Here is a 72,089-nt window from a genome sequence, read left to right on the forward strand (position 1 = left end):
ATGGAGCATTAATGTTACTCTACAGCATTTTAAAGGGTGATCTGAGTTTCATTTCATTACATCTCTTATTAAGCACTGTAGTTCCTGCCATGTCCTCTGTCCCACAAGAAATGTCAGTGAGACAAATACATCATCTATATATTATTATTATATATATATAAACACCCATAGTCTCACAAAGGCTGTTTTTTAATTTGCAACTGAACCATGAGGTCTAAAACGCAAGCCCAATGATAATTTTAAAACCCCTTAAAAATCTTAATAAATCCCATTCACATCAATTGAGAAAATTTATTTTATAGATAAGACAACAAATTCAGAAAATTAAAATAAAATTATTCCTTTTGTTTTCTATTAATTGCCCTTATGACAATTCCCGCACTTCTTGTATGCGTGGAATACATTTACAAGTCTTGCATGCTCTTGAGTATGCCTCTAACAAAGTCTATGGAAAACATGTTCAAGCAGGATCTAGGAGAGCTTACTTACCATAACCAGTGATAAAAAGTCTGCACAATTATTTAGCTGTACCATAGCTCTAAAGTTACTGAGAGTTTCACTACGGAATTATCATAGTGATCTCATCCTTTCCAGTTTTTGGGTTTTTTAAAATACACTAAGCCCTCTGGGAAAGTCACTAAAAGCAAATTATTAATCAGCTACCCCATACTATCCTAGTCTTCCTTAGAGGGGCAAATTTGGTGCCTTGTAAGCTTGGAGAAGAAAGAAGCCTGGCTTGCTGGTTAGCAGGGGAAATAGCTAATGTTAGATACCTACTGCAGTTTTGCAGACTCTTTTGTTCTTTGCATACAGCACAAGGTACTGACAGTTCAGCTCATATGTTTTTTTTTTCTTTTAAACAGTACACTCAGTTTCGTCCAGTCCCTTCATTCATTATTCATGGCTAATGAAGTGTTTGCTCAAGCTATGTTCTCCTCATTCTCCAGTCTCAGCACAAATCCTCACTGTGGGACTCTTGGGCTTATCTCTACATGCACTGAGCTCTCTTATAGACAGCTCTTCCATAGGATGATTTCTGTCACTGCTTACCAAACCACTCTTATGTCCCTTGTCCATTTTGTTAGAGAGTGACTCACACAAAAGAAAATACGTAATTTCAAATACAGGCATAGCAACAGATTAATGTGATAATTTATCTTAACAAGGGCCAGATGGGTGCACTTTAACTCATAACTATTTGCCAGTGACAGCAAAGATGGTATTATGGAAAATGAAATATTGTAGCTTGATAATTTGGCAGGCATGGAACTGAAATTTGACCCCGGACCTAACCATCCCTGAGAAACTTCATGATAAGTCTTGGACCTCTATGGGACTCTGCACTGTGGCTCCTTGTACCTGTACAACAGTTTATTGGTGTCGATAGCCTCTCTTAATGGAAGCAACTGTTCTGACAATGTGTTGCAGACTTGAAGGCATAACCAGCTTTTGCTTTGGTTCGAGTTCAATCAGTCATAAAGTTTATTAAAGCCTGTATTTGTTGACATAAGGAAAAGCTAAATTCTGGAAAAAAAAAAAAAAAAAGTAGCATCTTCAGGAGTTCACAGGTCAAATTTTGCTATGACATGACTTTATACTATCATCACAAGTAGATGTTTGATATTCATTACAAGGCTGAAATTGAGAGTTCAGAGGGCTTACAAAAAGGACCCAGTCCATAAGCTATCCTCTTCTCCTGCAATTTCAGTAAATAGAAAGAGGCTGTATGATGTGTAAGTCAGGATAAGAATTAGGCTATGACTTCCAGTAACACTATTTTTGATAATGAATAAGATTTACCTGTGGAGAACTTCAGGATAAACTAAAGGTAAATAACAGGAAAAGACACAATAAATTCTGAATTCTTTCAAAGGATGATGTGTGAAACGTAGCTTTGAATTCATTCGAACAGTGCAGACCAATTTCTGGTTACTGTGAAATTGTTTTTGTGTGTCTTGTGAAGAACATTCAAAGGGCAATATAACAAATCTAGCTTGTCTTAAAGTTTTTATCATACTACCCTTAATAAAGCCGCTACATCCTTTCTTTTTGGCTGGACCTCTTTAGGCTGTAAGTTCATTAAAGGTGCTGAAAACCTTCTGAGAAGTCTATGCTTCCTTCAGCTTTATTTGTTTCAAAGGAAACTGTGACTGTTCAGCACCAATTTTCTCCCTTCTGTGTGAACTGAACTCTGCTCAGATTTGCCAGGTAGCAAACATAGGCAGCAGTAACCATCACTCACGTGTTTATAGAAGCAGTGAAAATTTTGCAGCAACTATAGATCTTCTTAAGTGGGAAAACACACTAACTTATGGAAATTCCTGTAGAAAACAGTGCATAGAATTGTGAGAAAGAATCCAATACTAAATTATCTTAAGTTTGTGAAATATAACATACAATTAACTGTTGTCACTGTAGTGTTGATGCTGCACTTGATGAGCAAAGCTTCTGAACTTCAACAATTTAATTTTACACTTAATTTCTTGAGCTAAAGAGATACAAATGAACTGTTTGCATTACATCTGAAGATGCATTATTGCACTGTGTTCATGCTGTTTGTGCATTTTGTTGAGCAATTTTAAGTACTTATACATAAAGCTTTTTCCTGTGTAAATTAGATTAATCTACTGCTTGCGAAAATTCAGTCCAGTGCTGACTACAATTACTTTTTTTCAAATATTTTTAAAGAATCCATACCACTCTGGGAAACTTTAAATTCTGGTTTTGAATTGAGACATAGGTTCAATAAATAAAGTCTTTGAAAATGCTTATTTTCACATGAAAAACACATCAAGAGCTCTTATATCACAATAATTCAGTAGCTGCTGTAGTAAAGAATTATGCCTCACAGTGAAAACTTGAGTCTCTGCACTGAGCTGGGCTACCTAATCCATCCCTTACCCTTGCAGGTGCATTTTTCAATCCATTGATTTCAAGTGGAGCTTCTTCAAGGTCACAGCAAAAGCAGCTTAGGAACATCTCATCTTGGCAGAATAAAAAGTGGTTAAAAAAATGAACATCAACAATTTGTTCTTGTCCTTTGCCAGGGAAAGATTCTCAGACAAGCCCTCTGACTATGTATTATTTAAAATACATTTGCTTTTGGGGAGTCTGTACATAAGAACAGAATCAGAAGAAAGTTACTTTCTCACTCTGAGGTCACAATCCCAGACACAATGTAAAGTACTCCAGAGCTTCAGCTGTGATGTTTGGTGGGTTTATTTTTTTCAAAATAGTGTTTAAAAAATTCTTTAATATTATTAAAAGTGTGGAACAAAATATATGTACATACGTTTAAAGCTATTTCTTTTTCCAGCTTTTCCATGTTTTTATATTAGAAGGTAGAAATACTTTCCCTTTTCTAATTATTTCATAAATAGGAAGCATTGTGCCCAGGAGGGATTCTATCAGTAGGAAAAAATTACACAAGCAATCAGGATTCCAGCACTCTCCAAGGAGAAACCAGCCTTTGTAACCTGACCACAGAGCTCTGGCTCTTCAGCAGGTGTATGTCTAGAAAAAATTGTCATTGTACTCTGAAAATGGCCATCTCAGACCACCACAAGTAACAGTTTCTCATATCTCTCCTGAAATAACACCTCTACCATTACATTAACAATACAGTTAAAACTTCCACGACACAAATTGAGCCAGTGATAGAAGGAACCGAGAGCAGTGATGAACTATCAGCTTTTTGTCCAGATAACAACCGTAGCCCGTCTCCCCTGCCTCCTGGCTCAGGAGCTCAGGACCAGCTTTCCTCTGTAGAGACACTTGCCTCTGTTTCTTCAGCTGATCCTTATGTATATTTGGAAAAGTCTGCAAATTTTTTTTTTACTTTTTTGATATCCATTGATAAATCACTCCAGAAGCACACTATGTGCATGCTGTTATAAATTTTTCATTACTTATTACTTCATAATTCAGTCAGTTTAGAATTAACCAATCGAGGAATAAAGCCAATGTGATTCCAGTAGACAAAACCAAATATGAGTAAACCAAGTCAGGACCAAAGGGAAAAGTAAAGGCTAGGAACAGAAGAAAGAAATAATCAAATACCTAAGACTAATCTATCTATATAGACACCTATATACAGTATAGATGTGTGATTAGAACATATATACTGAGAAAAGAATTCAGTTGTGAACACCTTGTTAATTAGAAATCCATGTTCAATCTGAAATGACTAATCATTCATTGATCTCTACTTCAGACAAGACTGAGCCCAACACTGAGCTCGGTCTCCATTGTTTTCCAGTTCAGCGAGGAATCATTGTCATCACCATGGGAATTGATGTTACGACATGTCTAGTTAAAACACGTAATATAACATACGTCACTTGCCTCCCACTGAGGCCAATATCCCCACTGGATCAAGGTAGAGCAAATATTCCCTTCTGGGGGAGAGTATTCAGTCCCACTCAAACTATCTCCCAGCGAATGGAAGTTTCACTCAAGCTTATCAACTACACAGGCAGTAACACAGATGTTTGCACATTGAGCAGGCTATTACTTGAGGGAGCGAGGGTGCTGGCACTCCAGTCTTTAAATTCTCCACATAGAAGGAAACACCACCTGGAGCAGGAAATGATCCAGGGACAAGCAACCAAAGAGAAAAGGGTGGGTGGAAAGGAAGCGGGAAGAGATCTATTGAAGGAAGAAATGTCTGTCATTTTCTTGCCAGCTGCTTTTTCTTTCTATTGAAATGCAGGTTCGTCTCTGTTCCTGCTCACACTTGAGGGAGGGTGGGTACATGTGTGTGCAGGATCTTCAATCTGCTGCGTTTGCCCCACAGAAGGTGGGAGTCAGCCCATGAAGCTCAGTAGCTCCCAAAACCATATGGGAGGCTCAGGAGAGGACACAAAAAAAGTATGTGGGGGCTCCACCTGAACAGGAGGTTGAGCAGTGGTATATCTATTGTAACACAGCAGCACGCGTATCACGAGTCTTTATCCAATGTGCCAGAAGGCTTTTTCAGTCAGGATTACACCATCAAAGCATCTCAGTATCACTCAGTAGTGCTGATTTTGAAAAAAAATTGTGAAAATAAAACATCTGCCAAAGCAGCACATATATTATTATGAAAAGAAAAAAAAAAAAAAAACAACAACAACTTGCATTGCATGAAAATCTGGCCATGAAGTCAAAGTCTAATCCAAATCCCTCAGGAGACCATCTTTGGAATAAGGCCATCTCAGAGTTACTAGACAAAATGGATGCCGTTAGTTTCTGCTGTAGCAATTATAAGGTTTGTGGCTGCAACAGCTATGTTGGCTTTCAGGATTTTTTTCCTTCACCAAAGCCTTTCTTTAATTATAAAGCCTAATTATCCATTGTGTCCAGTCACCAAAAGCCTTCTATTGTTTCCTGCCTCTTATACAGCTTAATGAGAGTTTCTGGGGTGGATATAGCCATATGTTTAGAGTTATATGGCAATAAAAGGGTCTGATTTCCATCATAATGCCAAATGCAAATGAAGGCTGTGAAGGACTGCACAAAGAGTGCAGAGAAATAACCTCAAGTCCAGGTCCCCGTTACAGGAGGGTAAGCCTCTGAGCTTGCAGAGAAGCCCCCGCCAGCTGTGGGATGCCCTCGCAGGGGACTCCAAGCCAGAACCATGCACTGAAGTAGAGCTGGTCTGAGAGCACAACCCAGCCCACAGCTCGAGCAAAAGAACAACAAGCTAACTATAATGCCACACATTTCCCACACTGTTTTCACATACCTTATGTGGCGTGTAACGAGCACCATGGCGTGGTGTAGTGCTAATGCTGGTTTTGCTACACGTACAAAGAACAGGCTGCATTTGAAAAGATAAATGCAAGCCCCCACTGTAGAGCACTCAGAAGGTGAGTGATGATCACTCTGCAGATGTGCTTATTCTTAATTGATATCCCTGTATGTTTTCTGCTATTTTAACCTTGTCAGTCAATAAATCTCTCTCTCATGCCCCTGCCATACTTTTTGTCTGTCCCAATCATTTCATTCTCAGATGTTAATCCATTCATCATCTACTCTATTCCCTTTGATGATACTTGTTGTCTTACCAGTGAGCAGGAAATCTAACCAGGATGAAGTCAAATGATTTCTTAGGGCTAACAAATTAATGAGAAATGCTCTTATCAAGACACAGTGTGTAAAGTAACTATAAATACTATTTCTACTGCTCTGAGCCTGGTCACCACATGACCATGTTTCCCCAGACATGACTTCTTTTTCTTCCAAAAGTGCTGTTCAGTTATTCTTAGATTTTGGACGTTTAGAGTTTCATGAACCTGGCAGCTCAAGGGAAGCAACAACTGTGACAAGACACCCCTGTCACTCATCTCCTCTACACAGGTAGAGCCCTTCTATAGGATGTGAGGAGTTAGCCAGACAGACACATCTAGGAAGGACTGGTCTCACCCAATTTCTTTTCAAAAGTCAGAGGAACTTGTTTTGGAATTTACCGAAGTTCTGCACACGTGAACATGATCTAAAGCACATCAAAGTAGGTCTAAATTCCCTGGCTGAGTGCATTTCAGATTAAGCTGACAAATACACAGCAGGGTATCACTGGATTTGATACCACATGCACAAATTGAAAGGCTGAACTTTGCCTACATACACACTTGAAAGAGCATTGCCATGAGGAACTTGTTCTCAGTGAAGAAACATCCAGTTGACTCACAAGTAGTAATCTAGGGACTTACTTTGTGTGATGAACAAACACCAGGTACATAGTCAGGTGTTTCTGAGAACTGTGCTGCCTTTTAGGGGTGTTTTAGCACCAGGACAGCTTGAGTGCCCTGCACTCTGCTGTGCTGCCCAAGCTGTCACTGGTGTGGTCTGGTGATAGCCTGTGCTAAGAAATAAAATATGCAGGAATACTGTCTGCTTCAAGACCTGCCAGAAGTTTGCTGCTATACCATCTGGGCTGTTTTTATTTATCCAGCTGTGATTTCTTTGGGTTTTGCATTTTTAATTAATACAGTTTTGAAAGAGGGGCAACTTTTGTTTAACCTCTTCACCGCTGCGTCATGTAGGTGAAGCAAAATACAATTCAACCACAAAGGCTCTCAAATTCAAGGCACCATCTCTTGAACTGTTTGTATTTCCAGCAAGTTATTATGAGTTGTTATCTCATAGGCTGTGACAAATTCCAAAAACGGGTAAGGGCTTTTTTCCAGGAAGAATAGGTGGTGAGAGAAAGACTGCAGAAATCAAGACTCAGCCATCCTATTGTTATTACCTCCAGGGTTTTCTAACTATTCTACCCTTTTAGCCTCCCCTCTCTTCTCATCTTTAGGACTGCATTATAAAGAGTTTGACCTCACAGGTAAGCACACAATTCTGCATGTGCCCACCACATTTGCTTAAACGTTCACTGCTACCTTAAAAACACTATGAACAGAGATTTGGCAATCACATCCATTTAGGAAGGCAATGGTGGGCTAGAACGTGCAAGTGATCCTGCTGTCATCAGTTACAGCAGGAAAAGACAGTGACCTTGGCAATCCCTATGCATGGGCCTAACTTGATAAGAAGATGATTCCAAATGGGCTTAAAATTTAAGCATAAGAGGGCCTGTATGAATAAAACCTAGTGCCTTGATCATTTGCATTGCAGGATTTTACAAAAATGCTGGCTGAATTTTTCCTTTTCATAATTTAAAGACAGAAAATAAAACTTTTTGTTACTATTTTTCACGTTTTTCTGTAGTGCAATTTTTGTGGTGGTCTCTTTCAACAGATCAAAATGAACAGTGCAAGAATTGCAGATCATAGTCATATGTATGGAATTTGGAATGCTGGCATCCAAATGATGCTCGATGCTGTGTCATTTGGCCTTCAGCTTTCTAAACGGACACTTCACCATTATGGAACTGATGAAAGCATGACTGGCTTTGCTTTGCACAGTCCCGTGCTTTTTGCTGTAAGTCATGCCAGGAGAAAAGTAGATGTTCATGCCGATGATCAATTCATTGAGAAGGAATTCACTGCCATCCTGCCCAATAATGTTATTCACAGCACCCTGCTGTCATCAGGAATAATGTTCATGAGCCAGCCCAAGGGAATACTTTAGCTCAGCAGAAGAAGAAAGTCATATCTATTGCAGTTAACACATCTGCAAACACATGTTTGGAGAAAGGCCTGGGGAATATGGATGCAATCTGCTCATTTGAGGTACCTTAACTAAGTTTAAATTCTAGGCTCTTGCTGAAATAGCTCTAAAATAAGAGCTTGAGTTCCCTATGGAGAGAGATAAGAGCGTTCAAAAGTTTCAGAAAAGAAATATTACCAACATCAGTTTTAGAGGGGATCTACTTCTAAATATTCCTCCAAAACTCAGATTAAGACCAGAATTCCTATGGCAAGGGTTTAGGAAGCTGAAAATGGAGTGTTAGTACAGTAGAGAGCTAAGAACATCAAAACTTCCAGGTGACTACTAGAACTACCTAAAATAATATTAAGAACCAGCTTTAAGTTGTAGAGAAGTGTGGCCTCAGACATTCAACCCAGCCAATGAGAATCATGACAGCAGAACACACTGAGGTCTTGAAGAAACATGACTTTAATTCTGTCTTTTCACATCTTTATAAGACATGGAGTTAAACGTTTGGATTTTCCAGAAAGGAAATCTGGTAGAGATCTTGTAATGATTTCTTCACTCTCTCTGTTCGTAGTGATGACTTGATGCACCAGAAACTAGTTTTTCAATATTTCTAAAGTTAGACAGCCTTGAAAACGCACAGTAGGCACCAGTACTTGAAAGAACATCCTTTGGAAAGACAGGGAAGAATTTTAGTTACCAGCACTTCTTTCTTTTGGTTCATTTTAACATTGTCTTGGGTGTAGGTTTAAATAATTTTGTTGTTAACTGTGAATAACATGGTTAGTCTGAGAAGCCGCAACAAGTTTATTTGAATGGGTAACTGTACAATCCAAAATTCAGGAACTCATTTTCTCAGTGTTTTAAATCCTCTGAAACGTTTTGCAGCAAATTTATTCTCCCACATCTAATAAGGCTTTTTTTTTTTTCTGCACTATCATTACATTTCTTCAAAGCATTTCCAATAAGAACACTCCAAATTATGTCCCCTCAGCTAGTTCATCTGTTCAGTCAATAAGAAACATTTTATTGCTTTTATGAATTAAGCCCACTTTACATCCAATCGTTTTGCAAACATCTGTAGCCGAATCAGTCTAGGGAGTTTTTGAAAAATCAATCAGTAGGGAACAGCTTTCACATTTTAAAAAAAAAAATTAATAAAGTATTTACACATGTTTGCTCCACATGAAATAGGAAGAACACTAAGCTTGGATGTCATATTTGAACATTGCTGTGAAGCCCACCTTGCATGTGTGAGTTTTCTTATTTAAAAAAGAAAGATATGATTGATGACATTAGCGTGATAAACTACTGATAATTTGTGTCCCAGCTATGAGCAACTAAACCAGAGATCAATAGATCATAATATACTTTCTAAGGTATATAGCAAGGCCACAGTATTTCAATTATCTTTCTTCTACTACCTTTTACTGATTAGGAAGCTAGAAAGAAAGAAAGGAAAAGGTTTTGGAATGATCTAAAGGATTCGACGTCAGAGAATATTGGGACTTCTTTATCTATCAGTTTTTTCATTTGAAATATAAAGTTCAAATTTTTCCAAAAGATGTGCAAGCTAGTTTTGACAAGAATAAAATTGCTGTCTAAAGAGAGAAAGCATCCTATCCCAGATTAACCTAAAGATTAGGATATTAACCTTGGATTCTTCAAGTAAAAAGCACTTTCATTTAACCTAAGGACCTGACCCCATCTCTTACTTCCTAGATACCAGCTAAAACACTGGAATATTTCCAGGTGAAATGGAGGCTTTTTTACTTTGAAGGGATTTAGCTTCATTGGATTATAGAATGGGAAAATTGTCTATGTTTTAGAAACTCTTTTGATATGTGAAAATACTTTTTCTTGCTCAGCTATCCTTGGAATCAAGAGAGTTAGCTCTAACTTCTAGTTTGATGATTCTTGAGCCAAGTTGGTTTCAGAATAATACAGATAATTTCCTTCACTATATCTTTGCTTGTTTTCTCCAACTGAGCTGGAAATAGTTTGAGTTGGTTTGCTATATTTTTTACAATGCAGTACAAATTAATAACAGTAAGTTGCGCCCATCTGGTGTTTCCTCTGGTTGACATGGGAGGGACACATTTCTGTCTGAATAACCTTGGAAGAAAAGCATATCAATTATGAAGAACCAGAGCAAACTGTGAAAAACTGAAGCAAAGCCCTGGAGTGGTGACTTTTAAAAGTTTACTAGTTTTAGCAAAGTTAATTATATTCACCTAAGGTAATTATCCCAATGGCCAGGATACTTCCTGACATCAGTTATTGCTGAGTTAGTGAATTCAATAATAAGGGTTGTAAAGAGGTTGAAGATATTTGGAACCAGGTTCTTAGTTATCTAAAAAAAATGAAAAATTCTTGGGTTTATACTATCCATACACATTTTTGTGTATTTGCATCTCCCTGAAAGCACTTCCAGTCCTTTGAGAAAAAATGGCTTGTAGGAGTAACAAAGATCCTCTCCTGAAATTCAGGCTTTGCTTGACACCAGTCAGCCTTTCCAGAGATCGTCTGAAGTCACACTGTCCGAGAGAAAATGCCAGGAATTGTGTTCTGGAGCCATCAGGAAGGAGCAATCATGTAGGCTGCTTCCGCTGGTGGAGGAAATGCCCTCATTATCTGGGATGGAGCCGCAGCCCCTCCACCTCTCATCTCTCCTCACCACCTCTGGACACTGCCAAGTGGGACCATCACCTGTGGGACTTGACCAGAGCTCCTTGCTCCTAGCTCATATGCATTGGCTCCTTAGTTTCACATCACAAGAAGGTCTAGTAAAATGAAAGAGTTTGACTCCACTCAGCCTTCTTTTCGTTTTACTAGTGTCTTTCTTACTGTGCTTGGCTGCATTTGCTACGTGCTTTTCCTTTTATTCTCTTAACTTATTCTTCTGCTCTGTGATCCGTGGGAATAACCTTGCTGTGCAATTAACATGGCTACCCAATCTGTTTGAATGCATTTGGCATGCTAACTATTTAAAAAAAAAAAAGATCTTACAGGTGCTTAATATACATTGCTGGCATTTTATTTGGGAAGGTCATTTGAATATTTTCTCACAACTGCTGAATTGTTTATTGATGTCATAGTTAATTGTTTTACCTCTGATGTTTACTTTTCTGGGCACTGTTTCATGTTATTTAAAAAACAAACAAACACCACAAAAACAAGCAACAAACCCCCAAATTAAAATATGATAAAACAAATGAGTTGATTTGTTTCATGCTTGATTTTTCTTCCTTAGCTATTTTTTCTCCAATTCATTCCAAAAAAGGAAGGAAATTGAATAAAAGAAGTAACTAATATATTTTTCCCTCAAAAGGAAATTTTAGATTATTGCTTGTTGTTTATCTAGAGCTGGAGATTATGTTTGCAACTAGTATATTGACAGCTTCTATAAGCTTCACCTTGGAGCTCCAGGACAAAGAAGATGAGCTTTTTAAAACAAAATGCTTAGGGTCAAATTCAGTAAACCTACTGTATTTGCATGAAATGGGTACTGGAGGGTCTACAAACTCCAGTGCCCAGGCTCAGACAACTCAGAGTACCTACTTGAGAAAGCACAGTGTCTCGCAGACAGAGCAAGTACCAGTGATGAATGACTAGGGGAGAATGGTTACAAAAATGATAGTATTTCTGCCAGTACTTTCAAAGGTTTATATCCCTAAATAAGGTAAACACAAAAGGTTGATTTAATATTCACCACAGCTGAAGAAACAGAAAACCTCAGCGCAGAGGCTGTCGGTAGCAAAGAAAGAAAGCTCTCGAAGCAGATCAGCTGTTGATATAATAGATATTTTATGTTGGCAGAAGATCTGTCTGGGAGGCTCCTATTCAGCTTTCTCCCGTCCTTTCCCTGAATCCTCATCCTTCTTCCTTTTTCCTTTTCCAACTCTTCTTCCCCAACCCCTGGCTGTGTTAAATCATGTGGAGATCTGTTTCTAACAGAAGCAGGAAAGACTTCAGCAGAGACATAATAAAATACCCAAAGTGAGAAATATCCTCAAGTGTCCTCCTGAAGCAATTCTGCAGTGTGAGATTCCTGCAGACACAAGGCAACAACTCATTGGGCAAATGTCTTTGTAGCTTTCTGACCAGGAGCTCTGTCACAATAAATAACTCTGTCATGTTATTTTTGTTCTTTGCCCAGTAAATCTGTAACTCTAGTGCCAAATGCGTTTACATCCCTGAGAGCTGGAGTCCACTCTAGGAGGTGCATGTGAAAGCCAACACCACGAGCATTTAAGGGTGGTGCCTCCTGATACAGCCTGATGCTCCTTTAAAGGATGTCTCATAAACTAAGAGGCAATATAGCCACCTTGAATCAAGGTCACCTGAGTGACCACACACACTAGAATGCTGTCACTGCCTTCCAGGAGAGCTTTCCTACAGCTGTGGTATTCAGAGCTTTGCCGCAGGGACTCTTTGCTGTCTAGGTAAGTCTGATCTCTGCGTCTAGTTTAAGTGAGCTGAACTATATCTGGGATGATTCCTGCACTTAGTTCAGTGTTAACAGTTGGTACGTTGCTACTGTCACTTAATAGTGGCTAGATCTGGCAATTTACAGGAACAACACCACCCAAGATAAGAGCCACCACAAGCTTCTAGATTTGTTTTATGTTGCCTTGCACATCAGCCTGCAGAAGCACAGACAGGTTCGTGCTCCTGGTTTCCCTGAGCAGCCTTTGCTTGGTAGGTGTCGGTCTCTGCTGATACAGGTTTAGGTAATACCTCGTGAGCAAGGTTCAGTCTTTTTTCAGCTGCATCTTCGTTTCTCATAGCCATACATTTTGCCCTACCAGTTGTGTTTTAATAGCCTCTAAAACTTATACATCTAGCAGAGTCAGCAAAAACAACGTTGGGATTCAGAATCTCACAGACAAACTGTCAAAAATGAAACCAACTGTTCACTAACATTTTAACAGCAAAGAAAAGATCTGGGGATCTATACAGTTGGTTTTCCCATTAATCCGATAGCATAAGAAGCATAACTATCACCTATGCCTTTCTATTCTTCACTTTGGCCAGTAAGGTAAGAAAATGCATTTTTTTTATAACTAACAATCATTTTGAGGTGTTAATTGCCAAATTTGAAAACACTTCCAACCTACGTAATTTCATTGTTTACAATATTAACTCCTAAAGCAAAGAGAATTGTTTGTGACACTCTCTGGACAAAGACCAGAACGTAGATTTGCATTAATGCTCCAGTAAACAAATGATCATCAAGAAAAGATTAAAGCACAGAGATGGTTTCCATTCTTCCTCTGTATTCCCCCACGCTTCCAGTTTTGCTTCTCCTGTCATTACAAGTATCTCAGCTGCATTTTCAAATGTTTGATTATCATGTAAGCGTAATCTATAAAATGGTACATAACAGCGTCATAACCCATATGTTCCCTACCATGACAGAACAAAAGCATTTCTTGTGTTTAGTTGTAGAAACTAAATAGGAACCGTTCATTCAAATCTTCAACTTCCCCAAAACGAAACACAGAAAGTAGGTGTGAGCTACAACGTTCTATGCAATCCAATGCAAATGTATGCAAATTTCTTCATATTAGAATCATTGTCTAGTTGTCATCCTCACATGGGGCACATCAAAGCCATATGACCTGATTTTGCACCTGCTGTTTAATTAAATTTACAAGGCAGACACTCTCTCTACTCCCGGTGATATACAAATCCATTTTTACTACCGCAGCTTCTAATTTACAAGGTAGTCGACTGCTGTGTTTCACCGTCAATAGCTGCCCAACTGCTCTTTGTTAAAGTGAAGATTAAAAACTGAAAACTGGCCACCATTTGGGTGTATGAATTAAAAGAAATATTAAATGTGATTTCCCTCTTCACCTTTTTAAAAAATGGGGCAAACGGGAAACTACAGTAGGAACACTTCATCTAATTATAACAGTCTTGATTTTTTCGTTCCCCTGCTGTGAAGAGGCCGAGACACAGCACTTTTGTCAAGTTATCAATAGTTTTTTTCTGTTTTGCAGGAGCCATATGTTGAAATGTAGCAATGCACCAGTGCTAGTAGCAATGATATTAACAAAGCTGTCTCTTTTCCTGGATGATCACGCAGTTTTCAGTATTTATGCTATTGAATTCATGTCTTGCTTGGAAATGATTTTGCTGATCTTAATTTGATTTTTTTCCCCCAAAACCCAAAACCTGTTACTTTTCACTCCTTTCACTGTGCAGCCTTACAGCACAATAAGTCAGTAAGTTAGAATGCTCAGTACTATGAAACCGTTCTCCCTTCTTTAAACCGGTTCATTGGCTGGTGCTGTACTATAGCTAACTTCATTATTACCAAAGCATTATTATCACAGAATCATAGAATCATAGAATGGTTAGGGTTGGAAGGGACCTTAAAGATCATCTAGTTCCAATCCCCCTGCCATGGGCAGGGAAATCCTCCACTACACCAGGTTGCCCAAAGCCTGATCCAACCTGGCCTTGAACACTTCCAGGGATGGGGCATCCACAACTTCTCTGGGCAACCTGTTCCAGTGCCTCACCACCCTAGGTTCACAGAGTGCAGAAATTATAAGTTACCAAAACTCACTAACTAATATTTATTTCATTTACTGCAATATTGCTTGGGAACCAGAAAGTGGTTTGGGTTGGAAGGGACCTTCAATGATCATCTAGACAACCTTCCCTGGGTTGTGGACAGGGACATCTTCCCCTAGACCAGGTTGCTCAAAGCCTCATCCAACCTGGTCTTGAACACTTCCAATGATGGGGCATTCATGGCTTCTCTGGGCAACGTGTTGTAGTGCCTCACCACCCTCATGGTGAAGAATGTCTTCTTTATATCTAATCTAAATCTACCCTCTTTTATTTTAAAACTTGCTCCATGTTCTGTCACTACAGGCCTTATAAGCCCCCTTTAAGTATTGAAAGGCTACAATAACATCTCCCCAGAGTCTGCTCTTCTTCTGGCTAAGCAAGTGTACTTGATTTTAATTATTAACAATTATTGAAATGATATTTAACTGAGAGTGATTGATGGCAACATATCAGAGAGCAGGGGAAAAAAAAAATCACCCTGTGCTCATTTCCTTTTATAGACAGAATGAGGAAAAGCAGTACTAAGAATACTGTATTCACAAGCAGTGAGACATTTTCAGTGAGCTACCTTTAACTAAAATAGCGAAATTAGCTCATTCTCACCTTGTTTACACTTAATCTAATGCCATATTCTGTAGTTAGCTCTGAGGATAGACTGGAGTTGTAAAAGAACAGGGGAATCGACTTTCACATGAGAAGCGAGGGTGTTAGGTAAACTGCAACAGCAATGAGCTATTTTGGGGGCTGCCTATGGGTGGCAGCACACGTTCATTCAACGACAGCTACATTTGCTAGAAAAGTTAGAACCAGTACACACAAGTAAATGAAAGGCTTGGTTTTTCTTTTCCTCCGTGATTTTTTTTTTCTTGAGCTACATGGGACAAATCACTGAGGTTCAGCAGTGCTTTTTGATGATTCAAAAGCTAAGCAGAGCTGAGAGAACAAAAACTATCAAAACGGTGCCTAACACCCTGCCCATCTCAAAGCCTTCTGCCACAGTTACAATGTGGAGCAACTCAGCCCAAATTCCCGGACTGCTTTGTGTAGGCTCCCTTGCTGTGGCTGCTGAGCCTCACTGTGAACAATGACAGCAGAGTTAGTCCCAGAGTCCCAGCGTCATCAGAAGCAATTCCGGTGATCCCAGGTCAGCACTGAGCTGGTGCCCTGCCCCACACTTGCTGGCAGGCATGGGGCCATAAGGAAAAGCAGCATGGTAGCGCGGGTGGCTGACCCTTGAGTTGTTGTGAAGCAGATGGGACTGGACTGTGTGACCTCCGGAGGCTCCCCAGGAAGGAGGGATTCTCGGAAGATAACTGTCTCAGCCCTCAGTTCTGTATTTCTGAGGAATGCTTCATGCTTTTACATCAGCTCTGGACCCTATATAATTTTCTTCCTGGATTATTCCATATATACCATTTCTGAAGTTACTTGCCAGAGTTTTCCTTAGCCTCCACTGGTCCTACACCAATGCCTTGAGTTCCTTTGGAAAAGTTAATTCAGATCAAATGTCATTAACACTTGTGGGTTTTTCCAGGATATGGGGATACAAGGTGTGTATTTCCAACACAGCTTTTTACTCCTTAGCTTTGACTCGTTTCTCCCTGAGGGTATCTCTGATTAGAGAGATGATCTTCATGGGAAGGGAGTCACTTCAAGTGTGGCACAGAAAGATCTGCCACAAATTCAACAGTGGCTGAAGCATTCAGCAAAGCAAGATTTTCAAATAACCCCAAAAGCATAGGAAAGAGAAACCTAAACAAAACCAGAACAGAAATTAAAAGGCCACATTTGACTCTCATTTAGGCAAGTTTGGACACAACTAAAAGACCCAGAGGTATCTGACAGCAGAATTTTTCCCAGTGTTCTCACACCATGTAAATGGACGTATGCAATGGTCCTTTGTCTACCTTGGATATTTTACAATATCCTCTTTACACAAAGAACAACAATTAAGACTTAACTCTTAAATAAAAACCCACCCGGTTTCAGCATAGCCGGCTTTAGGTTGCCGTAATACCTTAATTTTCCTGTTGATTCATATTTTAATGAGGAAACTATTATTGCAGTATCTTCATTGTTTAATTAAAATTATAATTAGATATTAAAATGCTAAAGCACAAAAGTAAGTTCTTGCTGAAGGGTATCCTCAGGAAAAAAAAGGCTTATAAGGGTTGTTATGGCTTTGAGAAATTAGATGTGGTCACTAAATTGCATCTGATTTTTTTTTCAATAATAATTACCTCACTAAGAACATTCTGGTCTCCATGAAGAATTACTGGATTAAATTTGGTAGCCTGTATAATGAAAAAGGTCATTCTTAATGATCAGTGTTGAACTTTAGGCCTTAAAATCTATAAATAAGCAAACCAATGGTAAAAAGCAATTACACTTAACATTTGCATAGTGTTAAAAAATACAGACCATAGAACTAATAAACCTTCAGGGTCCTCCTTGTAATTCGTTTGTTGCTCCACTACAACATTAACAGCATTCAATATCTCATCCATCTAATATTTTAGAGGCAAATAGAGACTAAGGTATGAAGATATAATAGCCTTTTCCAGGAATAATATACAGCAAATGAGAAACTAGAGATACAAAAACATATATATATATATATTTGGAATTATTGACACAGATGAGAAAAAGTTTCCAGTTATATTTGGGAACCAGCAAGCAGGACAACAGAAACAGCAACTTGCTGAAGATCTGGTCCAGAGAAGGGAGGATTAGATCTTAGCAAGGGAGCTGTGAAGACAGAGGGTAAGAGAGGTGAGCTGGGGAGGAGGGATGCAAATTTGAGAGTGAATTGAGTAGTGGCTTAGAGGTAGCCAATTTCCATAGCAAGAGTTACGCTTGTAATGGAGTATACACTGCTGGGGGTAAGAGCATGAAGCATGACTCTTATCATGCTCCCAGAGCTTTTGCTGTGTCCTGTGAACAGCCAAACCAGGAGCTTGGTGGTGAGAGCTTGGCAGGGGAGAGGGAGCTCCACACACGGGCCCTGCAGTGGAGATGTAGCCATGGCATGCACATACATAGTGCCATGATTTGATGGGATATCTGTTCCGTGTCAGCAGCCACATCATGAACTGCTGGGTAGGAAGACCCACCAGGCAGAGGGCAGAGAGAGCCTCTGAAGTGAGCAGAGCTGAGAGTGGAGGTGAGAATCGGTTTGCTGCGCTGGAGAGGAGATACATAGTTCTGAGAAGTCTCAGGACAGGATGCAGTTGCCCAAAGGGAAGCATTTACTTCACTTTAGGTTCTGTGGGATATCCGGTTCAACCTGAAGATTGTGGTCCAAAGGTTACCCACAAATCCTGTGTCATCTGTGCAGATGTCTTTGAAACCCTGATAGGCTTCAAGTGACACTAGGTGCCTATATTTATCTGACAGATGTACTCCTCTGGAGGTGTTGACTAAATGCTCAACTCAGCTGTCTAATCCTCATTCTCTCTGAGGTGTGTGGAGGGTATCTGTGGGGTTAGGGGACCCAGGGCCTCCAGGAGACCTGTATTCTTCTGGAGCAGCAGCTGGAGGATGGGCAGGATACTCTGACGTATCCTGGGCAAAACATGAGACACCAGCTTGTATGCACCTGAACTGAGTCCTAGACATCCATAAGCAATAACGGGAGATACCGATACGTAAGCATCTACCTTTGGGTACACTAGTCTTGAACTCAATCTCGAGGTAAGGACCTACCGAAATGGATGGGCTCCACTTGCCTAAATATACACATACAGTGGCGTCTAAGAGATCTTAGTATATCTCGATCTCCAGCTGCTTCAGAGGACAATGATGTCCTATCAGTCCAGTGCCATATTGCCACGTCTCAGTGCACGTAGAATGGCACTAGACTTTCAGGCCTGAGTGGCTCAGTCTCACACAAACAAGCATGTATTGTTTCAAGTAACCCAAGAAACAGACTGGGAAGAAATCAAACTTCTGATAATTTCAACTATCCTGATATCTGCTGGAAGGTCTACTCAGCCAGCCATCCACAGTCCAGGAGGTTCCTTCAGTGCATTGATGATAACTTCCTGATGCAAATGGTGGATGAGCCTACTAGGAGAGGAGCACTGCTGGATCTTGTTCTCACTGATAAGGAGGGTCTGGTTGGAACGCTGAAGGTCGAGGGTAGCCTTGGTTGTAGTGACCATGAAATGGTGGAGTTCAGGACCTCATGTGACAGGAAGAGAATACCTAGCAGAACTAGAACCCTGGACTTCAGTAGGGCCAACTTTGATCTTTTCAAACAACTGCTAGGAGAAATCCCATGGGACAGAGTACTGGAAGGTAGAGGGGCCCAAGATGGTTGGCCTTCAAGGACCTCTTCTTCTGAGCTCAGGACTAGTGCAACTTAACAGGTAGGAAGTCAAGAAAGGGTACCAAGAGACCTGCATGGTTAAATGGGCAACTGTTGGGCAAACTCAAGTGGAAAAAGAGAGTGTACAGATCATGGAAGGAGCACGCACGGTAGCACGCCTGCACGTTTTCTGCACGCCTCGGTAGCACGGACGGTAAGTTCTGCGGCCGGGGGGGTAGATTGAGGTGGAAAAAGTGAGTGTCGTGTGAGCTAGAAGCCAGGCATCGCCCGGCGGGAGCCAGGATCTCCTGTGTCCCGGTTCCGGCAGTGCCTACGTGACTGCTGACGCAGGGGGGCGGACCCGGAACAGACGCGGGAGATTTAAACTGCCCTGAGGAGCGCAGCGACCCGGAGCGGGCAAACAGGGGCGTGGCGCGGCAGAGTGAGGGGCGCGGCAGTTTGCGCGGCAGTTTGCGCAGGCAGGGTGAGCAGACAGAGCAAGCAGGCAGAGCGTCGAGCCCGGTCGGAAGTCCCTGACTAACATGGTGGTCACTAGGCGTAAAGCTAAGGCTGCCTCCAGCCCGGGGCCAGCCACGACCGACGCAGCCTCCCAGACGGACCCCCGCTGGGTGCACGCTGCCACCCAGGTGAGCTGCAGGACCTGTCCCCCAAGTGTATTGGCTCAGGTCGCCACCGGGGAACTCACTTGTGGGAGCTGTGCCAGGGTGGAGGAACTCCTCCGCCTGGTGACAGAGCTCAGAGAGGAGGTAAACAGGTTGAGGGCCATCAGGGAGTGCGAGAGGGAGATCGACCAATGGACCAGTACCCTGTGCTCCCTCCCGCAGACCCAACAGGCTACCACAGCTTCTCAGACTGAGGAGCCCCCACCCTCTCCCCGCCTGGCCGGGAAGAGGAATCCAGGTGGGAATGAGCAATGGCAGCAGGTCCCTGCCCGGCATGGCAAGCCTGCCCCCTCTGCTCCCGCAACTACCTCCCAGGTTCCGTTACACAACAGATATGAAGCTCTGCAAGTGGAACCAACCCCCAGGGAGGATGACAATACACACATGCTAGTATCCTTCCCTAGGACCACACATATCATCAAGACATCCTCAGTTATGAAGAAAAGGCGGGTGATTGTTTTAGGAGACTCCCTTTTGAGGGGTGTGGAGGGCCAGATTTGTAGACCTGACCCTTTACATAGGGAGGTCTGCTCCCTTCCTGGGGCAACAATTAGGGACGTGATAAAAAAACTCCCATCTATAGTCAGGCCCACCGATTACTACCCTCTTCTTATTTTCCAAGTTGGTATGGATGACATTAGGAAAATAAATGTCCGGACTATTAAGAAAGATCTCAGGGTTTTGGGAAGAATGTTGAGGGGATCGGGGGCCCAAGTAATATTCTCTTCTATCATACCGACTCTGGGACATGACACGGGATGGAAAACAAAGATCGAGGACTTAAATAATTGGCTACAAAAGTGGTGTGAGGAAAACAACCTAGGCTTCTTTAACCACGGGCTGACCTTAATGCCAGATCTTCTATCTAGGGATGGGGCGGGTTTGTCTCCACGGGGGAAAAGGCTGCTCTCTACAGAACTAGCCAGGATCATCAACAGGGCTTTAAACTAGATGTGAAGGGGGTGGGGGGTATTGTCAGACTTAGAGGATTAACAACTGAGGACGGCCCTCCATTGTCTGATGAAGGGAGTGTAGGCAGGTGCCTTCGGCCTGCTGCCTCAGTGATACTAGGGGGTGATATGTGTAGTCAGGAGCAACACACAAGTTGCCCAGAGGTAAAAGAGAATCCCAAAAATAACAGCTCAGGTAATAAAACTTCCCCCCCTAGGGGTGCAGTGGGGTCGAAAGCCCAACTTACGTGCTTCTATACGAACGCACGCAGTACGGGCAATAAACAAGAGGAACTGGAAGCTCTTGTTATCCGGGGAAACTATGATATAGTTGCCATCACTGAAACATGGTGGGATGATTCGTATAACTGGAGTGCTACCATGGATGGCTACAAACTCTTCAGGAGGGATAGGAGAGGTAGAAGGGGTGGTGGGGTTGCCCTGTATGTAAGGGAAGGTCTAAACTGTTTAGAGTTAAATGTTGGGGATGACCTAGTAGAATGTCTGTGGGTGAAAATCAAAGGGGGGCCTATGAAGGCGGATATTGTAGTGGGAATCTGCTACAGGCCACCCTGTCAGGACAGTGAAACTGATGAGCTATTCTTTAAACAACTAGGGGAAGTCTCGCGCTCACTAGCCCTTGTCCTTATAGGTGACTTTAACCTACCTGATGTTTGTTGGAAGTATAACATGGCAGTCAGGAAACAGTCTAGGCGGTTTCTGCAGAGTGTGGAGGACAACTTCCTATCGCAACTGGTCAGTGAACCGACTAGAGAAGGTGCTCCCCTAGACCTGCTGTTTGTGAACAGAGAAGGTCTTGTGGGAGACGTGAAGGTTGGAGGACGCCTGGGTCATAGTGACCACGAGATAATAGAATTCTCAATTCTAGGGGAAGTTAGAAGGGGGAACACTAAAACGGCCAAGCTGGACTTTGGGAGAGCTGACTTTGGGCTGTTTAGAAGTCTGATTAACAAAGTCCAATGGGAGATAGCTCTCAAGGGTAAGGGGGCGCAGGAGGGTTGGTTACTATTTAAAAAGGAAATTCTGGAGGCACAGGAGCGAGCTGTCCCTGTGTGCCGGAAGTCGAGCCGCCGGGGTAGAAAACCAGCTTGGATGACAAAGGAGATTTGGGAACATCTCAAAAGAAAAAGGGATGTCTATAAGTCTTGGAAGAATGGGCAGGCATCCAGGAATCAATACAGGGAGGAAGTTAGGGCATGTAGGGAGATAATCAGGGGGGCAAAAGCCCAATTGGAACTTAGACTAGCCAGCTCTGTAAGGGACAACAAAAAATCTTTCTATAAATATATTAATAACAAAAGGAGGGCTAAAGATCACCTCCAGCCCCTACTGGACTCAGGGGGTGCGTTAGTCACTAGGGTTGAGGACAAGGCTGAGGTCCTTAATGCCTTCTTTGCCTCAGTCTTTAATAACAAGGTTAGTAGTTCCCAGGTGAGCTGGCCTTCAGTGTCTGAGAGCAGGGAGGGAGAGCAAATCGAAGCTCCTGTGATCCCAGAGGAACGGGTCAAGGAACTGCTCCTCCGGCTGGATGCCCACAAGTCTATGGGGCCTGATGGTATCCACCCGAGAGTCCTGAGAGAGCTGGCGGATGTCATTGCCAAACCCCTGTCCATTATCTTTGGACAGTCTTGGCTCACTGGGGAAGTTCCACTGGACTGGAGGCTGGTGGATGTTACCCCCATTTACAAAAAAGGGCGGAAGGAGGATCTGGGGAACTACAGGCCTGTCAGTTTGACCTCGGTGACGGGCAAAGTCATGGAACAGGTTATCTTGAGTGCTATTAATGAGCACATACATGTTAACCGGGTGATCAGGCCCAGTCAACATGGGTTTATGAAAGGCAGGTCTTGCCAATCAAACCTGATCACCTTCTATGACAGGGTGACCGGCCTAGTTGATGAGGGAAGGGCTGTGGATGTAGTTTTCCTAGACCTCAGTAAAGCCTTTGATACAGTTTCTCATAGTGTTCTGGTTGAGAAACTGATAACTGCTGGCCTGGATAGGCACACCCTCCTTTGGGTTAAAAACTGGCTGGATGGCTGGGCCCAAAGAGTGGTGGTAAATGGGGCTAAATCCGGCTGGAGGCCGGTCACCAGTGGGGTTCCCCAGGGCTCAGTGCTGGGTCCAGTTCTGTTTAACATCTTTATCAATGACCTGGATGAGGGAATTGAATGTACCCTCAGTAAATTTGCGGACGACACCAAGCTGGGAGACTGTGTCGATCTGCTTGAGGGTAGGGAGGCCCTTCAGAGGGATTTGAACAGACTGGATCGTTGGGCTGAGGCCAATGGCATGAGCTTTAATAAGGCCAAGTGCAGAGTCCTTCACTTGGAGTATAAAAACCCCAAGCATCGCTATAGGCTCGGGGAAGAGTGGCTGGAGAGCTGCCTGGCGGAGAAGGACCTGGGGGTGTTGGTTGACTACCGGCTTGATATGAGCCAGCAGTGTGCCCAGGTGGCCAAAAAGGCCAATGGGATACTGGCGTGTATCAAGAATAGTGTGACCAGCAGGAGCAGGGAAGTGATCCTGCCCCTGTACTCGGCACTGGTGAGGCCGCACCTGGAATATTGTGTCCAGTTTTGGGCCCCTCGCTTTAAGAGAGATATTGAGCTCCTGGAGCGAGTCCAAAGAAGGGCGACTAAACTGGTCAAGGGGCTGGAAAATAAAACTTATGAAGAGAGGCTGAGGGAGTTGGGGCTGTTTAGCCTGGAGAAGAGGAGGCTGAGGGGAGACCTGATTACGGCCTATAAATACTTGAGAAAAGATGGTGGGGAGGTAGGGGAAGGACTCTTTACATTAGTGATGGGTGATAGAACAAGAGGAAATGGGCATAAGCTTAGTCAGGGGAGATTCAGGTTGGATGTTAGGAAGTATTTCTTCTCTGAAAGGGTTGTCAGCCACTGGAATAGGCTGCCCAGGGAGGTGGTTGAGTCCCCATCCCTGGATGTGTTTAAGAATAGGGTGGATGATCTACTTGAGGATATGGTTTAATGGGGATTAGGGATGGTTGGACTCGATGATCTCTAAGGTCTTTTCCAACCTAGAAATCTATGAACCTATGAATCTATGAATCTATGGAGGGACAGGCCACTTGGGAGGAATATAGGTCTGCTGTTGGAGGATGTAGGGAGGCAACTAGGAAAGCTAAGGCCTCCTTGGAATTAAACCTTGCAAGAAAGGTCAAGGACAACAGAAAGGGCTTCTTCAAATACATTGCAGATAAAACTAACACTAGAGGCAATGTAGGCCCACTGGTGAATGAGGAGGGTGCCCTGGTGACAGAGGATAAGAAGAAGTCAGAGTTACTGAATGCTGCCTTTGCCTCAGTCTATACTGCTGGAGGCTATCCTGATGAGCCCCGGAACCCTGAGGCTCCTGAGGAAATCAGGATAGAGGAGGAGTCTACCCTGGTTGATGAGGACTTGGTTAGGGACCAGTTAAGCAACCTGGCCATCCATAAATCCATGGGTCCTGATGGAATGCACCTGCGGGTGCTGAGGGAGCTGGTGGATGTCATTGCCAGACCACTCACCATCATCTTTGCTAAATCGTGGGGAACAGGAGAGGTGCCTGAGGACTGGAGGAAAGTAAATGTCACTCCAGTCTTCAAAAAGGGCAAGAAGGAAGACCCAGGTAACTGTAGACCGATCAGCCTCACCTCCATCCCTGGAAAGATAATGGAACAACTTATCCTTGGTGCTGTCTCTAGGCATATCAAGGATAACAGTGTCATTAGAGGCAGTCAACATGGCTTTACTAAGGGGAAGTCGTGCTTGACAAACCTGACAGCCTTTTATGAGGACATCACCCAGTGGGTGGGTGATGGTAGAGCAGTGGATGTGGTCTATCTTGACTTCAGTAAAGCATTTGACAGAGCCTCCCATGGAATCCTCACAGCTAAACGGACGAACTGCGGTCTGGATGATCGGGTAGTGAGGTGGATTGTGAACTGGCTGAAGGACAGAAGCCAGAGAGTAGTGGTCAATGGGACAGAGTCCAGTTGGAGGTCTGTATTCAGTGGAGTCCCTCAAGGGTCGGTACTGGGACCAGTATTGTTCAACATATTCATCAATGACTTGGATGAGAGACTAGAGTGCATGGTTGTCAGCAAGTTTGCTGATGACACTAAACTGGGAGGAGTGGCTGACACACCTGAAGACTGTGCTGCCATTCAGAGAGACTTGGACAGGCTGGAGAGTTGGGTGGGGAGAAATTTAATGAAATACAACAAGGGCAAGTATAGAGTCTTGCATCTGGGTAAAAACAACCCCAGGTACCAGTACAAGTTGGGGACTGAACTGTTGGGGAACAGCACAGGGGAAAGGGACCTGGAGGTCCTGGCGGACAGCAGGATAACCATGAGCCAGCAACGTTCCCTTGTGGCCAAGAAGGCCAATGGCATCCTGGGGTGTATTAGAAGGGATGTGGTTAGTAGGTCGAGAGAGGTTCTCCTCCCCCTCTACTTTGCCCTGGTGAGGCTGCATCTGGAATATTGTGTCCAGTTCTGGGCCCTGCAGTACAAGAAGGACAAGGAACTGCTTGAGAGAGTCCAGTGCAGGGCCACAAAGATGATTAAGGGAGTGGAGCATCTCCCTTATGAGGAAAAGCTGAGGGAGCTGGGTCTCTTTAGCTTGGAGAAGAGGAGACTGAGGGGGGACCTCATTAATGTTCATAAATATGTAAAGGGTGACTGCCATGAGGATGGAGCTAGGCTCTTCTCAGTAGCATCCAATGATAGGACAAAGAGAAACAGATATAAGCTGGAACATCGGAGGTTTTGCTTAAACATGAGGAAGAACTTCTTCCCAGTAAGGGTAACAGAACACTGGAACAGGCTGCCCAGAGAGGTTGTGGAGTCTCCTTCTCTAGAGATGTTCAAATCCCGCCTGGATGCATTCTTGTGTGATCTGATCTAGGTGGTCCTGCTCTGGCAGGGGGATTGGACTAGATGATCCTTTGAGGTCCCTTCCAATCCCTAACATTCTGTGATTCTGTGATTCTGGAGCAGGATGCAAAACCAGACATAGCATGGACATGGAGAAAGGAATTGTGACTGGAGATCTGCTACTGAAGAGTACACGGTTGTGTTAAGAAAACACAAAACCCAAAGCTAATGATGCCTGCAAAAGCAGAGGATTGGATTCAATCACCTACAAAAAATTCTTCCGCCCCATGGTCCCAGATTAGGCAATAGGGACCGATTTGGTTGGTTGCTACCAAAGAGAAGAAAGACTGGAAATTTTGTGTCACATGTAGACTCTGGCAAGGGAAGACACAGGCTCTTTGCTACACTGGCACCAGTTAGGAATCATGGCTTGGAGTTGAGATTTCTCACCTGCATTCAAGTCACTACACAGCTCTGTATTGTAGTGCTTCTTGACAAGCCTCAATTTTTCCCATTATTAGTGATGAGGGTTTTTTAAGAATTTACTTTTTTAAAAGTTTACTATTTTATTCCAGGTGATTTCTGACTATTGTAATTGGCTATCTTCTACAAATGAGAACAAGAAGTATTATTCTATGCAAAGAATGAAAAATGATAAAGAAAACTTAGAAGCAGAAACAGTATATGGGCCCTTTGGCATTTTTCTTTTGTGTATGATATGCACATTTAGAAATGACAGAGTCAGAAAGGCAGACTTTTTTAATATCCTTCTCAAAAGCTGATTTCATTTGGGCTCTTGTACATTATCAATTTTTTGACTGCTAGTGTCTATGCTCATTGTGTAATGAAATGTCTTATCCATGCAGCTCCACAAATGTAAAAGTCCAGTAAATTGAGTCCAGTATTTTTCCAGCTTTGTATCAGAAGGGGAGCCGTTGCACATATTTGTATTTAAACTGGGCAACAGGACAAAAGATAAGCTTTACTAAGCGGCGAACATCAGCAAAAGGACTGACTTAAAAGACAAATTTTAATTGCAAAAATATACCAACAATGTTGTATAAAGACATCACTACAGTTCATATGTGGGTGTACTGAATAGTGAATGTGTTCGATTTGTCAGATTGTTTCAGGGGAAAAATAAACAAATAAACAAAAAGGTTAGAAGTTTTGTACTGATCCTTTCAAAACAATTGGCTGATTTATCTTGCTCTCATTTTTCAGATGTACTTACATGGAATTTTGAAAACCAGTGCCTGTTCCTTACAAATCCTTCCTTTTGTCCCTCTGAAACATGCAAAACACTTCATTTCACATAGAACAAGCCATTTCATCTGAAGGAAGAAAATATTGGAAGGAAGAGGCTTGCATCAGCGGGGAGAACAAATACTAATGTTATAACCTGGACCAACACATTTGCATTATGTTTTAGTTTGATTACCCACATTGTCTTCTCATTAGCACCCACAGCATCCGAATAGCTGAACCGCAATCTCTTCATCCATAGGTCATCAGCAACACTGTGACTGGGGTGAGCTGCAATCAGCCACAGTGTAACGGAGGGTCGGGGAGAAAGGGAATATCCACACTGCTTCCTTGCAGAACTTTGGGTTAAAAGGCTGCAGGTGGACAGCTGAGGGCACTGCTGATGGTGACCTTGTCCTGACCACTACGCATGGGGTCAAGTTTGCCCTTGCAGAAAAGATTACTACTATCTCTAGAGTGAGATAGAGATTCCTGGTAAGCAGGTAAGTGAGGGGAAGGAGAAAATAGCAAGACTCACATCCAGGAGAGAGGTTGAAACAAGAACAGGGAGCAAACATAGAGCTGAAGCATAGCAAACTTTGTCCAAAGGGACCATTGAGAAACCACCCAGGAAGCAGCTGGACCAAGTGCCTGAGAGGACTCTGCAAGGCAGGAAGTTCTTTACAGACTTCATTCTGGCTCACACAGAACATTCTCAGGACATCTAATTTATTTTCTATTAACACCTTTACTTTCAAAAAGTAACCCACTTATGTTTGCTTTGGTGTGCTACACGAGGAACACAAAGGTTATTGAGGTGAGTTTCTTGAGGTACAAATCATCAGCAGGTGGAAAAAGACTGTCCTCTGACAAGTGCGCATGGGAGCTGAAATAAAGCTAGAAAAGCCCACGAGGCATCAGTCAAGACAAGAAACGTTACTGAAGGGCCAAGGTAACATTAAGAAGAGCAGAAACAGGCTTACCTTTACGTCTTCACTCAGTTTGATTGTAACAGAAAGGATGCTTTTTGAAAGCATCAATAGAGTTCTTTCAGTCGGATGCATGCATGGTACTTTGTAAGGAAGGTAACAGAGCTTGGAAAATGCCTAAGGCAGCAGATCTGAATTCTCCAGCTCTTTCTTACAGAACCCAAATTTCCTAATAAATACAATTTATTTGCTTTTAAAATTTAATGGATTTTAGATTGCCTACTGTCATTCCTTTTGGCTTTTATTAATGAAATTAAAACAACTCACGCTTTATCTTCCAGTAGATGAACTTCAAAATTCACTTGTAGCAAATGTCCAAAAGTCTCCTCTGTCTGTAAAAGCACTTGAATATATTCAAAGCTGTGGTGGAAAACAGACTCTTTATAGAGTTTCCAGCATGTTGTTACTCCAACTGGGTTAGAATTTTTTTCATGGCAATTTGAAACATCTCTGCATAGGTGTATGTATCTGGGTCAATGTGCGTGAAAATGACATAACAAAGTTATTTTAATATTATTGTAAGGTTCACTTCATGCTGAGGGTTTTCACAGTGGTTTACAAACTACCTATCCTAAACGTAAAATGAACTTTCCAGTCTGTCTCAGCTCAATCTTTTAATTTTTCTCACAGTTTAATATATGTGGTCTTTTATGCAAGTAGATGTCTATCTTGACTATTTTGTACATTTGCCCTTGCAAATGGGCATGTTTGAGTTTCAATATGGTAATTTCTTTCTAAAGAAAATATGGTGTAGGCAGATAATGGAACTGAATAATGTGCCTTTTCCATTTCTAACTTCTAGTATTCCATACATGTGCAAATTAGAGACCACTTGAGGAGAAACATTTGCAGTATTTTAATTAATTTGATGGGTTAAAACACAAGAAGCACGGGGCATGTCTAGAAAAGTTAAGTGCTTTCTCCAGCAGTGCAAGTTTCTAACAGATTATTATCCCCACTGGTCTCATAAATAAATAAATAAATAATAATAATAATTCATATTGTTTCTTGGGCTCAAAATGTACTTGGCATCAAACAATGCATGTGAATAAACCCAGTCCCTGCAACACAGAATAATTATTCTTCAATTACCTATTCTGAATCCAGTCTCTGGTGCTGTGCATGCCTGAAGGAGCTAAGAGCTCTTCTGATAGAGCCACAAGTTTCCTTCTTTTCTCCACTTTCCCGTTTGCCTACTCTTTTCCACTGTTATGCTTTGCCCTGGTGAAGCTTTCAGCTGCTTCCACTCCAACTGCATCAGTGTTTTCCTCTGTACTGGTCCCTACATACGGGCTACCATTCCAGAGTTGTTCTACAAAGCTACTGACTCCTCTTCAGTTAAATTGTGAACCTCTGGTGGATAGTCTACAACTCATTTATGAGGCTCTACTAAACAGAAGAATTGTTAAATAACATAAATGTTAAATAAATAAATGTGATTTTGGTATCATAAAAGTCAAGGCAATCCTCCTGGTTGAGCACATGGTTTTTGGAGTCACCATTAAAGCCAAAATCTTGTATGACTTGAAATGCAAATGCCACAGAAATGAGATGTGAGTTACTAGTGGAATTTGTTTCAAATACTGCTACATGCTCAAGCAAAAAGCATTGAATATAATAGGTAGAGCAAGGTTCTCTTCCTTGAACCAGGAAGGTATAAAAGGCTCAAACTTCTAACACACACTGCAGGTGAGATGAAAAGGATAAACTAAATTTTTATGCCAGAGTATCTCTATTTCATCTGAAATCCAATTTTAAGCTGTTCTGAACTAATGGAAATGAATCAAGTCTTTTCCTATACAAAGTCCCAGAACATATTTAATCTCCATCTTCGTATGTAATTGTCATTCTCTATTTTCAGAGTCCTGCATTTGCTTCTTGTGAATCCCCTGTAGAGCTCCATGGTTGATTCACCTACTCAGCTGCAGTCAAGTAGCACATCACAACATTACGGTTGCTCCACTAAAGAAAAAGAGTCTTCTAGCAAGAAAATCTAATAAGATTTGTCCCAAAGACACATACAGTTTCTTAACTTCCAAACAAGAAACAGAGTCTTCCAGAACCTTAAGAATCCAGAGGCACCTTCTGCCCTTCATCAGCCATTCTCCAAAACCTGCTATTTTATACAGGGTAAATTGAGTAGGCTTTCTTAAGCAACTGAAAAATCAGGGGAAAAAAAGCATAGCTCCAATTAACAACCTTGGAATTAAATTGCAATTAACTGAAATGAACTTCAAGGGGTTATAAGTTCAGATGTTATTTTATTGCAGATCATACACAACATATTTACAGTTTCACCTCAATATGGAGTAAATCTGTTCTATTATAGTGATTCCATGTGGTAAAGGCAATAAACATGATTAGTAGGTAGTTCTGGGACTAAAATCCTCCTAATTTTAGGCTGCTGCAGGTAAGTTCCTTCTCTTTTTTGTGTATCAGCTAGTAGGAAAGCAAGGTGAATAAACATATATGTATAGCAGTTCCACAACACTGCAATTCCACATATGGCACACACACATAAAATCCTGTATGAAATACGAACGTTTAAGTTCAGATTCTCAAAGATATCAAAATTCAAGTTCGCTGCATGAGGTAATTTAGACATCTTGTTTAGAATCATTATGACGGTCTTCAGTTACAAACAACTTTTTTAACTTGACAAATGCTACAAGTTTTGTTTTCTCATTAACAGACATTCATTCCACATCCCTTAGTTCCAGTAGTGCAGTTATGAACTTAATAAGGCAAAAAAAACTCACCTACAGGTTATGAGAAATGGGAAAATGTAATTTGATCAATATTAGAAGTGGATAAGTTCAGTTTTATTGTGAGTACCTCCAAGGCAAACTTGCATCTCTCCTCTTTTCCTTCTACGCTGTCTGCCTCTGGTTTCTTTGATTCATCTGGGGATTAATTGCTGCTGTTGCAGCAAAACAGCATCACCTGGAGCTAGGAGCAATCTAACCATCAGCTTGTGTTTTGCTGTGAGTACATCCACTTACCGAGCAAGATAGCAAGAACAACAAAATTTTCTCATGGAAGGTGACTATGTCTTTTCAGGTATATGAGTCTTTGTGGAGAACAAATGTTACCTCATACCACTTTTTTGGTATTTCTAATGGATCTTTACTCAACATATTTAAGATATGTAACAACCCACAGGGGAATGGAATCAAATATAATACTGTATGCATAAACCACAAAAAGTACTGATTAGAGAGAGAAAAAAAATGTTTGATCAGATTGAAAAATGTACTATGAAACTGCAGAGATCTGAATTTTTTAAAGGCTTATTACCATATTGCTGTGCTCAGGGAAATGACTACACATCAGTATACATTTTAATTAAAGCATGAAGTTTTAAAACTAGATTCTATTGAGTTCTTACTCAGCATACCCAGAGGGCTCCCTTCCCTGTTTGATAAAACATGTGATTTTACTGACCTGGAAATGTATCTTTCTCTAGCAACTGCAAACAAAATAAAAAATCTGCAAATCCAATAAAAGTGACCTCAAATATGAAAGCCTATCCATATTTATGCAATGTATGTAGATGTTTTGTACGTTCACTTCAGAGTCCCTATAATTCTACTTGATTATTGATAGGCAAATGTAAAATTCAGCTGAGAAACTATGAAGCTGCTAGATAAAAAAGAAAGAAGTGGCGATCAAGTGCTCAAATGAAGGATATAGTCTTAATATTTTTTTTTAATGATTGTTGCAAAATACATGTTCATCTGGAAACCTATGTACATGCACACGTGTACAATGTTTCCCTGTTCTCGTGCATATATATACATAGACAAGATTGGAAGAGCACTTTTTGCATACTTATGAATGGGAATGTAAAAAGATGTGTACTCGTCTCAGCTTTAAATGCCTAGTTTATATGCTGAGCTGGAAGATCAGTATCTCTAGCCTCCCTATACAGTCAGCAGAGAAAATGAGTTTTATCCCAAGGAAAGTCCAGAGTACCTTTTAAACAGGCTATCAGCCTCAAAACAGAACCTATTTCTCTCTTTTGGCTAGATAAGAGTCAAGCCTTTTAACTGAAGTTATCCTATATAGGCACCTAAGCAAGTGTGCCAAGGTGACCAAGAAGGCCAATATCACCCTGGCTTGTACCAGAAATAGTGTGGCCAGCAGGACTAGGGAAGTGACTGTCCCCCTGTCCTCCGCACTGATGAGGCTACACCTTGAAAACTGTGTTCAGTTTCAGGCCCCTCACTACAAGAAACACACAGAGGTGCTGGAGTGTGTCCAGAGAAGGGTGATGAAGCTGGTGACGGGTCTGGAGCACAAGTCTTATGAGGAGCGGCTGAGGGAACTGGGGTTGTTTAGTCTGGAGAAAAGGAGGCTGAGGGGAGACCTTAACACTCTCTACAAGTACCTGGAAGGAGGTTGTAGCGAGGTGAGTGTCTGTCTCTTCTTCCAAGTAACAAGCGACAGGACAAGAGAAAATGGCCTCAAGTTGCACTGGAGGAGGTTTAGATCAGCCGTTAGGAAAAATTTCTTCACCAAAAGGGTTTTCAAGCATTGGAACAGGCAGCCCAAGGAAGTGGTCCCTGGAGATATTTAAAAGATATGTAGATGTGGTGCTTAGGGACATGGTTTAGTAGTGGATTTAGCGGTGCTAGGTTAACGGTTGACTCGGTGATCTTAAGGGTCTTTTCCAACCTAAGTGATTCTATGATTCTATGAATTCCTTGTATATAACAATTAAGGGCAGTAACTCACTACTAAAAACATGAATCTTTTAGATTGCAGTTTTCTGAATTTCTTGTTGAGGCTGTTTGTACCTGAATTCTACAGATATCAAAAGACTCTGGGTTTTCCTTGTATATAATCAGCTCTGGTCTTAGCAATGCGTTTATCTCTGCAAAGGCTTCAAGTAACGAGTACATCCAAATTAAGCCTAATGCCTTAATCATTGCAGGATTAAGACATACGGTAAAAGGTATGTTCTGATATGAACACACACATTAGAGGATGTTCATGCCTCATGGCAGGACGTGGAGGAGGAATTAATGAATTTGTTTTCCCATTAGAAACAAAGTAGCAAAGCCCCTCAATGGCATCACTGATGTTTTCCTGAAAGTTCTTAACTTAAAAGTTAATGCAATCCTTTCAAACTCATTAATTTTTCCTTTTCTTGTCCATCAAAATTTTGGTAATTCAGTCAGGCATCAAGAAGATTCTTTATACAATAATTTGTCCAACATACATAACAAACTGAGGGTGTGGAGAGATGCATTTGATCATCCATGAATAGCTGATAGTCTGTCATGTTCCCGTAGAGATTGCTTCACACAGTTTACAAATTTTCACACAAGCTTTCCTTCCAAGGGAAGAAAAAAGAGAAATATCACCCAGATGAAGTGGTTTGCCATGACCATTTTACTCAAGTACATTAAATATAGTTTGACAAGATTTGGAAGAATCCTGTACTACATCCTTTGTGGTTTTTTTAGTGTGTAGTTTTTTGTGTGTGTGTTTATTTGTTTGTTTGCTTTTTCTCTTTAAGCTATTGAAAAAAACCCAAGCAACAGTGTATATCTGGGATTGCCTGTTTGCCTGGAACCACCCATCGCTATCTCAAATGACTGCAGTGGGGTAGGCACAGACGTCCTGGTTGCCCTTAGCCAGTTCAGAGATCCCTGCCTCACACAGGCAGCACTGTCCTCTGAGGACATTTGCGACTGAGTGGAATGGGACTGGACCAAGTGCTTTCACCACTGAAGTTTTTAAAGTTAATTTCTCCATGATTTGTCTCAGTCGTGGCAGGGGTTAGGGGAAGAAATATCTAAATTTTTGTTGAACTTAGAGTAAAAATACATAACATCGAAAAACCCTGTTATGCTAAGATGTCTAAGACTCTTAGACAAAGTTTGAAGACTATTTTTTTTAAGCTTAAAAAATACTATTTTACTATGTGATTTTCTCTCAAATATAGTACTCATATGTCCTCCTTGGTGTCTGAAGCATGTTTGTATTGTATTCTTAAATATCCACGTCCATGATTATTACTCCATGTGACCATGTGCTCCCCACTCCCACTTGGATCATGGCTACTGGTGGGGGTTGTGATGGCTGTGTCCAGCTTGTGCTGGACTTTGGGGACGGACAGCAACATGGTAGCCAAGAGCTGTCTGGAACAGTGATCCAGACATCTTGCTGATATGCAAATATGACTATAAGTCAGTCATCTTACTCTATAATAGTGACTGCCCAGAAAGTTATTTCCTATGATATTTGCTCCCTTCAGCAGGAATAAGAGAAGAGCACCTGAAACAGACACTGATTCAGGCCCCCATCCTCACTTCGTAGATGCTGACCTAACTATACTGAAATCAACCACACGCCTAACTGCGTGGACTTACATCTCTATACACAGTAACGGAATCCTTAAGCCTGAAAAGGGCTGATCTGCAGCTAAGCTGGAGGTTGTCAAAGATTTAAATGATTTATTAATTTTTCATTGCTTAAATAATAGTGTAGCATTTCCGCAGCACCATGCATATTCAAAGCAGTGTCCAAACAGGAACTGTTTAATTAATTCTTACAATACCCCCTATGAAGTAGTTAAGTAAGTTAATGGGAGTTCACAGGCTCTCAGGATTGATTAGAGCAGGCAAGCAAGGAAGTGTTTTGCTTGGATTGATGATGTAGATGAATACATGAATGAAGTGGGAGGGAAAGATTTGGCTTTTACAGCTTTCAAGTTAACAGGAAAAAGTCTTTAAGCAACTGAAACAACTATCATCAGTGTTCAAATTAAAGCTGTCCTTTAAGAGGGACTCACATTATATTTGGATTTTTTTATTCCTGGTGAAAGTATAATATTTACTTTTCATCAAAGTTAGTGCTATTATGTTTTAATGACATTCACATGGCCTCATTCCCAAAAAGAATATTTTGTTTATCACATGGGCAGCAAGCTGTGAGTGATGCTATTAACTATTCTTTCCTTTCTCTTTGGCAGCTTTCAGGCAAAATAGTAGCAAAGTTACTATCACTCAACAGTGGTGATGGAGTTTTGAATGAGCTATGAGATGTTAATTGATGTCCGTCATTAAAATGAAATAAAAAAGAAAAGGAAAAATAGCAATACAAAAGAAAGGAAGAGAAATGATCATGGTGATAATATAAAATAAGCATGAAATGAATGAAGGACAAACAATGACCCAAAGTAAAAGAATCATTTCCCTTCTCACCTGAGATTTTTTTCTGCTACAGTCTATTAACTTAGCTTAAGTCCTTATGAGCATATAACAGATCCATATGAAAGAGACAAACAATGGGGCTCCTGAAATAATAAAAACATTGGTAGAAGTAAAATTAAGTCAAACTTAATTTTTGGCTGCAGTCATCTCCCACTCAGCAGCCAAGATTTATGTGACACTGACTCCTTCTTTTCAGGTGGACTGAGTATCACAGTCAGAATCAATCGTAAGAGCTGACTATTATTCATGGATACAGGGGAAACAGTGAGCCAGTAAGATGCTTTTAAAAAGAAGCCTGCTGGGAAATATTGCATTAGACTTTTGTAGAGAGCTCTTCAGCATCTGAAACATGTGATGGAAGAAAAGGCAAAAAGGAACCTGCAAGATCAGGTTATTTCAAGAATGATCTTTCCTGCTTTCAAACCTGACTCTACAGGTAAGTGATCTGTTTAGGGAACTGCAAGATCTGGCTCTGGCCTTTCTCCCCTAGTTTCCTTTTCAAGGACAAATGTTTTAGTGTGGAGGTTACTTAGTAACTCAAAGAACCTCTACAAACAAAAATGATGGAAAGTTGGGTTTTTCTATTTGAAGAAATTGCCTGAAGCAAAGCGTTTTTTGTCTTGTTTGAAACTCATACGCACATTAAATTGCTGACATTTCATTCCCTTTTTTTTTTTTAATTCAATCCATGCTATTTTCTATTTCTGTTTCTTTTTTTCCTTACCTGAATCACACCATTTACAAAAGTCCATTAGCAGACATTTTTTGATAGTCTTTAGTTTCTGCTACCTTGGCAAAAATCTCTCTCAAGTTATTTTCATCTCTTGCAGCTTAAAACCGGTGAACATTTTCTGGAGACCTATGGCACAGAAAAGAAATCCCCTTAACATAAGGATATGTTTATGCATTATGCAAATATTTAAGTAGGATCTTGGTAGATGTGTACCTAAGTTTTGTGAGGTGGGAGATGAAGTGTAACAGATCCTTTCCCGTGTCTGATTTTCTGTTGTGTGGGTTATTGAGATGTCACAAGGCAAAACACAGTTGAAATGATACTGCATTAGAGGGTAATAAGTGAGACTTGCTTTCCACCCATGAAAACCACTGCAAAAGGTGCAGGCTAACAGAGAGGTCAAATTTCATTTCCTTCCCTAAGAGATGAATTCTGGGCCCATGGAAGAGTGGGTCATGTTCTTCACCTTCCTACACAAAAGGACGTGGGAAAATTTTTAATCATTAGGAGTGGTTTCACTTAGAAGAAGGAGGGGTTCAATAAGGATCTACATCCCATTCTAACAGTGTCATAGGACAGGAAATGGCTACACTGTGGATGAACTTAGCTCCTCTCCAGTACTTATTCAGCTCTGCAGAAGATATGCTACATACAATGTCCCCTAATTGCATTTCCGAATCAGAAAAATCTGATGGAAAAGATATCAATGTCTTGATCTGATCTAGGCACCTGCAAGATGTTGGAGCATAGCCCATCTCATCTCAAGTAAATTTGACTAATCTTACCTAAAACCTCAACATTTTCTCTCCACTGACTATGACAAAAACCTAGGCTGTTAAGCTGTGATGTAGACATCTACTTAGTAAACATACAGGACTTCATTCAATAACCTTCATTCAATCCATTCATATATTAATTCAATGTAGGTGTCTGGTGTTGCCTGAGACATCTCAGAGTATCCAGACTGTCTGGAACATGGCTGCCACAGGACTTATGAGAGAGAGACAGATATCAGGTGGGATAGCCTAGGGCATCTCAATGGTTTACCTCTGGAAACCTGTGTGGGAGCAACTGAACTGAGACCCACGTTCACATGATTTTGTAGTCTGGTGTTCTTCTCTATGTTCTTCATTAATGTTCTGCAGTATCTGTAAACACACCACAGAGAAGACTCAACAGTCAAAGCAGCAGCAATTATCTGTCACAACCCAAATGCACATCCTCTCTTTAGAGTGAGATTCACTTGCCTACACCTAAATACTGATTGTCATTTTAGGCACCACAGGATATCTGCTCAGCCTCCATCAGAAGGGATCAAGTATCCAAGTCCTGCATCATATCTCCACAGTTCCACTTAGGCATTGCGGATGCCCTTGCATCTTTGAAATGACACTGGGTACCTATATGAGACAACCAAATCCTCTCTAGTTACTGCAGAGCTCTGAACTCCATTAGCTGTGCAAAATGAAAGAAAAAACATCCTGGAATTCGTGATAACACCTGCAACATGGACATACTGAATAATTTTGTTTGTAAAACTATTTAGTTGTAGTGAAAAAACTCGCCAAAATGTCTCTGATAAAATACTCAGATTGTTAAATATATTCTCATCTGAATAAAGGGGAAAAAAAAGAAGGCAACAACTGGAAGAGACTAGCTTATGACTGCCAAAGAGAAAAAATAGACTTCAAAGGCACAGAGAAACTGCAGCTCTAACACTGATCAGCTATAAGGAGGTTTTCTTCTTAATTGCTTTCTTTTTCATTTTTTTTTTCTAAACATGGATTGCTTTTACAGAAATTTCCTTTTCCATATTTTACTTTTACTGTACTAAAATCAATCATTACTGTGCCTAGTTTAGGAACAGAAATTAAGCGGGATACAGACCACTCAGGTGCAGCCACTGTTTGCAAAAGATCAGGAGCAACACATATGGTTATAACATAAGTATATGAGCAGTTTCCTATTACAATTTAATGGACCTGAGAAGTGCACTGTACTGTACAGGGTGATGGCAATTTATTTATGTGAAATACCTAGAAATACAGGGACTTGAACTATATTGCAAGTATGTATATCCTTTTTTATTAAAGTAAAAAAAATAAGGCCAGGTGATATATTTGAAGCTTTCAAGTATTTTAATACTATCAGAATTCTTGAGCAAACATCATTGAACTTAAAGTGATTTGCAGATTGCCTTTGGCTGTTTTCTACTCATTAGTTCAATGAAAGGTTTGTTGCCTGAACTAAAAAGAGCTCAGTGCCACTGCCAACCTTCAAGGGCACAACTGTAGGACTGGGCAGAGTATGTTCCTTAAATGTTTCATGTCTGTTTCATTCAAATCAAAGCAAAGCACACCAAGCTGTGTGGTGTGGTTGGCATGCTGGAGGGAAGGGATGCCATCCAGAGGCACCTTGACAGGCTGGAGAAGTGGGCCTGTGAGAACCTCATGAAGTTCAACAAGGCCAAGTGCAAGGTCCTGCACATGGGTCGGGGCAATCCCAAGCACAAGTACAAGCTGGGCGGAGGATGGATTGAGAGCAGCCCTGAGGAAAAGGACTTGGGGGTGCTGGTTGATGAGAAGCTCAACATGAGCCGATGATGTGCACTGGCAGCCCAGAAGGCCAACCATATCCTGGGCTGCATCCAAAGAAGCATGGCCAGCAGGTCGAGGGAGGTGATTCTGCCCCTCTGCTCTCGTGACACCCCACCTGGAATACTGCAATCAGCTCTGGAGTCCCCAACACAAGAAGGACATGGAGCTGCTGGAACGAGTCCAGAGGAGGGCCACGAAGATGATCCAAGGGCTGAAGCACCTCTCCTATGAGGACAGGCTGAGAGAGTTGGGGCTGTTCAGCCCGGAGAAGAGAAGGTTCTGAGGAGATCTTATAGCAGTCTTCCAGTACTTAAAGAGAGCCTACAGGAAAGCTGGAGAGGGTTTTTTCACAACGGCATGTAGCGATAAGACAACGGGTAATGGCTTTAAACTGAAAGAGGGCAGATTTAGATTAGATAGAAGAAAGAAATTTTTTACATTGAGGGTGATGAGGCACTGGAACAGGTTGCCCAGAGAAGTTGTGAATGTCCCATCCCTGGAAGTGTTCAAGGCCAGGTTTGGATGAGGCTTTGAGCAACCTGGTGTAGTGGAGGGTGCCTCTGCCCATGGCAGGGGGTTTGGAACTAGATGATCTTTGAGATCCCTTCCAACCCAAACCATTCTACGATTCTATGATTCTATGATTCTAAACCCTCCTTGCAGACACACAGCATGCATGAGACTTCCACATTCTTTGAGACCCACATTCTTTGGTACCTAGTGTGAATAAAAAATAAGACTTTTCTCTGCCTGATTTGGGGTAGAGTTTCTCATCTCAAAGTACTCCAAATCAGGCAAAGCAGGACTTTGGACTTCAGCCTCCCATGTTGCGGGTAGTACCCAAACCCAATCTGTAGTACATGGCAATGTTACTGGCAAAAGCTTCCTCATCTCCCAATCTAATTCTCATTAAAACGACCATTCTTCTGTCAGCCTCTTCTAGGCTTTGACAGAGGGACAATTACCTGAAAGGAAGTTGTAGGGAGATGGGGGTCGGTCTCTTCTCCCACGTTATGAATGACAGGACGAGAGGGAATGGCCTCAAGTTACTCCAGGGGAAATTTAGTTTAGGTATCAGGAAAAATTTCTTTATGGAGAGGGTTGTGAAGTATTGGAACAGGCTGCCCAGGGAGGTGGTGGATTCCCCATCCCTGGAGGTGTTTAAAAACCGTGTGGATTTGGTGTTGAGGAACATGGTTTAGGGACCCTGACATTGCAGGGTGAATGGTTGGACTCAGTGATCTTGAGGGTCTCTTCCAACCAGATGATTCTATGATTCTATGACATGCTTTCATGACATTTTGTTTAGTTGTAGTGCTAATAAATGAAGTACGATAATATAAATGTTGCTCTTACTGGACACTCTAATGTGTTTTTTTCAACAGTGGCTCAAAAGCTGCTGCATTTGTCTTTAAGCAGCAGCCACTGCACAATAGAGGGGGCGCTGACACCAGTGTATACATGCACAGAGCTCTGCCAAGCTGGTTTTCAGCTTCAGAGAAATGCTCTTCAGGAATTCATAAATTCAGTGACTTCTTGTGCCAAATCACGTGGTAACTGCAACAGGAAACCAACAGTAAATGATCCCAGGAAGATGCATGGAAAAGCGCCTGCCCTGTTATAGTGAGCTCGTGTTTTTCTGGAGTATGTCTCATGATCCTATGGGATTTAGTAATAATACCAATGTTTCAGCCTGTAGCATTTAAATGCCAACAGTACTAGAGACAAAGAAGAGAGTATGCCACAGCTTTGCCTAACTTTGTGTAGAGATCATTTGGCTGAGATATGTTAGAACAATAATAAATCTGACCAGAACTAAATTCCAGTATATTGCTCTAAACCACTCTAGCATACCATGATTTATAGCTTTAATGCATCTAAAGCTTTTTTCTGGTGTGAATAATGCAAACCTTAGAGCAAGAAGAATTTGCAAGTAAAACTGTTTATAAGAAAAAAGGGAACAGATCTAATTTTAGTTACTCAAGATAAGATAGAAATAACATGATCTCACTGAAGCGTAAAGCCAAAGAGCAGTAATTTCTGTCTATGGTGAAAGTTTGTAATCTATTCACCAAACAACAAACAACCCAGTCACCATTAGAGGGAAACAAATCACCATTCTGTACTAGTGGCATAAATAGTTGGATAAGTGTTGTTCTTTTTAACACTGCAACAAATTGAGATTATGAAATGTTTTTGCTCATAATGAATATTCTGAGGCTGAACAGTTTTTCCAACTACACCCTCAGAATAATTTTAAGAAAACAGTAGAAAATATAGTCTTATCCTGAAGTCCCCTCTGCTAGATCAGTATGATACACTCTTTTCAGGCACTTTGCAGTGTAACAAACTTACATTTTGCAGAACACTGTCATTTCAAATCCGGTTGTCTTGCTTTGGGATACATGAAGTGAAAAGGTAACTTTAGGGAGTCAGGACTTTAAATCAGTCAAAGGCTAAGTATAGATTTTGAAAGAAATACATATGTTCTGTCTCTTCTTTTTCTGATGAAGACTTTGTCTTTTGAAAATCTTATAACCAGTAAGTCTAGGTAGTTTAGAAAACGTACTGATTTATATTTGGTTATAAATGACTCAATTTTCTTTAAAATGTATGACACATCCAAAGGTAAACAACCTCTCTGGCAAACTCAAAGGAGAAATGCAAAAGGTGCTTGTATTTCCAGCCTCAAAGAAGACACCTTTATAGAGGCAATGACTTTATGTGGGCAATATCTTGCCAAGTCAAGATCTCCTGGCAGAATCACATCAATATATTAGCATTTGATCTACAAGTTTATTTAGTATTTACTTTTTATTATTTGAGTAATAATCTAGCATAAGTAAATTAGCTTATAGAAGTACATTACTAGCCTTTTACTGAGACTAAGATCTTCTGAGAGGTAAAACGTTTTTCTCTGGAAGAAAAAATATGATGAAATAACCTTACTGTTTACCTCCCTGGAGACAAACAATGATTTTCACAGAATTCAGTAGAGAGAGGGTGATGGCTGGCACTTAGAGAAGAAGCATGAGGAATTTTTTTTCTGAGTAAGGACTATAAAGTCATTTAAACATTAAAGGTAATTATCATGGTACTTCCCTTGCTGAGTGAAAACCATCACTTCATTGAATACACGGGAAAGGAATGCATCCCAAATGTTATTTATAATAACTTGTTAGTTATTGATTGCCTTCAGAAAACAAAACCAACAACAACAACAAAATCAAAACCAGGAGCTGAGCTCACTTACAGTAAGTTATGTTTTCTTTTCCCTGACCAGAAATGGTGTCCATTAAAACAACAGCATATAAGTGTGCTTTGAGCATTGACTTATAACCAAAGCATGGCATCATTCCTGTAGCAGACTGTGTCCTTTTCTTAAAATGCACTTTTAAAAGTACTATCACTTCTAAGATCATAAAACCTGAAATTAGACAAAGGCTACATTCCTCACTGTGACTTTATGTGATAGGCTCCGTAGTATTCTTGAACTCTGTCAGTTAAAAATATTCAGCAACAGAGAAATTAGTAGAAAAAGGTATCTGACTAATGGCATAGAGAAAATCATGGGTGAAATAAGGAATCACTGCTTTGGGTGCCTAAAAATTAAAGGAGGTATGTTTTGCAGTTTTCTTTATCAGATTCTGCTCCCCTGTTTACCAACTGACTGTGAATCTTTTTAATCTGGATTTATTTAACCGACCCTAAGTTTCACCTCTAAGTGTCTTTAAGACAAAAGCACACATCATAGGAATGGGTATAGGGGGTGAGAGAAAGAGTTGGCCTGGATGTGAGTTCTGCTTGGAGGGCTGTGAAAAGGACCCCTCACAGGTTGCAAGAATAGGACAAGAATGTTTGATCCTTCTCCCAGGTATTCTTTTGGACTCCAACTTTTTTCAGCTCAGGGGATTTCCTGAACCAAACATTGTTTCTCTCTCTTTTGAAACTTCAATGGATTTTCTTCTGTCTTTTCTTTGAGTGTTTGTCCCAGCTTCCCTTAATCCTAGGTAAAACTTTAACCTTCATAAGGTCTTTTGTCAATGATTTCCCAAGGTTTGGTATCCACTGCATGAATAAAAACAGTTTAAGGACATCAAACTGGTTACGCTTACTTCATCCTTCTTGCACAATAGAAATGCATAAAATGAGTATTGCTTCCTGAGGTAGATTTGCCACAGGAGTAAGTGTGACATTAAATGATCTTTTTTGTAATGGACATAGGTCAAACTAGCATGTATTTGCTAGCAATCTCATATTTGTATACTCTGTAAATTCTCTTTTAATCCCATTAGATATGTGTACTTGTATATGTGTGTGTCATGGTTTAGGCCGATCCGGCAACTAAACACGCCACCGCTCTCTCTCCTTCTCCAGTGAAATGGAGAGGAGAAATATATAATAAAAGGACTGAGGGTCGAGACAAGAACAGAGAGGGAGCACCCACCAACCATGGTCCCGGGCAAAACAGACTCAGCTTTCTTAAAGCAAAACAATTTATTAACAGTTACTTAAAAGGACAAAGGGAAACAAACCAGTTACTTGAGAGGGTAAAGAGAAAACAAGGCCAGATCTTAAAAACAACACCTCCCCACCCCCGTTTCCTTTTGTTCCTGGCTCTACCTCCCCCCCAGTGGCGCAGGGGCCAGGGAATGGGGGAGTGCAGGTCAGTTCATCCATGTTGTTACTGCCGCTCCTTTCCTAAAAGGAGTCCTTACACCATTTTCCCTTGCTCCAGTGGATCCCCTGCTCACGAGGAAAAAAACTCCATAAACTTCTCCAGCGTGAGTCCTGCCCGCAGGACACAATCCTTCCCCATCGGATTGCTCCAGTGCGGGCTTTACCACAGTCTCAGATTCTTAGGGAGTTGTGGTCACTCACTTCAGTGTGGGTCATCTCACGGACTCTAGATGCCTCACTACCTTATTGTGCATCCCATGCTCCATTATTAACAGTTACTCGTCGTGCATCCCATGCTCCACGACCTCTCTCAGGCTCAGGCATCTCTTCCCCGATGTGGGCTTCTCCACGGGCCGTGAGTGGGTCTCTCCTCCACCGAGTCCATTCCTGGCTGCAGGGGGGCCACCTGCCATCTCGCCACCGGTTGCAGGGGAAACTCAGGTCCGGCACGCCTCCCGCTCCATCTTCACTGACCTGGTGTCTGTGTGGCCGTTTCTCTCAGGTCTCAGCTGTCTCTGGGTGAACCCAGTCCAGCAGGCACCCCAGGAGTGGGGTGCTCCCCTAGTTCCCCAAGTGGCTCCGTCAAAGCCATTTTGAGCGAGTGGCGCCAGCCCAGCACGGGCAGCCGCCTGGCCAGGGGCCAGGGAACCAGGGACCGAGGGCAACGCCCTCCTCCCTTCTCCTTGCTCCTAGGCAAAAGCACCTTTTCCAGTTCCTTTGTCCCAACTTAAATAGGGCAATTCGCAGAGGCACCAATTGGCTCAAACCCCGAGGGGGATGGTAGTCCGATCTGGTGGCCAGCTCCTGCCACCAGAACCTCCCCCCCCCATCAAATCATCACAGTGTGTATGTAGATATATATGCCTATTAAAACTAAAAGCAGTTGCAGAGAAACAGCAGTTACAGTACGTGTATGGTTTACAAAGTGTACTTATACTACATCCATTATTACAACATCGTAATCAGTAGTGCAAAATGAAATTTGGCAGTTTAGCATATCAGTGAAAATATGTGCCATTCAAAAATGCTCTTTATTGTCTCCCATCATTAAAAATTCTGAGATGACGTTTGAAAAGAAGTGTGCATAACAGTACTATTTTTATTATAAATCTTATTTTCCTTCCAAATTTCATTATTCTGCATTTCTCCTGCTCAATCTGAGGAAGGATAAAATTGCATGAGGAAAGTAGCCCAGTGCATATTGAAGTGCTCCTGATGCTTTTGTTTATTGATGCAAAAGCATGAAACTGTGAACTTGAGATTAAAAAAAAATAATCATCCATTTCCCTTTTCAAAATGGCGGCTTTTCTGTCTTTTTTTGTCTCTGTTTACCTAGTGTCAATCCAAAGGAATTCAGTAAACTGCAATGGATTAATACAGATTTATGCCTGTATAAATGACATCTGTATCTGCGCCGTGGCTTCTTTGACCTTAGGAATCATGGGGTTTATCTATATTGTTGTGTGATGGCTGATGTGCATCTGTGTCAAGTGTTAGTCACAGAGGACAAATGAACTTTTCAGCAGTTCATCAGTGGTCGCATCATTTGTTCATACCTGTTCCTCTTGCTAGCTTCATTTTGCCTGCTGATGTGCGCAGGCATGGATTTTGTATATCTTGAGCTGAGCAACCCTTTTCTTCTTTTGTGGAAACTTTGAAATCAGGCTAGGGTTGATAGAAGATATTTTGTACCTCCTTAGCACTGATATGTAATTCTTTTCTTCTGTGCATCATACTGGGGTCAAAACACAAAATGTCCATGCTTTCTGTATTCAGACAAACCTCCCATTGGCTTTTGCAAGTTAGTCTGGCAAGCCTTGTACTTGACTTAATATACCAGATAGTATTTTTTTTTTGTTTATATTATCAATGAATATCATAACACCAGTAAAAGCAAGTTCTACATTAATATTTAAAGCTTTCATGCCATTTTAATTTGTGCCTAGAGTGCAATGTCCAGAAATTGGTCTTGCATATACAGCTTATGAGATAATTTCTGCAAGTCTCTTTTTTTTTGATGGTGAAATTATCAGCCCAGGATACTGCTTAGAGGTTTTTCTAACTGCATTAGACAATGGAATCAATATCAGAAATGATCAGTGTTTATGTAGCCTATTTTGTGAAAAGACAAAAAGAAATGTGAAGCTACTCCTTGCAGTTCTGTATTTCTCAGGAGCCAGTATGTTGCTCCAGCCTGGAGAAATATAATCAATGTTTACATTGAAAAGATTCCCCAAAAGATCTCTGTTCCAAGTCTATTTGAAAAAAAAAATCTGTCTGCATTTCTGAGTTTTGTTTCAAATCCAAAACTGAGACAGGTTATTCCCAAGGCTCACAGGTGTGTGTGGATAAACCTGGAATTAATTCAAAGAGCCCTAACTCAACAAAACTACTATTGTTTGGGCTAAACTGTGCAAAAATATGTTCCTTTAATTTGTTAAAGGAGCAAAACATCTGGCATAAAACATTATTTAGCATGAATCTATCAAGTATTTGAAGGTATAGGGGAATCCACTTGCTGTATCTGAATTTCTATTTACAAGATAAATGTTTTTGTTTTCCAGAGATATGATCTGAAGTCCATTGAAGCTAATGGAATTTGCAGGAGATACCATTAAAAAAAAAAACAAACAACAAAAACCACACAAAACCCCACTAAAATAGAAGAAAAGGAGAAATGTTTTACATACCAAAGTATCAGTCTTAACTAACAAAACATAACATGTTCATAACTTATTCAATCTTGTATTTTTTCCCCTTCAAATTTCTCTATCCAACTGCATATGCAGATGTGAAATTATCACTTGGGCACCTACAATTATACTTTTTGTCATGTTCAAACATGCAGGTCTTTGGTTTGCAATTTAGTCATGCAAACTTTGACTCAGCAAAGTCCTAAAGCCTTTATGCCTTTGCTTATTTGCTTGAATTTGGACTTAAGCACTTTTCTAGGACCTCCTTTTGGCATATTTACCCTGTTGTATCTGCTGACATATATTTAAATAGCTGTAGGACAAGCACAATGTGAGATGGGTGCTGTACTGATATAGGGCAGGTCAGTTTACATTCACTGACTTTTTCGCAGAGTTTAAATGTTTTATTGCTCTCATAGCAATCTTTACTGATCATTTTGGGTGAATAAGAAGGTCTGAATGCTACTACTGCTAAATAAAGTTTTACCAAGAAGGACCTATTGGAAGCAGGTCTGCTAAAATCACACAAGGATGAATGTTGTCCTCTGCTAGATTAAACACTAATAATCATCAACTAGGAAAAAAAAAAAAAAGGAAAATAAAAGGGGAAAAAGAAAAACAAATGAATTAGTTGTAAGTTATCAATGAAATGAAAGTTCCAACAATTTTATTGAAAAGTCCTTGACTATAAATGTTAGATATAGCAAGACTGTTGGGAGGAATAAATCACAACATAAAGTCAGAGTACAGGGATTTAGAATTTCAGAGGTTTTAAAAATGAATGTTCACTGTCAAAATCCCTGGCCAGAATTAACAGGAGGAGTTAGAATTTTCACTAATGAAAATCAGACCTCCTGATTCTTTCAGGAACACAAACAGTGAGTAAATTCCCCAAATTCACCCACTCACACAAGCAAATCTGGTTAGTACAGGGAAACATGTTACCTACATTTTAGGAGCTCTTCTTCAGCAGCTACTCTGAGCTCATGTTCAGCTGTGTACAATTGTAAGTAGCATCACACCAAAAACAACAAGGGTGTTCAATTCCCATCAGCTGGCTAAAATGCGATGAAAGTGGAGTCACTAAGTGCTCATTTTGCTAAAAAAAAACCCCAACACCATCCCTCCCCTAAAATCCCGTTGTACTTGCCATCTCTTTTAGACCTATTGTCAAAGATTAAAGATGATTTTTATTTCTTTTCCAGAAATCGGTGGTTGCCTAGAGAGCAGTGATCATAATCTCGTTGCATCAGTCTCGGAAGATGGGTCGGACGTAGAAAGATATTCTTGATTTTTCAAAAGAGCTAGTGACCAATAGGCAAGGGAAATTAAATTGGCTAAAATTGCCTACTGTCCATAATATGCCTGAAATGAAAGTTTGTAAATAATTGTTTCCAAGATACGAATAAAGATACGTCAATTAACCAGCAAAGGGAAATTTGAGAAATTAAATTATTCAGACATTTTACAAAGCTAACCATGGATGTCTGCATTGCCTTTTTAATTGTCCTTTTAAAATGGGTAACGAATGTCCGCCCAGGCAAACACCCAAAATCTGGAGTGGGTGATAATTATGTCTGCATGTTTTGAAACACAGAATTCTTTGCTTAGAAACTTTTGTCAGAGTATCACAAAGTAAAAACAAATTAAAAGTTCAAAATTAAGGGGAAAAACAAAGTACAAATGTCCTTTTTAAAAAATTATATCATAAGATAATGTTTCCATGTAAACTCCTTTACATTACATGAACCTGCATTCCTGTAATGCTTCAAATAAAAGTTTTTAATCACAATTTTCAAAAACAAATCAGCTAAGTATATGGAGCCATAATAAACTGCTGGATCCATTCAGATCAACAAAAGTCCAAAATTTTAATCATATTATGTCAGTCTAATTTTTTTCTACAGCTGTTAATTCCCATTGTTAAAAGATCGACTCCCATTTAAAATTATTCCTTTGCAGTCACTCAGCTGTTTTTTCTTTTTTTTTTTAAACATGATACCACATGTAATACACATATATTTTTAGAGACTGATAAATTAGTTCTTCTTACTATTTACAGACCAATATTTTGATGAAACTGTGCCAACACAAGGCAAGTACAGGTTTGGGGTTCTGTATTTTCTTTTTTAAAGAGTACATCAGCAACCAAGAATGAGGCAACCTTCTTTAGGAAGTCTTGAAATGATAGTCGATATCTAATAATCAGCATCATCAAAATCCTAAAGAAGGCATTGTTTTCCTCCTTCATTTCTCTGAATAGAAAAAACTCCATGAAATTAAGTGCAAAATTTCATGATTTAGCTTTTACATAATGAGTTACAGGTTTCCTTTTGATCTGAACATAGGAACTCCTGGATTTAGCAATTACTGATCAGTAATGCAGACCCACTACATACTTCTCAGACTGTAGATGAAAGTTCAAATCGGGGTCCATTACATACTATCTGTTTCTTGGTAGAGCTCTTCCATTGCTGTCGCAGGAGAGGTTCTATTTAAAAATGAATGGGCCTTTAGATCCTGAACAGACATATTTAATTCTGCAGATTATAAATACAACCACATCTTTACACATTTCAACAGATTTCTGAAGACTTATTCCAGATTTATATCAACATAAATAAAAAGAATTTGCAGCCTTTTGACTCCTACTTTATTTTACCCTTTCAAATATTATAAACTTGGTGTAACAGATCTACATCCACTTCTTTTTGGGAAAAAATGATCTAACATGAACATCATTATTTCTTTATATCATATACCACATTCTTGGCTGAGGTAGATTGATAGAACTCAACAAAAATCAGAGGAGCTTGGGCAATTTATATAGCTTAAGCATCTGTTTCCTGGTCCCCATCAACAAAGTTTTTGTTTTGTTTTTTTTTCCCTTTCTGATAATGAGTTGACATTCATTTTCTGCATCTTGACAGGTCACAAGCACTCATGCAAACAACTTGTGTGTAAACGCACCTGACTGTGTATCGGTGCAGAACGCTCAGGGCCATTTGCAACAGGGAAAGAGAGCAAGAAAGGGGAGGGAAACACTAAAATGCTGGCTGATCTTGTTTAGTGATTGATAGCTCTGCTTTTATAGGTACGGTGGGAACTGTCAGACTGGCCTGAGCAGAACGCAGCTGCTGGCTCTGCAGTCCTTGATCAGCCTCTCCTGCTGCCCTTCAGGCAAGCCAGGTGGCTGTGGATCTTTGCTGGTATCTTTGCTGGAACTCACCGACTCCTGCTTCAGGTGTGGGCCACTCTTGCAAATCTTCTCAAGGGGTATATATGATTAACTCTGAGAAACTCTCCAAAACATCATCTGAAAAATTATGCCTGCCATAAGCGCTTGGTGTTTAAAAAGAGAAAGGTGGGAAAACAGCACAAAACAACAGCAAACCCGAAACAAAACAAGCTGTTAGGGAAGAAGTGTTTAGGAAAGCTTGGCTGTAATTGTGCAGGTGCAGAGGTTGGGTAGATGCCAGGTCATGCTGATGCCATAGGTTTTGCATTAACATTTGTCAAGATTGAGAAGTTCTGAGGTAAAAAACCCACAAAAAACCCCAATGATTTTAATATCAGTCAGCTGGCAATGAGTTCCGACGTTGAGAGTAAAATTCTTTGTGTAGAGCACTGTCACTGAAACCCCACCCCAGCAAAATGGAAACTTACAGGTTGTAGCCCTTCCTTCTTCATTAGTGTGCTGTCAGACAGATTAGCAGTATAACTTCTGAACAGGAGAAAGCAGATACTGTATTCTCCCAGTATCAGAAGAGGTTTTTCAAAATACTTTCAGGAAATAAAAGAAACATAAACCAATTTTGCCTGAAGACAAATGAGAAAGTATTCCTAACTTTGGTGGAGTAAGTCTGAGACCCTGGAAAATTAAGACTGAAAACTGAAGTCCCCACAACATGAACATCTGTGTCTTCATTTCTGTTCAATATCAAGCAGGCATCCAGGATCTTTTGTTTTGTTCATTTGATACAGCCAATGAAAGGCATGGTTTGGGCCCTCAGGAGAAAGGGTGTCTATAGGAAACAAACCCAACTGGAAAGGGTTGTACCAACAAGATGATTAAACTGCATTTATCTGAAGAAGGACACAAAGAAGGACAGCCACATTATCACACATTTAGATAGTTGATTTGTAGGATTATTGTGGATCTGGAAGAGACTTCAGAAGTTCATAGACTCCCTGTGGTTCCTGCTTTCTTTTATGATGGCTGGAAATCAAGGTACCTGTGCAGAAGATTCTTTGCAGGTCTTACCAAGTGTAGCAAATAGCTGATTCATCAAACATGGCTTTTAGGATGGTGGAAGAATCTAATTTTGAAAATGCTTTGATATTTGCTGTAATATTGTGCAGTGGCTGCACTACAGTTTAACATCATTGTTTACTGATGCAACCTGTCTTCTGGCATCCTACCAGGACACAATCTCTGTTGTCCTGTCCTCATCGTGAAGAGCATGGGTTTGTTTGCTGCTATGTTGAATACTCACCTATGGCTCTGAGGAAAGGTAACAGAAAAGGATTTCTCCTTCTGCCTAACTGCTTAGTGTGGAGACAAAGAGAGAAAGCTTAACGTCTCAGAGAACAACCTTGTTATCTTCCCTAGTCCTGCTGTTCACAGTTATGCCCACACTGACCCTTTACCTCACATGCTTAACAGAGCAACTGAAGTGCTGCCTAGACAGATATTCCACAAGAAATAGAGACATAGCACCTAGGAAGCAGCAATCTACCTACAGACTACGAGAAGGAGATTGCTTCTCTGTGGTACAAGAAAGAAGAGAGCACAAGCGTAGCATTCATCCCATTTTATACGAGAAAGTCACAGAGACATCAAAGGTGAGTCTCAAATTAAAGAGCAATTGAGATTGGAGATCAATATCTAAAAGTATAAAAGGACACTAAAATGTAGAGTGTCCATATGGAGGTGCCCTAGAAATCTGAGCTCCTCTTACAGTCAAATGCAAACTAGGCATTGCGGGAAATGCAGCTTAGAGAGCAGCTTGGTTCACCCTACAGCAGACCCAACGGCATGATTCAGTTGCTCATGGAATAGGCCTCCACTGCAATTTGAGTTTATCTCTGCCTGAGGACTGGCAAGTAGGAGACACAAGGTCCAGGGAAGACACGCTCTCCTGAGGATGGCCAGAGGAGAGGAAGGGTACTTGACAGTAGGCACCACTGTGTAGCCACCTGAAACCCATGGCTGGTCAGGCAGATCATTCTCTCGTCTCCACTGACTCCTTTAGGAGCTCAGATTCCTAGCACATCTGCACACACTCACATAAAGACATTTATACTAATCCCAGGCTGAATCCCAGCACAGGTCTGTAGCTGACAGAGCCAGAGCACAGTCTCAGGTTTCTGGAACCTGTTCAAAAGTCCTTCCTAAGGCCAGTGCTCGAGGAGGCCTTGGAAGCTGTAGTGGGGACATTGTGTGTCCCCCATTGTCCCTCAACAGAGCTTTCCCCTGAGTGTTGTTCCAGCAAGTCTGTAGTGGACAGAAAGAAGAGGGATAATGTGCACAGGGCAAGGTGTTAACATGCCACTTAATATGCAATCAAACAGTCTTGGGAAAGACAAGCATGGAATGATTTAGACTGCTGCTGAGCGAATCTGTCATGTATTTGCTTTGGTAAAAGTGGAAAGACGTATCTTCTCAGAGACCGAAAGTCTGAGATTCTTTATATCAGCATTCTGGGATGTGACAGCCGTGTAGCTCCGTCTGGGCACTGGGCAGGCTGGGGCTCCCCAGGGCTGGGATTGTGAGGGTTCCTCAGGGAAGAGGCAGCAGGGCAGGGCCTGGCAGCCGGGGCCCATCTCCCTGCCCCAGCCAGGAGCAGGGCAGCCAGAGCACCAGGAGAAGTCTTGGAGGCTGGAGACCGGCCTTGCTGTGGGATTGCTGGGACAGAGACCGATGGCACCAGAGGGCTGAAAGGGAGTCCCGGGCTGTGGGCAGGGTACAGGGAGTGTCGTGGTGGTGGTCAGGAACATCACAGCCTGGTACCACCCTCAGAGACCTGACAAACTGCCCTGGATCTTAAACATCCAAATGACATTGGAATCACGCTTCTCATTCAGTCTTCTCTGCGTTAAAACATAAAGTGAACTCATACTCTTTTAACACAGGTTTTATTCACGGAATAACTTACTCCACAAAATGCACCCAACTGTTTTTGTAAGCCTAAATAAAATGTAGTGGTTTTTACTTCAGTTTCTTGTGGAAGGCTGAGGTACAAGACATGGCTCCCTTCTTCAAGTAAAGTCCTTTTTGTCTGTACCCATCTGGGAGACAGAGAACTCACAAAAAATGAAACTTCTACCAATAGGATGCTTTCTTTCTACTAATTACTTCCCAAGTTTTTATTTTCAGAAAGCAAAGGGTGGCAAAGGGCTGAATTTGCACAGAGTGCCATTAGTAGACTGCAGAACTCATGGGAGAGCGTGCTGAAACAGCCGAAGTGCAACAACATTCAAGGGAAGACCAGACCTTTCTTTTTATGAATAACATTTACCATATTATATGCTCTGCTTAAAATTACATGTTGGCTCATGCTAACACAGAAGGTGCTGGAGTCAGATGAAGTAAGGCACAAAAACTAATGCTGAGATCAGATTGTCCCTGAGCAGATTATCTCCAAGCTTCTCATAATGGAGTTTCTTGCTTCAAAACACTGGTAATTCAAGGGGGAATAAGGTGGAAAGTACCTTTGTGGGAGGTGATTTGGCCATAGGAGATAAGAAAATTAAGTTTGCAGTCAGATTAAGACCTAACTACTACAGAGGTCAGTGAAGAGCTCTTCCTTAACTAGAACCTAGTAGTCATTCAGGTTTTCATTCAGTGTGTGTTTGATTTTTGTTATAATGATAGTTTTGTATGAGTATGTAAGGTCATCTTTTTGTTACTTCACACTCCTGCTTACGTTTCTTTCCTGTTTTCTGTCTATTGCAAAGACAATACATCAAACTGCTAATGCAATGCACAGAATAAAGTCTCACAGATTTAGTAAAGGACAACATGTATCTTTATTTTTGTAGTTCAGTTACTTGTTTGAAAATGTTATCCAGTTTGCGCAACTAACCTTCAGTGTGTCCAGCAAGGCTCACCGTCTTTCCTGGAATGTGAAAAGAGAAGTATACTTGGTGATCTAGGGACCTCCAACACACGTTACATGATTTCCTTTCATCAGAGTTATCAATTTACCTTCAGCCACAAATCACCATTACAAGACACAAAAGCCAACTGTGTAGTGCTGATGGTTCCAAATTTTTAATGAAGTCCTGGTATGTCTGTATCTGATACATAATTTGTTCGTTTACTTTTACTTTAATCTTGCATGCAGTTATGCAGATATTTATATCATAAAGCATCTACCTCACCAATCTTTAAAAAGACATTGAAAAGTCTTAGAAAACAAAACAGATCTGATGAGGTGTTACTGAGTAGTGTATAAATCTCTTTCTAACCAAGAAACCTAGCAAAAGATGAGTTTGCAAGAGTAGTTTATATCTTAATTTGATTTTCTCCACATTCAAAAGAACAATATGTGTATTTCTTTTCAAGGCTTTTGAGTAATTGGGAAAATGATGGCTTTGTGTGCAAATAATAGTTTGCAAACATACTCTACTTAAAGCCACTGTTTGAAAGGTGCCTTCAAACAATAATCATTTAACCACCCCATGATTCAACACACTTGTCTCTGTCTTCCAGCCATAGTCAGCATCAGAAGAAGCTACAGAATATCCTTCAACAAGGGCTTGTGGGACCACCATCTTCCATGGAATGTCTCCTCCTCTAATGTAGTAACTAATGGTCATCTTATATCATGAACCATAATCCTGGCCCTGATTAGTGAGAATTAAATAGGGAAATGCTGAAAGAATCTTTAACAAATGTTCCCTGGTTTGAATGCACAAAACAAACACACACACACACACACACACACAAAATCTTACTTTTCCAGAACTGTCAGTGTAACAACTTTCATGGATACTAAATTGCATGTTGAAGATAATATTCGATGCGTTTTAAACATTTTGAAACTCTTTAAAGGATTAAAATACAGACAACACAGTTACAACATTTATTAATACTGTTTCTGGGAAAACATCTATTTCCATATCCAGCACCACACATTCTGTGGCAGAAAAGAAATCGTGGTAAACACAGGCTGCTCTTGTTCCTTGGAAAATCACATACCTCTTCCTCATCTCTTACAAGCTGTTAGCTACAGCTGGCCACGATAACAAGCCCTTAAAAATCACAATGCCCTTTAACATCTAAATTGCCATTGCAACATTCCTACTAAATGCTCAGCATGACTGGTGATGTTTCAGAAGCATGCACACAGCTGGTGCCAAATAAAACAAAAAAGTAGTAATTTGTAAAGTTCACGTCCTAGTCCAAATAGTCGGATAAAATGTCCTACAAGGATTTAATCCTATGAAACAAATGGTTGCAATTAGTTTTTTGGGGGGATTATTTTTAAATGTTTCCATTTTATTTAGTGCTGTTTTAAATATCTCTTTATTTTTGTATTTATCTGGACATATTTCAAAAGCCATTTGTTATGACCCCCTGTTCTGTGGCAATTCTTTTGTCTAATGCATTAGTGGAATAGCACTGTCTAAAAGTGATGTAAACCAGATCGGTTTAGCCAGCAAGCAAGGCTGCCGAGAGTCACTCTATTGACCCAAAGAAAATTTGCAAAAAAGAGTACATTCAGTATCTATCTAGAACCAAATGAATGGGGAAACCACACTATTGTGTTCACATCTTTACCCTTTCTGTTCCCTTTTCCAAACCCCCCTCAGTACGACCCTATTTGAACAAACAATGTTTTTGGGGTAGCAGGGTTAAATTGAATAATATGTAAAAGATCAGATTTTTTTGAATTCAAACTGTAAAACTTCTGTTCAATTTATCCTCAGATTATTTTGATGATGGGATTGTTCTCTGCCCACAGAGCCTGAATTAACTCTGACACTATAGGAGAATCTCTGTGACCTCAATTGGACTTTATGAGGGTGCAGGCTACCCAGGGCATGTTCATGACCCTTATACAACTATATAAATTATAATATTTGGGATGAAAGATGTCTCTGCTGAAGATAGGGCATTCATGTCCTCTTGTGTAAGGTTCAGGAGCTCACAAGAAAACATTCTCATATTTCTCTGGCTGTTCCCTTACAGAAAGAAAAAAAGGTCAGAGCTTTCACATTTCCAAAGCAAAAGAAACAAATAGAATAAAAACAAGCAAACAAGAAGGAAGAAAAATCTTCCAGACTTTTTCAATGCATCATTCAGAAATGAAAAGGAGCAAAACATCATTAAAATAATTATTATCAGGTTACTTTCAGCAAGTGATTAGATAACACATCATTGACAAAGCAGATTTCGTAGTAAGATTTTACTTCAATAAATATTATGCAGAAACTGCAGACTGGAACAATGAAAAAGAAGATTGTGTTTCCTTAAACACTGTGGCAATCTATGCAGAGGACAAATTTGAACACAATCATTCAAAATTGGATACTAATTATACTATCTTTTACTGATTGGAAGACACCTTGTAAGAAAATAATCACATTCTGCTCCTCTTGGTAAGTTGAGTTAATTAGAAAGGTATAGGTATTTAAATAAAGCAACATAACCAAATATTTTGGGTTTTTTTTCACAGTAGTTTTTCAGGTTCCAAAGAAAAAGAACAAAAAACAGCCTTATAAAAAAATATTTATTTTCTAATATTAAATCATTTTGCTGAAACAAAAAGATCCCTGAAAAATATTTGAAGAATATAGGGCTGTTTCCCTTTTAGAAATGTTTTTATAAAGGTTGGGTTTTAAATGAACTTGAGTTCTAATTGGGATTGTCACATCTTTTTTACTAATAAAAATCAGATTCTGTGTTTTCAATCTGGCCTATCATTCTGGAGTTGGAAATCAGATTGAGTGAATTGAAGTCGACCTACATAATGAGTATCACTGCACCAACGGAGTTATCCTCCAAGTAATTATTATTGTGAAAGGAAAACACATTAGTATAGCCCATATTTGTGACTTTGTATTCAGAGGAGCTCATGTTTTAAGGCACACAAAAGAACAGGGATAATTTGTAAGACTTCCCAGAGAGTACCTGTTTTTTCTCAGCGTATTTGTATAGAGCTTTCTCTATGCCTTGGAACAGAACATTACAAAACAAAAAGGGCTAATTAAATTTTTTAATGGCTGATAAATGTGTATCTACATAAATATGTATGATCTATGTGTTTAGTTTCCTATAACGAGTATTATTTTAAAGAGAAAGGAAACATCAGGCCACATAAATGTCAGTGTAAAATGGAGATACATGAGGTTTAGATGAGATCCACAGAATCAAATATATTTGTTTCAGGTTGTGCTTGAATTAGTTTGGGATATAATCACCTCGGTGCATAACATGTCCTTGTGTTTCTTTGTACTGGAAGTGCAGCAGGTGTAACCGTGCATTCCGCAATTCAGGGTAAAGCTGATAACTCTTTACCTGTAAACTCCTGCTGAAAAGACAGATACGAATAACAGATTCTTATCTAAATGGCAGTTTTGAATACAGTGACTCGATTTCTGTTTTGTACTTTAAAAAAAAAACCTTATGTTTTGGGAAAAAAATTTTATCCAGCATGTCCAGCTCTTCAGACTCCTTCCCCAAGACAGTAAAGGGATCATGAAAACCTACAGTCTTCAGGAGCTGTTGAAGACCATGATTGCAACTCTGTTACAAGTACCTTGTGGTCTTGGGCAGTCAGGGGCAACTTGGCACTCAATTTAAATGAGACAAACCAACCAGTGATATGACAATGGCATGGTGTACAATTGCTTGAGACACATTTTCACTGATCTGTAGCAAAATTATAGGATTACTGGAAGATATTTCGACAAAACAGGCCAGACCTCCTACTTGACTTTTGTACCAAAACTCTAAAACTCCCTTTCCCAATTCTCTAGCACACATACAGCCGTGTAAGGAGATACATAGCCCTCAATGCTATGTGTTTTAGTCTTAAACTGTGGTACGTCTTTAGTGGTAGTTCAAGAGAAGAAAAGGGTGGAGCCTAGACAAAAATCTAATTTCCATTTTTGGCTCTGCTTCCACACATACATTTCTTCCTTTGAGCCCACCGTTTGTAAAATGAGAGTAGTAGAAATCTTCTCGTAAAGTACTTTGAGTCTGTAAATGAGAAGCACTGTAAGAGTTAGGAGATGCTTATTAGGCTCCCAAGAAAAACAGCTGTGACTATCGGTAGTCTCTGGTCTATATTTTCAATCCTCTGGAGCCCTTCCCATTTAGGTTGTTAACTGGTTTCATTTGTGACAATTCAAGCATTCCCAAATTAATGGGATGGGGAAGAAGTCTCATATCTAGAAAGCTAAACTAATGTTGTTGAAGCATCCTCCTGATCATCACCAAAGCCAGGGTGTAATGCTAGGTAAAAGTCTGCACTGCTGCCAGCCCTTGTTCCAGAAATGTTTGCTGGTCGGGGTTCCCCTAGGTACCACTATGACTGTTGAAGGAGGATGTATCTGGTAGTCATTAACTACCTATACAGTACTCCATCCTGTAAAGAAAAGGAAGGCCTATGCTTCCCTATAAGTGGGCCATTTCCTGAATAATTTTGCTGGTTTTGAATATGAAGGAAAAAAGGGCTCAGAGACACTCTATTTTCTGTAAGGTTCAAAAGCAATTGGAAAAGAAAGAGAAGAGACTGATGGTTTCATTTAAGTGAAAGTTTGTTAATATCCGATTTAAACTCCAACAGTCATGATTGTATCTTATATTTAGAAGCTTTTCCCATACTGAGATCTTTAATGATGTTCCTATCAGCATTTTGTCCTCCTGCTCTCCGTCTCTTCATCCTTTCCCACTAAATCTGTGTAATTTTTCACTGTCTTTCATCAAAACTGTTTTTATTTTTTATTTAGTGGGAAAGGTGACAGATATCTGCATGGGTGAGACAGAGGTAGGTCCACCTCAAGTGAGCTGCTATAGTTCACATTTTTTCCCTAAACTTGCAGTCTTTCTAAGGTCAATGAAGTGGGAACCATCATGTCTATTGGTGTGATTAGTTTCAACAAGTTTTCCAGAAAAAGGCTCCTATACTGATGAACACTCACTGAGAAAAGAATGCTTGTTTGCAAAAGCCATGCTCTCTGGAATGGTTTGTTTATTTGGATCCATGACCATGACTGATAACTGTACTGTTTGTGGCCAAATCCATGTGATTATTTTGTTAAGCTACATTGAAGTGCAATTGGTGTATAAAATTCCCTGGGAAATATATATGAATATCTGTTTAATGACATCATTTACCTAGCTGCTTAATCTCCTGGAAAACATTCATGTCCCTGGCCGTCTAATACTTTTGATTCCACTTCCAATAGCATTTTGAAACAAGAAACCTGGGAGATAATCAGTGCTTCTCTGTCTTAAATGCCATGCAGCAAAGAAACACTGAACGTGGCCCCTTGGGCACTGCTGGCCAAAAGATTCTTATATCCCAATCTTGGTTCACATGAGTACCATATAAAGGACCTGAAAGAATCCTGTTCTTACGTCACACATGCTTGCTCCTGACTTTTTAGCATTGAACTTTTTACAGTAGAGTTCATTCTGTTGTGCCACAGAGGCATTGCAGAGGCATTCTAAACCAAAAAAGATCTATTTGCCATTTGCAGTTTTTCTTCGTACAATTTGATGATACTCTAGAGCTCTTATACTCCTCTAAGATATTTTCTAACCTCATTATCTTCTAGTTTAGATCAGTATTCTGGCCAACTGTCAGATGGCTGTGAATGCTGCTGCTAATGAACTGTAAACTGTCCAGGGAATAAAATGTTGGCTTCACATTTAGTATACAGATTTGGGGATTAGTATACAGATATGGGATAAGAAATGGTGTTATACTTCTTTTTTTTTATCTTTACAGGTGTTAACACTTAAGCACATTATCCATAACACACCTGAGACAATTGCATCCTTCCAAGGATACGTTTCAGTCAAAGGAGGAAGAAAAGATCATAATTCATAACACATGAGAACTCTTTCTGAATTCAGCTCAGTTAAAGCTATGACTTCATTTATAACACATTGTAGTGCACCCAGCTGATAAAGTTCTCCTTGAAATTTTGACTTGTACTGTGAACTGCAAGTCCTAGGAAGAACACAGCCTGGGCATAATTCTGCTTGCCTGTGAAACCCCATTAGTTTTAATATTCTTATAGTGGCATAGATGACATGAGAATGATCTCAAATTAGATTGTATCAGGATTGTTTATAAAGGCTGTGTTTTCTTTGGTACTTTATTGTAATGTAAGACTAAAGTGATGCCAGAAAATTGAATGATGTTTTATAGCACTTCTGAAGTTAAGTTTTCCGTGACTTGTTACTGTGAGAACATCACCACATATGCCTCTTCAAAACTCCACTATGCAAAATATTAATCCACTTGAACTCCTGTTCATGTGCAGTTAATCTGAATCCTGATGGATTGCATGTTAAGAGACGTCTTTGTGGGAATAGGATTCAAGGGACTAATAGTCGGATTGACAATAGGCAACTAGTCATAGAATATCTAAATACTAAACAGCACAGTATTTCATTGACCCCATTGCAACACACGCAGACGCGCACAACACTCATGTTACTTTCCAATTAGATTAGTTAGACAGATAACAGTTCCAAAGAGCATGTTTTGAGTAGACATGATATGGCCCTTATATGTTGAATAAATATATAATAAAGTGCTGCCAAATGGGAAGACATATACTTTTCTCATGTCTACTGAGGATAGAACAATAAGTAAAGGGCTTAAATTTCAGCAAAAGGATTTTAACTTACCCATTAGGAAAAAGATTCTACTGTATGGATAGTTAAACGTTGGAACAGTTTATTTAGGAAGACTGTGGAATCTCCCTTTCTAGAGGCTCTAAGACTGGGCTAGCTAAACATTTGTCAAACATGGTTAATATGTGTTCATCTTGTCTTTGGCCAGGAGATTGGGTTAGATGGCCTCACAGAATTTAATGATAAACAGCAATTTTTTGCTAGTGTAATAGTTTTTGCTAACAATAAAACAGTATATGTTTATTCTAAAAATTGACTATCTCATATTTTACAGCGTCAGATCACCTTGATAATGTAGAAGATCTTGGTAACAAGTGTAATTTACATCACATATCCACATCTAGCTAGACATCCATGTTCTTTTCTGGAAAAAAATGGTCCATTCACTTCTGCAAGCAGAGGTACATTGCATTAATGTTTGTATTGATATATAACTTCGAGGAAGCGTAATGTGAATACAAAATATGCATGAAGTATCTAACTCCAGCATTCGTCCTACACTGGATGATGTCCTACCCATATGTTAACGTGATATAAAATGTACCAGGCTATTTAAATTCAAAGATAATTTCTAGGCCACATATGGAGCATGGAAATGACAGATCTTGTTCAATCTACGAACATTCAACAAATTAATGAGTGCTACACCTCTAAATCTGTTAATCTGGTCTATTTTAAATATCTGCTTTACAATTGCATACTAGATGTGCTCATTTCTCTCTGATGACTATAAGAGGAATCTAAATGACTAGGACAGAGGTAGATGTTTACACTGTAGAGTACCGAAGCTAGACCAGATAAATCTTAGACTGGATTATTGTCCTACTATTGACTTAATATTATCAACCATCTCATTACTGGTCTCACACATGTCCTAAGAAATGGAAAAATACTACAGCAGTTGTCTAAAATGAGTGAGGATAGCATCTGAGAAACCTTCAGGGTGGGCCAACATAAATCAAATTATCTAGTATTTGCCTGGCTCAGGAGCACTCACACAGACAATTATCACAGCTCAGCTGATGATACACAGTAACTTTTTAAGTCACAGTAAATAATATATTTCTTCCAAGCCCTAAGGCCTTTACTTTAGAGTTAGGTGCAAACTTACCTGGATCTTGGTCTAAGCAGCTTGTATTGATAGCACATAATTGCATCCATAAGTACAATTATACTTAAAACTCCTTTACTTCATTAAAACATACTAAGTAGCTTTGGTAGAAATGGTTCAGGACCTAAAAGGCTGTTCTACACATGCTGTTATTACTGTATTAACTGGCATGGCTAACATCCATTATGGATAACTGGTTTTTTTGTCTCACCCTTTCCATGCCATGCCTTGTTTTTGCATGAGTGAGCTTATTTAAACTATATATATCCTATATTCTTTTAGTATAATAAGTCTCTAGACTCAAAAGTAAACTACCTTGCACTTGCATTGAGATAGGCAAGGTAAAAGATATCATAAAAATTCAGTTTTTAGGTGATCTGGTTTCAGATCCTGACCTCGGCCAATACCCATCATAGTAACCTAGAAAACAACAACAAAAAAAAGGTTGGTTTGTTTGTTTTTTCTAATTTCTTGAGGAAGGCAAATTCCTCTTGTCAGAAGCTTTCTTCCTCTCTTTCAAACTCTTCAGGGCTTTTTTTTTTTAATCTCACCACTTCTAAAACACATGTGATGGGCAAAATCAAACATAAACATGTAAAAATACACTAAAATTTTAACTTAAGTCAGAACTTAATGTGATGTATAATGTAGAATCTTATCCTGGACCTCAGCATGACGCAATTTGAGTCAAAGTTGTTCTCTCTTGGAGTTCTGTTGCCTCTTTAATTTTCTTTTTTTTTTTTTCTTTCAGGGAGACAACCAGTTCTTTATGGACATGTTGTTTTTCTGAGTTTTATATATTGCGTCTGCACACTTGCCTGTTTACTAGATGATAACAAGGAAGAGAGAAGAGGGACCAATAATGGAAAATAATGACAGGAGGGGGAGGATTATTAAATACTCTTGAACCTCCAGAGGCAACATATTTCTATCGCTACCCCTGGCACCAAAAGTAGTTGGCACGAGAACAACTGTCTCATTTACTCTTCTTTAGTGCAAGGAGACAAAGTTACTGGTAAGATTTGTACTACCCAAGCAAATTTTTTAAAAAAGGATTGTTTTACTAATTGTCATATCTGTACTGCACAGACTTCTTCCTTATGTGCTTTTCAAATTAGCAACACGAAGCATATTAAACTGATTAATAGCTGTGTGAATTCAGGATCAAGCTAGTTGAAAACAGTGGCTTACACTTCTATGTCTAAAATTATGAGTAAATACTGGTAAAACAAGAACATATTTGCAATCAGTTAGGAATTAGTATCAAAATTTAAATGAAATTACTATCAAATCAACTTAAATTTACTAACATCATCAAGTGTAATGTTGTACCTTCATATTGTTCTCTTAGATAAGCCTTTTGACCTAACTAGAACCTTGGAGTACTCTAGGGAATAGAACCTCCAAATAAATGTTTGTGCATAATATGAGCAGGACCAACTAACACAATCCCAGAAGTGTATGAATCCAAATAAAGGAGGGAAATTTGAGAGTGTGGGAACGAGGCCATGAGGTGAGATAGTATTTTGATTTAACAGGAATCACTACAGCGCCCATGAACGTGAGGAATTAAGGCTCCCAGAATACAGTGGCAGTACAAATGCCATCTGTCCTTCTTCTGGGTTGAATCACTTGCATGCAATTTGTTACACACCAGACATACTTTGGGGTATTGTAATAATTACAATATATGGTCTAAGCTGCTCATAGCTTTGTGTGAAAACAAAAATAAGAAGAAACACTATGCTTGCAACACAGAAGACTTGAACTTAGGAGATTTTTCTTTTTCTGTAAACTCTGTATATGGCATCTATTATCTTCCTACAAATACTTGTGCCTTGGCTGGACTGTCTGCATAGCAATCCACATTATTCCAATGGTCTACTAAGTACAGAAAATTAACTGTAGGTGTAAAATTTTTCATGGTTAGCACCATAATTTCTTTTTGTGCCTCACTAACTGCAGATTATTTGATCTTCCAATGCTAGGAAGGGACTGTTCCTTGTCTTATCCTTTTTTGAGATTGTGCTCCGTGTTGGGTCAATCTAACAGAACGTCTGCATGAAGCTGCAAGATGGATGCTGTGTGACAGGATGAACACACATGTCTGTGTGTTCCCTGGTTATGGTGCAGCATACCAAATTCTCCAGCTTTAAAGTACCTAGGGAAACACATGTGTAGAACAGGAGTTAGGAGAGTGTGAGATGCCACAGCTGTAAGCAGGGCTGTGAGGAAACACCTCATTTGGTGCAGAGCAGCGGAAAACCAAAATCAGATTTTTGCTGGCCCTCCATGCTTCAGTGAGCTGTTGAAGAATGAATGAACTGTGGATAAACTTGTTTTTTCTCCTTGCAGGTGGCGCTACTACTCTTAGACCTTATGGATGGTATTCATCTTGCCTAACTTTAGAGCTGACAGCACAGATGTCTACAAGTACTCAACATAGCCTCTCTTTATAATTCATTGAGGGCACCTTGGGGTGCAATTGATCTAATTCTAAAGTAGGCATCCAAAATAGGCCAGAAAAATCTTGTCTCAGAAGTATAATATCAACCATTTACTGGATTTGAATTTGATCTATCATATCCATGCTCAGTATGCTATACAATAATTTGTGCATTTATAAGTATCTTCATTGCCTGTGTCATCCTGAGGAAGGGTCTTAAAAAGATTTGCAGTCATAAGAAAGAAGAACAGATGGTATAACAGCTTCATCTGGCAATGACTAACATATACATATGAGGCCTACTCAGGACTGATGTCTTTCTCCTCTAAGTAATTGAACAGCTTCTTAATAGGACAGCTGGAAGGACTGCTGAGCCCACTTCCATTCTTCTGGACACAGTGGCCTGGATCTGAAACAGAGGAGCTGAGTTTCCTGGCGTGACCATTTTTTGCTCACAAAATCAAACGCAAACAAGGATAATATAAGTATGGTAGTACCAGAACAATAAAATATGTTTCTATGTTCTTTTTGCTTATTGTAGTAAGTTGTAAGGTTCATATACCCATGAAGCAGGAATAAGTTGGACGTTGAGTTGCTAGTGATGGAGAGAGAAGGTGGACAGGAATACACCTTTAGCAGAAAAAGAATAGATCTTTCAGTGTCTGAGGAAAGTCATTCTCTTGTAGATGCCAAAGGTAAACCTAGTAAAGCTATTTTGTCTAAAGACACTGATAAACAGATTCAGGAAGGATTGGATCAATACTATAAATCTTGGTACTGATCACGGTACATAGATAATACCAAGAGTTGGTGCCAGGGCTGAAGATTTGCATGTATGCAGACCCTAAGATGTTCTGTGACTTCATATCAAAATCATCTCAATACTGGCATACAGATAGTAAGTGAGCTCTAACATAAAGGTCCCTATATGCCTCAAAGGAAGCCAGTTCAATCAGGGAGCTAAGTTCTCAAAAAGTGGAAAATGGGCAGTAGAGGGGTGTTTTTATTTTTGTAGATCTAGGGTGGATCCTACCTTTATGTACCAGGATATTGCTTTTACCTTTTTAGCAGACAGAAAGCTCTGGGAGCTAAAAATACTGAGAGGTGTTCCAGGAAAGGAGCATGAACTATAAAATCTATCAAACAGACACAGAGAAGATACTTTTAGAAGAAGACTGTTCAAGGACGAGTGGAAACTTAGATTCAAAGCAGGTCTCAGAGACTTTTCTAATAGAAAAAAACTGACCCAAAACAAACCACAAAATAGAAACCAAAGTCTTTCTGGTGTGGGAGGAAAAAAGCAAAACCAAACAAAATGAATATTCTGCAAAAGAGACTGAGAAGGTAAGTTCTTCCCTGAAACTGTCAAACCTTGAAAAGAGATATAGCTCAGCTCAAACATCAGTTGAAAATAAGAGTTAGGGACACAGAAAGGGGTTAGTTTTCAATCTACATAAAAAAAATCACAAAATACTCTTTTAACTACTAATCCTAAACTGTTTAAAGGGCATTTCTATACAAGGTTCTCCAACGACTAAGGCAGAAGATATAAATATCTTGTCCAGTGCAAATACCATTTAGTTATATCAGATATTTCCTAAACCAGCCACCAACGGAAACTTGACGTGGTCAAAGTTTTTTAGCAGATCCTCACTGTGGTCACTGTTACAATATTCAATTGTTGTTCTTCTTTATAACTTATTATGTACTTCTCATGTAGTACATGCTGAGAAATACTTCTCAGCATTTTATACACACTAGTGAATTCATCAGATATACCTGAAGTGCTCCTTAAAAACCCTGTATTTTTTAAACCAAAAATTCAAGGATTTTTTTTGTTGTTTAGTTTGTTCTGTTCTGTTTTGTTTTGTTTTTTAACACTTATCCATTAAAAATCCATTTAACCTACTTTATTGTGAAGACACACAGAATTATGGTGTAGACCTGAGGAGAAAATTGCCAGTGTAGGGACATATGTGAGCAATAGGAACCTGGAAGAAATATGAGGTATGAGAATATCTTCAATGAGTACTGCTGCTGAACATGGTTTGTCATGAAACCACAGCCCCACTTGCTGGATCACTGGGCCTGACCTAATGAAAGACCAAAGCAATTCAGACTCTCCTGCAGAGATTTGCTCAACCATCAGTCTTTTACAATACCAGCCTGACTGATGTGCAATATTGCTGCTTTTCCTCTAGCTAAGGCAGACAGTACCACAGCCCTCCTGTGGACAATGAAGACTGGAGGCAGCTATTCTATATGTTAACTATCCTTTGTCGAGCCAACACAATTCCTACTCTCCATCTGCTGTGTTCACCTAACCATACTCTGGCTTTCTGAAGGTCACAAAGCTCAAAAACATCTTAAACCACTCTGAGAAAGGCAAGTACTCCACTACTGGGGCTTTCTAGATGTGGGTTACTTTACTTCTGAGACCACCACAAATACTCTTTCCCATTCAGCTTCCCTGAGTGCAAGATGTTTATGATCTTAGCATGAGTACCTTAGGGAGAAACACCGTCAAGTTTTGCAACCAAGCCATTAGGTTGTATATCTGAAGTGTATGGTACCTCACAGTGAATCGAATGGTAAGGGGTCTAAATGATCAGGGAGCTGAAAGACAGAAGGTACAATGATATATTTAAGCACCCGGGATCAGATGCCTCACAGTGACAAGGCAAAGAAATGGAAACAAATTTCCCTGTGGGTCCTTGGCATTTTCCGGACATAAAGGTGACACATATTCAGCCTAGGCTTGGGAGTATGGATTTATATAGTGCAGACAAACACATCTGCTGCATGTGTAGTGCTCTAGCTTTGGATTAAACATTGTAGGGGGGAGGAGGGGGAAGCGGGAAATTTGTTGTCCCCAGGCGGTTCTTTTAATGAAAGATTATTTTGCCACTGGAGACTAGGGAGAGTTAGAACAGCTCCCAAAGTTGTCCTAAAACCTCACTTCATCCAAGTAGTCTGTATGTGAGCTGGGAAAAAAAACACGTACAAAGAATGTCAATGAAAGTACAAGATACAATGAAACTTTCTCCTTTGCCTGGTCCATGCAAGCTGAATGAAGATTGTTTGGCATGAATGCCAAACAGTGAAAAAAAAAAATTCTTCCAGAGCAGAGTGCAGAGCTCAGTAGGCAAATGAACACTTTGTTTTTCTCTTTGTCCTATCGTGAGAACAAAGAAAGTTTGCTTTCTGTGTGTCCTGTTTCTTGTGACTGTATGCCTGTATGTGGCTCCAAGTTGTCCAATTTTGAGATAGATCTACCTAAAATCTGTTACATTTTCATTAGAGTATAAATAGGCATCTTTAACTTTCTAGTAGAAGAAATTCAAAATGAGTAGGCAAAATGCAATGGTTAAAAAAAAAAAGGGCTTCTAATTCAGTCTCTCACCACCCACTCTGTCTGCTGGGAAGGTCCTTGCTATCAGGGCTTTTGGATAATATATTGATTGTCTGAGTAACAGAAAACTCAGTAATTCTCTTCTGGTGCTTAGGAAGTTGTCTTTTTGTGCCAAGGCCCAGCTCCTTGCACCCCTCTTTACTCAGTAGCTTCTCCGTCTGGGCTGCAAGCTCCTAGTTGCTTCTATGACTCTCTACTGCTTGCCAAAATAGAAAGTCCACAGCCTTCTGCGGGGGAAGGCCCAGTAACTCCACAGGGAAGGGGCAGTCTCCCCTTCTTCCACCTGACTCACTTATTCTCTCCTTGAACTAAAAAAATATATCCCTAAGAACAAACCTATAAAAGAGATCAAGTAGGTTTGTGAAAAACAGCCTCAATAGCCTTCAATCTGCAATTATTTCCCGCTGTCTACTCAATCAATGGTAATAATGGACATGAATCTGAAGAAAACATCTGCACCAGAATAGCTCCATAATTTATACAATCTAAACCACTTACACTTAGTGCTAGTCCTTCTCTATCTACTGAATGCATGAAGCCAAATGTCCTCAGGCTTCAGGAAAGTTTGCATTTGTAGTTGAACTTTATGGCTTATATCCAGCTCTGATTAGCAGCCAAGATTTCTGTGTTGGCGCCTCACAGATGATATGTTGCAAAAGCATCGCTGAGATATTACTTCTTCCTCACTTTCTCCAAGTATTTTTGGTTCAGTCTTTATATGTCATCACAGCTGGCCACTTTCCTTATAGTTTTGGAGGCAGATATACCTTTGAGGCAGATGTACATTCAGAGTGTTTGGCAGCAGAGGGTGTATTGCTGGAGCCAGGAGAACAAGATCAGAAGATGAGATAAACATATGTTTTTATCTTTCAAATAAAGATTGGCTTCTGTAGTACATTAACTATGAAACTTTGGAGCCTCCAAAGGGCCTTGGAGCTATGAATTTATAGGTAAGGGAGCCCTTTTTTCTCAAGTTAAAACATCAGGTACTTTCTACCATTTTTAGTACTTATTATAAATCAAACAGAAATACGAAACTTAGTTTTATCACTCGACACAAAGACCATTTGGGACATGTTACAGGAGGGAATTTTGATCAACAGTTATTGATCAATAACAGGGAAAATGGTTAGTAAATCCTAGAGAGTATGTAGCAACAGTGTAGGAAGGTCCTAAAGAGCTTGTAGGAATAGTACTGGCTTTATTTCACAAACTTCCTGAGTGACTTTTGAAAAGTCACAGATTGACATTAGTGCTCTGCTGAGGTCAGCATGTGATTTTCCATTAATTACAATAGAGAGAAGAACAAAGCTTTAATCTGCAACAGTTGTGTTTCTCTCTATAAAACAGAAGTAGAATAATTTCCTTTATCAACAGGTTTTCTTATGTCATGTTTTAAGAGGTTTAAAGTGGGAGCATCTATATCTATATAGAGTATGCAACTCATATACTATACATAGGGTCCTTTGCATCTACTTCATGAGGCAAACATACATACACACACTTTTCTTCGAAGCCAAGGTGATGAAACACCTTTTTCTTTACACAGCTTCCTTCTACAGTACTAAAAAGACCATATTTAACAGGCTATATCAGTTGCTCAGGATGTGTGGGCAACGCATGTATTTTGACCCACTTCTAAACCTAATTAAACACTCTGCTTTGCTAGAGTGTACGGATCTATAAGGATTTGTGAATATTCTCTTCTCCCTAGCACAAGGACAAAAGAGAGAGTCAGACAAAAGGACAATAGACAAGTAAAGCCGTTTCAGAAGGCTGTAACTCTTATAAATATCAGCAGACACTTCACTTAAAGTTTGCAAAGCTATTATTGATCTGATGCAGCAAATACGATAAAGAAAAAAGATAGATTCCGACTCTCTTGATGTTAGTTTTACGTGACACACATTACTTGAATAGCTGAGTGGCTATCATTCCAATTGTGAAATGTTAAAGTAATGCACAGTCCTCCAACAATTAATTATTTAGTTGCAAGCTGGTAAGTACATTTTTGAAAAACTCTCCCGAGAAAATTTACCTACAAACTTAAAAAATTGTGAATGGCATATCAATTTCTACCCATGGCAGGGAGGCTGGAACTAGATGATCTTTAAGGTCCCTTCCAACTCAAACCATTCTATAATTCTGTAGATTCCCTTTCTGCATTTGGAAGAAAGGAAAAAAAGCATGCAATGTATTTATGTTATAATATTGACCAGCTTTGGCTTTGCAGAGTACTGCTGTAAGAAAATCAGTTAAAGTGCATCTGAAAGGTGTTGCACTGGGTGTTTAGATATTCTTGTGGTAGAAAACAAATCTGCTTTGATCTAGGCTGTGCAGTCTTTACAGCAACTCTGCTCAGTGTTTGCCAAAAAAAAAAAAAAAGCTCATGTCCTAGGATTTAGAAAAACTTACAAACCTACAAAAACATCACTCTGTGATTTGGTTCTTGAAGCAGTAGAGTGTGCCTTAAGGCTCTGCAGAATAAAGGATTTAAAATTTAAGGTTCAGCCTCAAGCATTATTGTCCTTGATAGAACAGCAGGAGGTAAGGACTTCAGGCAAAATTTTCATAGCCTGAAGCCAACCCAGCTGCAACAGGAGAGGGAAGCAGGAGCCAGACAACCCGACAGAATCATAAGCCAACAGCAGGACAGCAGTATGAAAAGCTGAACCCAGCCAAAACTGGAACCACTATATTATTAGCAATTGGAATTTGAGGTTATAGTAAGGTATTGTTTGATTTGTGAAGAAGAGATGACACAACTGTGATTCACACATCAACTCACTAGGAACCGAACACTGCAAAGTATTACAAGAAGAGTCATTTCCCACTAACATTCAATGAGGAAATGAATAAGACTTGCAAATAACAACAACAACAACGAGCTGTGTTATAAGAGCATGATTAAGTTACCAGTTCAAGTAATCCAAAGTTCGGAACAAAAGCACTCAGAAGTTTGACCAGCCTTTTTCTAATCCCTCGTATGCATATGTTATGAGATGGCCATTAATTGCACGCTCATTATTTTCTGGATGGGAACTCTTCCTCATTTAAGTACACAAAATGGATGATGTTCACTGAGCAAACTTTCAGAATTGTCTAATTTTGCCAAGAAATGCTTTTCCTGATCTCATTCTTCTGTTCTTCAAGGTAACCTAATTGGTTTGGCAAAGCTTTTAAAAAAAACAGACACAAATGAAAACAAACAACAAACCAAAATGCAACAGCCAGAGGCAGGTATCCAGCCTGGAAAAGCATAGTTGAACCAGTTTTTCAAACTTATTAGTAATTTTTGAATGTTTCTTATAATAGACAAAAACAGTGAGTCCTAGTAATAGGTAATGTTAACCGCTACATTTAAAACAAATTACCTGCAACCTTCCACTCTGAATCTTCTCTTGTTCTCATGGGCTACCTACTGTAAGTTCAAAGACTGTGTATAGCTCCTATTCTACTTTAATTTCATATTCTTTTTATGAAGATAATATTTATATCAGATTATAAAATTATGTTCACAGACTTCATGAGGATATGTGTGTCATCCAATGAATTGTTTGTCTGATTCACTTGGGTTATCAAATCTGAAATGTGGCCTACTACTGAATGAACACAGATCTTCTCTTAGGAGATTAGCTCCCTTCTTTGAGTCTGTGACGTCTCGATCTGAATGAGAAATCTCAAATGCAGCATTTGTCTTTCACATCCATTAATCAGTACTGCTATACATGAGAAATATTCTCCAGGACTAGAAGAAGCACTGCTCTTTTTCTGTCTGTCCAACAGAAATGAAACTGGATGTATAGAGAGCGAGCCCTGTAACAGCTAAGTAGTATTGTGTTAAACAACGTTGAACTCATCTCACAAATGTTCAGTCACTTCAGTGTCTTCCAAACCAGTGATTTTTTTTATTCATCATTCCTTCTTTATTTTCCTACATGGAGGAACAGAAAGTTAAAAAGAACAGGTGGAATGCCAGAATGGTTTCTGATAAATAGCAGAAAGAGCCAGAACTGTATGCAACACCATTTCCACTTCTGCTAATGTGGGAAACCAGGGAGTGTGGGATAATGTGGGGAATTCTAACTCTTCCTTCTGGAGGGAATCTAATACTGTAAAAAATACAATATTTCATCTCTGTATTAAGAGATGGTACACTGTTTGTAATTGCTATAAATATTTGGGGTTTTGCCTAAATATATTAGTATCCATTAATTTTTCCATAGAAGACATTAGGGCTAATTGTAGATTCACTATATTATCATTAAATGGCAGCACAGAAAGTTAAATGTCAATCGACTAGTTACCAATAGTAGGAAAGTACTGTTTTAGTAAATTTTCTGAGAATGCATGTCTAGCAGAAATATATCTCTTCTTTTTTTTTTTTTTGGCTGTTTTATTCTTTCTTCTCTTTCACTTTGTCTGTCTGTCTGCATCTTTGTTTATAGTCACCAGCCTTGTTGTCGTTCAGTTCACAGCATTTTACTGGATTAACTGTGTCCAAAGCACAGAACTCATAGATGCACTTCTACATTGCAGTTAAACTGCCTAATTTAATTCTCCCAACCATGTATCTCACCCAAATGGACATGTCTGAGTTTGCCCTGAGCAATAGTTTTGTCTTAAATTTCACTACATTACTTAGTTTTTGGCATGAGTAGAAAGTGATGTTCCATGTCTCATCTTACCTACAGTGAGCTTCCAATTGTTTTTATTCGTATTACTGCTAGAGTTGGAAATGCAACTTCTAGATGTTCAAATACCAAAAAAAGATTTATGCACAATGTAAGTATTCCATATTTCTATGAATTTCTAGCTATTATGGATTTTGTTGAGGTTACATGGAAAGAAATGTGTGAAGTAAATAAAATCCCTTGGAGACTTGTTTCTCACAAATCTGTTTTTCAATACATATTAGTCTGAGGAATACTTCATTTTTACTACTTGTCTTGAAGTATTCTTCAATTAACTTTTTTATAATACAGAACTTATGGACTGTGTTCTTAAATAACATTTTTTTTCATTTTCTCAGTTATGCTAACAATGAAGAAAGTATTGAGCTAATTATCAGAAAACTTTGTAACTTAAAATGCAATTTTTTAAAAATTACATTTCTTGCTGTGGAAAGAAAACTTGCTGTCGAAATCACATATGAAAATCCTGGACGCACGTTACTACTTGAAACAAAATGATGGATTCAGGTGACAGATATCTGAGATAAATAAATATTTCGCTCATAAAAAAATAATTTAAAAAATTATGCTTTTGGTGAATGTACTAGGATCTCTTTGAATTTTTCTGAAAAGGGGTAGAGTGTCAAACCAGTCATTGGAAATATAACTAACAGTAAATACTGATTGTTGAAGCTGTAGGTTTTATCATTAGTGATACTTTTCTGTATCACTGTGCTTTGTTACATAGGTTGGGGCAAAAAACTGTGTGATCTGAAATGAATGGTGCACCTGAAGATGGTAAGCAGAAGCAACAACATGATCCCATAAAAGTCGTCACATTTCAGAGGATCCGTTCCTTTCTGGAGCTTTACAAT

Source organism: Tauraco erythrolophus, chromosome 2 (assembly GCF_009769465.1).
Source record: "Tauraco erythrolophus isolate bTauEry1 chromosome 2, bTauEry1.pri, whole genome shotgun sequence".
NCBI classification, from domain to species: Eukaryota; Metazoa; Chordata; class Aves; order Musophagiformes; family Musophagidae; genus Tauraco; species Tauraco erythrolophus.